Source organism: Arctopsyche grandis, chromosome 8 (genome assembly GCF_051622035.1).
Source record: "Arctopsyche grandis isolate Sample6627 chromosome 8, ASM5162203v2, whole genome shotgun sequence".
NCBI classification, from domain to species: domain Eukaryota; kingdom Metazoa; phylum Arthropoda; class Insecta; order Trichoptera; family Hydropsychidae; genus Arctopsyche; species Arctopsyche grandis.
Window position 1 is genome coordinate 27,796,298 of NC_135362.1, and position 72,089 is coordinate 27,868,386.

At 34.2% G+C, this 72,089-nt stretch overlaps 2 protein-coding genes across 3 annotated transcripts; both read right to left on the bottom strand.

Moving 5' to 3' along the window:
- Positions 1–1,193: 1,193 nt before the first annotated feature.
- On the bottom strand, positions 1,194–6,154 carry LOC143915702 (splicing factor YJU2). The gene is made up of 5 exons (XM_077436456.1): positions 6,006–6,154; positions 5,647–5,859; positions 5,344–5,518; positions 4,476–4,653; positions 1,194–2,896 (listed from the first exon to the last, which is right to left on the bottom strand). Exons 1-5 carry the CDS (start codon positions 6,027–6,029, stop codon positions 2,482–2,484), a joined length of 1,005 nt encoding a protein of 334 aa, XP_077292582.1. The 5' UTR covers positions 6,030–6,154; the 3' UTR covers positions 1,194–2,481.
- Positions 6,155–30,276: 24,122 nt separating this feature from the next.
- On the bottom strand, positions 30,277–33,928 carry LOC143915703 (kelch repeat and BTB domain-containing protein 12-like). Of its 2 annotated transcripts, none has more exons than XM_077436457.1 (11): positions 33,870–33,928; positions 33,647–33,797; positions 33,435–33,574; positions 33,181–33,362; positions 32,910–33,104; positions 32,502–32,834; positions 32,212–32,355; positions 31,959–32,128; positions 31,667–31,889; positions 31,407–31,587; positions 30,277–30,608 (listed from the first exon to the last, which is right to left on the bottom strand). In XM_077436457.1, the coding sequence occupies exons 2-11, from the start codon at positions 33,757–33,759 to the stop codon at positions 30,469–30,471; spliced, it is 1,821 nt and encodes a 606-aa protein (XP_077292583.1). In that variant the 5' UTR covers positions 33,760–33,797; positions 33,870–33,928; the 3' UTR covers positions 30,277–30,468. The 2 variants fall into 2 exon arrangements, with proteins under 2 accessions (XP_077292583.1, XP_077292584.1); XM_077436458.1 differs by having other exon boundaries at positions 30,324–30,608; positions 32,502–32,714.
- Between the last annotated feature and the right edge of the window lie 38,161 nt (positions 33,929–72,089).

A 72,089-nucleotide genomic window follows, 5' to 3' on the forward strand; every position in this document is an offset into this window, starting at 1 on the left:
ACACGAAAACCATGTGAAATGCAAAGGAGGTATGTAAAAAATCGTAATAGACACGTTTGAAAATACTCCCTCGTATTTCTTGATGACGGTTATCGATCGTTTTAGCCTCTTCTCACTTTTCACTGCCATCTCGCTATGTCAGATTTATTTTATATATGTATGTATATAACCTAGTGTTGTGCCCGATGAAATATCATCGCATGTGTGTTGGCATATTAAGTTATTAAATAAAAAAAAAATTGAAAGAAATGTGTCGGTCGTGTGTTTAATCCGCACGCGGTCGAATTGTTTTCAAATATATTTAATTTAATACTTATATTAAATTGTTTCATATGAAAAAAAAATGGTAAAGACTACCTACCTACCTACCTACATATAAATAATATAAAACACCAATTAACAAAATAATTAATTGAATAAATTTTCAATATATGGCACTAAATGCTCAGAGACTTCTATTCGACGTCTATTAGCCTAGTGGAAACATTGGTAGCAAACGGTATATATATATATATATATATATATATATATATATATATATATATATATATATATATATATATATATATATATATATATATATATATATATATATATATATATATATATATGTGTTGCGTAGGGGTGGGTGGAGGATCCAAGTAAAAGGCCAAAGTCGTTTCACCGCATTTATTGGTGATTAAGGAGATCCACACACTGGCAGTGCTCAGTCCAGAATGTTTTGATATCGCCTAAGTACCGCCTTATAAGGGGCAGGTCTCTCATGACATCTTCGACGTCTGATTTGTTTACCTATTGTTATGGTCACGTACTCGGATATGTATTCCCACGACATTCGGTCCCACGGTACCAAGGTATCGGTCACTTCTGAGAAGGGACCAATAACAGCCAACTCGGTCGCCATTGTTTAGCCTACATGCACTTAGAGTCTAGATATAGTCCTTGAAACCAATTATAACGGTCACACAGTCTCTGGGATCCTACCCGGCCTAATCCGATTGCAACTAACCGGCGGCTCTTTTTAGTATACGTAACATATGTATATAAAAGTACATTTTGTTGCCAGTGGTTTAGCTGTAACGTTCATATATATGTCGAATCGAAACGACTATTATAGTACGGTGAGCGTTATCTCAGCGTACACAGACAGATTAGCGATATTATATATTTTTTTCTCTTGTTTTCTTATGTAGGCCGTTGTCACGCATTAGGTTCTTCCTGTAATGCCAGAATGGTCCAAAACTTTAAATAAATAAACGAGAAGTAGATGTGTGACAAAAAGCAAATTGCAATTGGGAAAAGATTTGAATCAAAACTTGACATATTGATTGCCTCATGAATGTCACTACTGAAAGTGGTATTTACCGTTTCTAATTAGAAACCTGGTAGTGATAGATGGAGATCACCGAAGCAATGAATGAATGTCAGAATGCCGGGACACGTTTCAGTACACACAAAAACTAGAGAATTCATAGAAGATCTATATCAGATTAGCTAAGATGTACAACAACTTACATATTTCACGTTCTTTCTCCTCAACCAGGATTGAGTCAATGTTAATTCTTCTCTAGAAGAATGTATCTTGTGCTACCACTGAAACCTGCTTTCACTCGAGTCTCGACCTTTCACAAATTGAGCTCACATGTTTTTCTAACATCTTCTCAATGATCTTTAACTTTCTTCTCATCGATACTGTAGATTGTATCGATTGGCAAACGTTGATCATGCTGATTAATTATAAAGAAAAGTTCAAAAATTCACACATAAACTGAACCAAATCGTATCCAAGAATTTTATTACTTTCAAATAATTTACATAAGTACTTAATTTTCGTATGGATTAGTATAAAAATATAATAGTAACATTACATTAAAAGTATCGACAGTTCATAAGTCATACATCATAACATTTTTAAACAATGTAAAATAATAGATGAACGAGTCAAAAACTATGATACACATCTGAGATGAAAAAAAACTACAATTTATTAATTATGCCTATCATGTCTTGCTTCTCTGACACATTATTCATGTGTCAGAGAAGCAAATATGACTGTCGTTCATAAAATAGTGTGACCAAATTCAATAGTTGATCAATCCTGTGATTGATAGACGGACATTGTATTATAAAACGTCTCTTTAAACGAGCCGACGATGAGAGATGATCATGATCATAGCTTGAAATGACATCAAGTAATGGTTTGAATAGTTTTAAAGGCCTCAGAATTATTTTGCAAGACGAACACACTCGTATATATTTATATTTGTACAGTCGCAAAGTACACTTATCAGCCTAATGCGAATACACTGCAATACATGCAATTTAGTAATGATCGTCACTTGTCTCCGAGTACGACTTGGCTAATATTAAACAATTGACAGTGTGTGAGGTTTGCAAATGATGACACGATGGGAAAGTGGGAAGAATTACAGGCCAATGGATAGATTACCGACGTTAAACTTTGACTCGATACAATTCAATCTATGATTCATCTGCACTGTTATTACTGTCGCTATCGGAGTAGCCGGCCAACAGTGATAACCCACTGGCGGCTGGTGGCTTTGGTTTATCGTCGCTTACGTTGCTATTCTCGGAATTTTTGATTTGACCGGAAATTTCATTGTTTGATTCGGCGTTCGGCTTCTTGACCCTCACTAAATTAGATAAGCCTCCTCTCATTGAATGCGATCCGATGCTCTTGTTCCTGGGCTCTGCCGGTTTTGTACTTTTAGCTAAAGTGCCACTGAACGAAGTAACGGTCGATGATGCTTTAGCACTATCGTCGCTCTCTTTCTTAATCCTCTTGAAAGGCACGGGATTTGAATCGTCCTCTTCAATCTCTTCGATTATTTCTTCGGCTAATATAATCCTGTTCTTATTTTGGAATTTCACTGATCTAAAATAAGATGAAAATTAACAAACCGATGATTGTATCCGATGAAATATCATCGCATGGGTTATGGCATATTAAGTTATTAAATAAAAAAAATTAAAAAAAAAGTGTCAGTTCTGTGTTCGATCCGCAAGCACGGTCGTACTTTTTTCAAATACCTTTTAAATATTTTTAATTTATATTTAACTAGCTGTATTACCCGGCGTCGCTCGGTATTTGTAATAAAAACCGCTTAAACATGACTAATCTAATAGTAAACATTTTATTAAATTTATTTGAATAGTTTCATTTTATATAAATTTATTTGAATACTCATTTGTTTTTTTTATTAAATTGACTGTCACGAACAAACAAACATATATAGTAAGTCTCTTTCAAAATTATATGTATACCAGAATCCGGCGCTTGCGCCACCTAGGGCTTCGCCCTCGGCGCCTTTGCCCCGGGGACTTCGAATCCTTTGGAATCGAAATAAAAGGTTAGTATTTAAAAAAGTTTTTTTTAACAGGGTTTTTATTTTAAAATTTTTAGTTTATTAGTTATATAACCGGAGTAGAACTTTAAATCAGCTGATAACTAATAACTAAAAATAAAACTATCACTGTTTGATCTGTGTACATATATTAAGCCTGTATTGGTTAGAAAGTTTGTTTTGATTTGAGGTTATGGGTTAAACGTCATTCTTTCAGATTCACCGAACAGTGTTGCCACCCTGCATAAAGGCCGGTGTGGCAACACCCAAGACCGTTGGCTCAGCAAGCCTCCACAAAACTATAAATATTTATATATTAGAGATAACGAGAACCTATAAAGCAAATTTTATAAAATATAGAGTGAAAAAAGAAAAAGTAATAGGCGTTTAAATAATTAAAATTTGACAGCGAGATGGCAGGGCGAAAAGTAATGAAACTACCGATGTGAATGATGAATGTGACAGATAAACGTCACCGTGTAATACGATGCAGTATTTTCAAACGTGTCTAATGAGATATTTTTTCACCATCGTAATTGCGGATGATACCTTAACTTATATTGATGACCAAAATGAGCAATATGGCAAAGTATGAAAACGATCGGATAAGAGATAAGGGATATAAAAAATGATCGCTTACACGAAAACCATGTGAAACGTATAAGAGGGCAGTAATTAGTAAAAAATCGAATTATTTGTTTGATGACGTCACGGATTTACGACCCAACGAACGAAGGTTACATACAAAGTCTCTTTCTAAATTATATATTAGATTCTTTAGTATGAAAAACAAAATGGTAAAAACTACCTACATATAAGCAATATAAAACGCCGATAGAAAAATTAATGAATCAATTGATTGAATAAATTTTCAATAGATGTTGCTAAATGCTCAGAGATTAATTTGTCTAGAGGAAAGATTGGTAGCAAACAGTATATATAGATGTTTTTTTGTTGATCTGATATTATGTTCGTATGTTTTGTTGACAGTGTTTTAACTGTAACGTACATATTTCGAATCTAAACGACTATTATAGTAAGGCGAGCGTTATCCTACACAGACACACAGAATGGCGATATGATATCTATTTAGTTTAAAAGGAATATTACTTTAAAAAGTCTTCATCTTCTTTTTCTTCTCTAACACGGCGTGCTTCGGCAGTTTCACCGACGTATTGTTGAAGCATTGTATCATAATCGACGGCTGCCTGACGTCTATTCAAATCCTTAAGTTCTTCCAAAGACTCCAATAGCTCAATTTCATTTCTGGATTGTTCCGTTCGATTTTCTATAAGATTAAAACAAATTCTATAGCAAAAATAGTACACATCGATAGCCGAGTGCACAGATATTGTATGTCCATTTTTGAATTTGTATCGAATTTTAAGTTTGTATGTAGATGCTGGAATAATCCAGGTTTTTTATGTGGTATACATACATTACTTTGAAAGGAAAAATCTGAATTATTCCAGCATCTACAAACTTAAAATTGGACAAGCAACCAGCAGAATAGACTAGTGATTAGCATATAATGCTTTGAACAGAGTGGTCACGGGTTTAAATCCCACTGGTTTCTGCTGGCCAGACCTTAGATTTGTGACTTCAAGTCGATCGTTTATCAGAGCTTTCCAATTTATATGATTTTCATTGAAACGGTTCCAACAAATTGGCAACCTTATCCATTTTCTCGCAAATCTCTAGTTTTCCTCAATCTTGAATTTCGCTGAATTGTATAAAATGCTGCAAATTTACAAATTTGAACATAGATGTCTCTGTGGGTGTTAATTCGATATGTATTTACTTTGTATAACAATACTTGTATCAAATATACAATGTTTCTGGCCAGGAAGGCGTATCGAGGTTACCTGTTAGGACTTCCTAGTATAGATTAAATAAAATAAAATATGGACATACAATATCTGTGAACCAAGCCATCGACATATAAACATACATTGTGTGTAATTACATAAATATATACCCAAAAGCTTCATTGGATTATTTGCCTCTTCTTCTTTGAGCTCGTCTTCTTCTCTTTTAGCCTGTTCTACGGCTAGCTTGAGAGCCATAAAATTCCTCGTAGCACCAGCTTCTATTTCATAATCTGTATTCTTCGGATCTGTCTTAAAGGATATTTCTTGAAGGCAGCGAGTACACTGAAATATCACATTACAAATGTCCATGTATTTGAAAATTTACATTATAATACAATCTTATTCATATACTTCAAGGCATATATGTAAATTTATATCATACCGAGTAATTAGTCGGTGGGTGGTCTAACCTTTATATAAAATCTATAGATTCTGATGCCGAGATAGTCCTGGTTTTCGACATCTTCTTTTCTGGCATTGAACTTTTTTCCTTTGTATATGTACTCGCCGCATGTGACACACCTCATATTGAACGGAGCCATCAGCCGTACTGTGTATTGTCGATTTTTGGCCAATTTCATACGGGGTATCTTAGACGGATCAAAATCCGGTGGATAGTATTTCTGAAAGGTAAAATGGCATCCAAACATAACGAAACGGTTCACAGAATAGTTGTAACATCATATGACAGGTACACAAATTGGAAGCTTGACGGTTTACATAATATAATATATAAATTCATATAAAATCATATTGATGATTGACTTACGTTTAAAACTTTTCGTTCAGACATTTTGGAAGGTTTTTATAAACGAATAGACAGAAAAATTAGCGTAGTGTTCGTAACGTCAAAGTGCGACGATGTCAAGGTTATGTTTGACGTTTCTCGTCAGCATAGCCAACTGTGTTTGTGTGTTCGAGCGTAGCACGCCATTTTACGACCAGCTATCTTGATTATTTAATTTGATCTGAAATGTAATTTGACAATTTATAAATTATTCGAATTTGATTTTAGAGTCTGTCGATTTCATCTGATAAAATTGTTGTTGAGACGATTCCATACAAAATTGGAACCGTCAAAAATCCAACAATTTCAACGAATCTATAAATTTACATTTACTACCGGTCTCTTAAGGCTGTTCTCTTTTGTCACCGCGTTTCTAAAGAACTGCAGAAATTATTTTATTCATATTTTAGCTTTAAAAAACAGTGGCCAATAACTTATTGACCATATGGAGGATGAACGAATGAGACGACTGGCATGTTAATGCACGTGTTTATTATATGACAGCTAAAGGCAGAGTGAGTAGTGGCTCTCCGAACCCAGCCGAGTTGGTTCCCACTCGCAGGAAGGCAACCAAACTCGACCATGTCGTATAAGCGAGCCGCCACATCACTCCCCCCCAGCATCAGCGATACCAAAATTACAAAGAAACAAATTTTACAAAAGAAAAAAATTATTGTTACACAAAGAGAAAAAAATTATTGAGTGGGGAGAAAAAAATTGTTGACGTGGGTCATCCGCTGTGTAGGTGTACCGCCCTGAATGGTCGGTACATTCGAGGGCGGTGACGTCGCGAGCAGGACGGTGGCTGGTCCGATGGTCGCGCCGATGCGATGCTGCGCCGGCGCCGCTCTTCCGAGGCTGATGTCGGTTGGTGGGGCGGTGGGGGCGGCAGGGGCGGCAGGGGCATCGATGTGGTTGATGATACTCCGAGCTGGACCGTGAGTCGTTGTGGCTCGTGGAGGTGTTGTAGCGCTACCGCCCTTCTCGGCGTGACGACGCTCGTGGGGACGGACGGGGCCATGATGATGATGGTGCTGAGGTGGTGTATGTCTTGTGGTGCTGGATGACCGTTCTATGTGTACTGGATCGCGCATGACTCCACATCCAGCTGTCAAGATCGTCGTCTCATTCGCTCCCCCATTTTATTAAGCACCTGTCATCGACGTTGTGGCTGGACTCCAGTCGGTAGGTAGGTAGGTAGGTAGCCGTGTCTGCTCGTTTATTGTCACCCGCGGGCCGCGGCGTGCTGTGTTGATGGCGATGGGGGCGCGGCGGGTAGCTTTCCCGCCTGGCTCGGCGAGGCAGGGATGAGCGGCATGTTGAAATTGATCGAGGCTGCGTGGCTTGATGTCGGGGGGTCACCAGTTATGGAGGATGAACGAATGAGACGACTGGCATGTTAATGCACGTGTTTATTATATGACAGCTAAAGGCAGAGTGAGTAGTGGCTCTCCGAACCCAGCCGAGTTGGTTCCCACTCGCAGGAAGGCAACCAAACACGACCATGTCGTATAAGCGAGCCGCCACAACCAATTGACAATCAGTAAATAGCCCCCCTTGTTCGTGATTAGTGAACGATAGCTGCAGGAGCTGTATGTATGTGTATGTGTATAACCAGTGGCTGTGTATGTGTCGTCGTCTCGATCAGCTAGCTCTGGAGCACGTGCTGGAACAGTGCGGGGTGGGGAATTAGAAACGTCAGTTTTGAGTTATATCCTCGTTTATTGTGGACTTGACGGCCGAGCCGGGGAGTTGCTCGACGCCTCTGCCCCTTTATCGCGAGGGCTGTGGATTGAGTACGCTGGCTGGTCAGGAAGGGTAGACCAACCACGCCAAGACCTTCTCGGTCGGCGTATAGCGAGCGTCTGAGAGCTCGCCGTGTTCGAGGCTTGGGTCGAACACGTGGTCGAGCTGGTCATAGTCGGTAAGGCACGACTATGGAAGAAGCCATACTCCTCGGAGGGCTTCTATTATGCCAATGAGCGCTCGCCGTGATCAGACTTGGGCGGATCACGAGGCCAGCCTGCCTTAGTTCGAGGCCGGCTTTTACGAGAGACACTACATCTGGCGGTCCGCGCCGGGATCACCGGGCGCCGGACCCACGGGAAAATCTAGAGTGACTGACATATGGTCGTTTCAAAGAGAGAAAATAAAGGCCGAAGCCGTAAGAGGACAACCAACGGCCATGAGGGCTTTTGGCTCGGACAATTAGTGACTCTTTGCACTTAACACTTGGTTAACATTTGGTTAAGGTTAACACTTGCCGCACTGTGTGATTATACGATAGCGAGTGACTAAGACTTATGTTTTATTTTATGAAATAAAATATACAAAATGCAGGGTTTTCATGGTTTATGTATTCCTCATCATAACCTATATGATTCGAATTATGTCGTTACGAAATAAAAATATTAATCAATGGAAATAATTATTTTGGCAGGAAGCTTCTTGTATACGTGTCTCACAATTGCGAGAGAAAGGGGGAATCCAGTACGCGCCTCACACAACGGTTAGTGCGAGAATGATATCTGCCTTGGAATTCGCTCTGCTTCAGCCGCTATTTTTTTCATTTCTTGCACTTATTTTATATTATTCGTCATTTAATAGTCGACAAAATTATTTTTATAGATAATATTAATAATTAGCCTCTTAGATTTTGCATTGTTTTAACTGGACATTTGGCGTCCAGCACGGTGGCTAGCGGATTTTTTTTAACATAGTAAAGCAAGTGTTAAAACTTTTGCAACTCAACAAATATAAAGAAGCTTTGGATTATTTTGATATCAGTTTTTGTGTATTAATACGCTTTCGCACAAAAACAGGTGCACATATGATTGAAAATACATACCAAAAATAGGGTTAGAAGATGAATTTCGAATAACACACATTCACTTTTGAATACAAAATATAAATTTTGATTATATATTTATATTTCAATTATTCCATAATGCCATGACAGGTCACTCCAAATTGACACTATGACTATTAGCATATGTATGTATGTATATGTACGTCCAAATACATTATGAAATAGTATACAGATTATTAGTTGGGTTGAACTCGATTGAAGAGAATTTATTCGGAATACTTCTGCAGTGCTTCTGGTCAGACTTGGATATTTGTGATTCCAAGTCGATCGCTTCCTATCAAAGTTTGCCAATTTATCAGATTTCATTATTGAAATGGTTCTTTATTAAATTGGCAAAAAGATTTCAATTTTATAATCATAAATATATACAAGTTAATTACAATAGGTGTCGCTCAGGACTATAATCCGTAATGACATCATGGTAGAATATAAATTTGATATTTAATATTAATAACCAATCGCAAGCAAATGCATTGCTTGCAACAATCAACAAAGTCGGACTATTCAAATTTGCGAGAGTGAGAAGATATGCTAAAATGGGAAAAATGGATCCGTCACAACAATTAAGCTAGAAAAATTGGCAAATTCTAAACAGGAGATGATCGATCTTGTATCATCGATCGATCGAGAAAGTCGGATTTTGAACCAATGTCTTTTCACAGTGGCTTATGTAAATGTATAATTGAAATATATGCGTAATAAAATAAATTTTGACATGAAATGTTTAGAATGACCCGCCTTACTTTCAGTTTTGAAATTTAATATCATTTCAAGCTTTCATTTTAATATCGCTCGTGATTCGGAGCATTACAGTTCCTATTGGTCTAGTTCGCATATCTTTTCGAACAAATGTCCATTTAAAGCACTAAAAACCCTCATTAAAACATATTTACGACAGTATGGATCGCAGTAATGGAATAATTTTATTACCCATAAATACATTATACCACCGGAAATGAATATTGACCCAACGGTGATGATAAAACAGAGGACTACGACCTCTATCCCTCAACCCCTACAAATCAATCGATAACAAAAGTCAGAAATACCAATAATTTCAGAGAAAAATTCAACTGAAAATATGTATAGGCGATGTTCAACAAAATATTGCATAGCTTAAGGGGCCATCGGGGACATGGAAACTTTCGACGTTTCCGGTTTTGAAGAGCTTGGCGTATAATTGGATCAGTTTTTCGTGGTCCGATGTCTGATATAACGAGGTTTCCTCTCGTTGCTCCCGTTTTCCACCTCCCCCCATAAGACCTTTTCCAATTAGCGAAGTCGACCCTCAAACGTTGCTGTTTCACCGTTCATTATACGACAAAATCGTTTGATGACGAGAGCTATAAACCGAGATTTAGGCGCTTACCCCTCTTATCAATGCCTCGGATCCTTCAATTTTAAGTGAAATTGGATTCAATCAATTTTAGGCTAAGCCATGCAGTACGTACATAAAGGTATACAATGGTACATCCGCATTTGTTCTGGTAATATATTGCTCAACAACATAAAGTGAAACTCGATAATATTATACATAAATACAAATCTACGCAGTTGTGTTATCCCAAATTTCAAACAACGGGTTTCCGATTTATATTTATATAATATATAAGATTGGTTGAAAAGACTAACACAGCTGGACAGGGAAAGTAGGAAAATAGGATCAAAAATTAACCTAGATAAGACCTAATGTTCAATAGTTATTGGATGCCTGATAGCATTTCATTAGATGATAAAATAGTAGAAGTTGTAAATTTAGGTCAAATAATACACATATCCGGTAGTAAAGAAGAAAAAATAAAGAGACTTTAAGAAATTAAGATGGAGTGCATCTCATTAGATGATAAACCAGTAGAAGTAGTAAATAATTATTTATGTTTAGGTCAAATAATTGACATGTCCGGTAGTAAAGATGAAGAGATAAAGAGATGTACTAAATTAGGATCGAGTGCATTTGGACGAATGAATGTTGTTTTTAAATAAAAAATGCCACTCTGCCTAAAGAAAAAGATCTTCGATCAATGTGTTTTGCCAGTGATGACGTATGGATGTGAAACTTGGACATTGAACGCCAGGTTGCTACACAAAGTCCAATGCACTTAAATAAGTATGGAACGTTGTAAGCTTGGTATAGCAAGGAAAGATAGGAAACATAATACGTGGGTGAGAAGTATGACAAGGGTAGTGAACATAGTGGATAGAGAAAAGAGATTGAAATGCTAATGGGCGGGCGACGTGGCTAGAAGAATGGACGAAAGGTGGACAAAAGAATTGCTAGAATGGTACCCGAGAGAATGCAGGGAAGATGGGTAGACGAAATTAGGAACTTGTGTGGGTGAGATGGATGAGAGTTGCGCAAAAGAGAGACGAGTGGAAGAGTGTTGGAGAGGCCTTCATCCAGCAGTGGATAGTAAGTGGCTGTAGATGATGATGATATAAACGAAAATAAAGTCTAACAATTCAATCGAGTAAGACCGAAAAAAATGACCACTGACACGAAAACCATGTGAACTGTATAAGAGGTAAGTAATAAAATCACGTTCGTTTTGAATCAATGAGTATGGAGTTTTTGGCTTCCTTTTGGTATTTCTAATTCTAGGCAATAAAGATTATGACTTTTTACTCGGAAGGATTTTGAGTGCAGGTGTGCGATTCACATTGAATGTCTAACAGCCATTGATGTGTAATACACTAGATCCGCCCTCACGCTTTATACTGGTCTCCCTTTTGGCGCATGCAAAATACATGGCGCATGCACAGTTTCTCTCAGTAGGTAGGTAGGTACCGCTGCGTCGTAGGGAAACAAACCTTTTTTTTCCCAACTTCCCCGCTAGTTAAACCCCCCGCACCCCTCAGTTAGTGAAGACAAGATCTCCGACCAAAATCACACGTCAGGGCCCATCTATGTGTATTATATATCTATGCTAACAGCTAATTTTGCTAGTGCATAACGGAAAAGAAAGTCCTTCCTTATGTATTTGACTAGGAATAAAACAATGTTTTTGAAGTTTAAGCATTTGTATAATTTTTAGTAAAAAAGTTTTCGGAAACCACTGTATCTGATACTTATCGATGCATAAAAAACATACCTTCACACACTCACACACAACCCTTCTGTTTTTTAATATATATATATATATATATATATATATATATATATATATATATATATATATATATATATATATATATATATATATATATATATATATATATATATATATATATATATATATATATATTATATTCCTATACAATTACATATACAGTTGTATTCATAAACCTTTTCTAATTGGGAGTTTCGTAGAAACGACTTCGTTTTGACGTCGAATTTTAGCCTGGGATTTGAAATCCAAATCACAAGCTTACGAGTCCATTGCGTCGGTTGAGCCACGGATTATTTAGAAAAAAAATACATGTACACTTGAATGTACATATATGCGATTTGCTTCTATTATAAAGAAAAATGTCTCCCCATTTTCTCGTGCACCCCCATCTTCATCCGAGATAAAAGAAAATCAACTTCTAAAGGATCCGGGGGTTTCGAATTGCTCTTTTCTTTTTTTTATGAAACCCTTATACCCACCATATCCGAAACTCGTATCTTATGGACACCATAAATTACAGCTGCCAAAGTCAAGCTGAGATAACACACAACTACCTGAAGATGTGACGATGTGATATTCAATTTCTTGCCCCCTTTTTTCATTTATATTCGGGAGGGGGGGGGGAGGATTCGAATCAAAGGGGTCTGTTTAATTTTTCCGAGTATTATTTAATAAAATGTGCGGAATTTAATTCTCCGTCGTAATTAAAGGTGAGGTCGTTCGCGAGTGGAAATGAGTTAAATTTTCACCGCGGAAAATTCGGAAAAGTACAAACGCGTTCTTGCATGCTTAACGGAGCAGAGAAGCCCTGGAGACTTTTCCCGTTTTGTTATTTCTTCTTTTTTTAGGAAGTCGACTTTCCCGAAGAAGTTTTCCACGAGTCGAACTTTCTACTCGAAAATTTCACTTCATCTCATTATATGAGCGAAAGAACCGGCGATAATTTTTCTTTTAACAAATTTATACGTCGACCCATACATGTTTGATATAATATTATATAATTTAATGCGCGTCAAAGGGGCCGCGCTATAATTTGGTTTAACATTTTTTGAAAGTTGCTTGAACGACCGTGTTACGATATTTTTTTAATATTATTTCTTTGCGAAGTACAAATTTATTCTTCGCAAAAGTTTTTTCAATGGTCGGGAAAATTACGATGGAAAACGCGAGGGTCGCGTAATTTTCTTTTAACGTCCAATTTCTCGAATGTAACAGTCGCACTCGGAAGAGAAATAATTTAAAATTTAATGACACGAACAATAAAAAAGGGTTTTGTACTCAAACGCTATACTCGTTCGAATCTTATCGTCTACTGAAGTGAGTATTGTTTTATATACACAATGCAATACAATAGAAAAATACAATTTTTTAATTTCCCAAACAAAGAACCTTTTAAAATTCGTTTCGTTGTTTCACGTTATTTTTTATTTCGGAAAAGTATTTAATTTCAGAACAAAAGGTCTTTGCTGAGCTTCTCACTTTTTCCGTCGAATGTCTCACATTTTATAATACATAACAGATTTATTCAAAATGTAATTAATTCTTCCACTCTGAATAGCGTAGAGGCACTGTTTTGTTTAATGAATTTCCCGAAAGGGATTTCCGAGAAATGGTTGAAGCACAAACTATTCCACAAAAGAACTCAATTATTTGGCAAACATCATATTTCATAATTATAGCATGTCAATTGAGCTAAAAAATTTGCATAATATAAAAATTGTCGCTAGAATAAGTTACCTAACCGATTGCCAGATATACATATACATGTATCTTTTAAAAGTTTGTGATTATAAACAAATATATAATAGCGTTATTATGTGTTTCTTTGTGCGATAACGCTCGCCGTACTACATATAATAGTCGTTTTGATTCGACATACATATGTACATATGTCACAGTTAAAACACTGCCGAAAAATATACGAATATAATAACATAAAATCAGACCAAGAAAAAACTTCTATACTGTTTGCTACCAATGTTTCCGCTAGGGCAATAACTCTCTGATCATTTAGCTATTGAAAATTTATTTAATTAATTTATCTATTGGTGTTTTATATTGTTTATATTATATATAGGTAGGTAGGTAGTTTTAATATTCAATTGAATATATTTAAAAGGTATTTGAAAAAAATACGACCACGTGTGGATTCAACACAGAACCGGCACATTTCTTTTAATTTTTTTTATTTAATAACTTAATATGCCATAACCTACATATTGTTAGTATGAAATATTACAAAAATGTGAATGGGAGAATGATAGTAGTAGTGTAGATTTAATGTGAAACAAAATGATTAGTAATACATATACATAATGGATGCTTAAGATAAGTGTGTGCAAACCAAGAAAATCAAGCATAATTATACACTAAAACCCTGGTTTATCACAGAAGTAAATCAGATTTTAGTTAAAAAGAGTTGTAGTTATAATATACTCAAGACTATTAAAGTAATTGACGAATCTAGTGTTCATAAAGCTTGGTTTGAAAAGAAAGAGGAATAGCTGTGTGAATGTATTGCGTAATACGAAGAGGCATGAAAAAAATGTTGATGGTGCAAAAAAACTTTGATTTCTGGGGGGAAAAGTCTGACATTGAACGAATTAGAAATAGTTATAAAGAATTTATGGCTAAAAGATTGAATGAGTTTTATATTAATAGCGTGAATGATATAGTTTACTCAATTTAAATTAGGCATAATAATGTGAATGCTGATGTGAGTACGGGTTTAAATAAGTTTGAAAAGTTTAAATTAGTGGGAATATTGGGATGGAGTGGTGTATTGAAGGGCATAAAATCGGTTTCTAGTATGGATGGATTGCCTCTGGATATTTTAATCAACACTTAGGACGTTGTTGGACCCCAGTAATTGAAATGAATAAATAAGTCTTTAGAAATGGGTTCCGACCCGGATGTATGGAAGGTGTCCACTATTGTATCGGTACCTAAAGTTATTGGTACACATAAAGTCAGTGAAATCAAACCCATCAATATGTTGCCAATCGTTGATAAGATTCTGGAGGAAATCGTGATGATTCAGTTGAAATAGTGCATTAATGTAAATGATTGTTTGGTTGTGGAACAGTCTGGATTTAGAGAGAGACATTCAACAGAAACCGCTATCCAGTTGGTGGTTTCTAATTGGATAGAGGCGATCGATGAAACAGGCATGATTGTCTTTTTAGGTTTTAAAAGAGAATTTGAGACAATAGATAAATTATGAGTATTTTATTAGATAAATTGTACAAGTTAGGAATAAATGGTTTAGTTTTAAGTTGGTTTAAATCATATTTAAATAAAAGACGGCAAATAGTGAAAATTGATAAGGTGTTATCTGTTGAATTTGAAACCTTTGTTGCGCCTCAGGAGTGCCGCAAGGGTCTAGGCACGTACGTCTACCCGCACTCGCCCCCTTCTGTGAGAACCCCAGCGTATCCTTTGTTCGGGCACTTACTGAGTCCCGTTAGCCTAATGCGGGGTTTCAATTGTTCACCCACGAATGCATTTGGACAGTGGATACTCTCTCCCATTTTTCTACGTTACGATATATGTATGTACATAATTCGAACAAAATTTTCATTGATATTTTTATCATCTAATTGTCTTTTTGCTGCTGCATCTTCTCATTTGCATTCTTCACTGTATGTTGGAATGGATGGATGGATGGAATTAATCCACCGACCGCCTTAAATAGACATTAAATTATTATTATTATTTATTATTATTGTTGCGTAGGGGTGGGTGGAGGATCCAAGTAAAAGGCAAAAGTCGTTTGACAGCATTTATTGATGATTTAGGAGATACACGCACTGGCAGTGCTCAGTCCAGAATGACTTGATATCGCCTAAGTATTGCCTTATAAGGGATAGATCTCTCAGGACATCTTCGACGTATAATTTGTTTACCTATAGTTATGGTCACGTACGGATATGTCTTCCCACCACTTTCGGTCCCACGGTACAGGTCAATTCTGAGAAGGGACCAATAACAGCCAACTCGGTCGCCATTGTTTAGCCTACATGCACTTAGGGTCTAGATATAATCCTCGAAACCAATTATAAACGGTCTCACAGTCTCTGGGATTCTATTCGGCTTAATCCGATTGCACTTACGCGATGTACGTAACATTATTATTATTATTATTAATAATATTTATATATTTACTTATGTACTTATATTTTTATTTTTGTTTACTATTTTTCAAAACTCTTTTTATTATCGTCTGAAATAAAAGCTATTATTATTATTATTTACTATATTGCCTATTTATAATTTTTTTCTAATACTATACAACAGTGGGGAAAAGGTTAAGCTATTAAAGTCGCATAAAACGACATTATAAAATTCAAAATTTCAAAAGTACATAGGTATAAATTCGGGAGCGCTTTATGCAAAGCTCGAAAAACGAGCGAGTCGTCGTCGTCGTGTTCTTTTATGGCGGGAAGACGTTTAAATTAATTTCATGAATGGTTAAAAAGGCTTTTCGTTAAAAAGTTTCCGCATAGACCGATCCCGTTCCGAGAAGTTGTATTTTAATATTTAAAACCACCCCTCTCATACTCCATTTTCATCCCCCGGGGAGAGGCTGTGACTTTTCGTACGACGTCGCCGCAAAGTCGATATATTCGAGTTTGAAGTTTGTCATGCCATATAAATGTATATTTAATATATGTAATACAATTTATAAAAGTTCACGACACAATATGGAACCTTTCACTCTTTTAAATAAATATGTACTAATATGTCATTTAAAAGCTGGAAAGCTACACTTAAACAACTCGGAAAACCAATAATACTCACGCTTAAAGAACACGGCAAGGTTATTTAGATACGAGACATTATCATAGGAGGAAAAGCAGCCTGGGATAATACGGAAAGTTTGTATTCTATTGCGAGAGATGAGAATTCTCGGCAGGTGAGAAAGTCGGTAGCCGAAGATGAAATATTCATAAGAACGAGACTATACGACATTCCATATGGAACAAATCTGCATTTTTCCCAACTTCACCACCCCAAAGGCTGCACTACGACGCGTCGTAAGAAAGACATAATACCACGAGGGTGTGGGGTGTCTATGGGGGTTACACGACAATTGGTGCAAGTCCAAAATGTTCAACGACAAAATGTACCCGAAAATTAGTGCACTGACAAAATGTACCCGCGACAAAATGTACCCGCGACAAAATGTACCCGCGACAAAATGTTTAAGCGACAAAATGTTCAAAAATGTTCAAAATGTTCAACCGTATCCAATATTTACGTATTTAAATTGAAAAAAAAAACTTTCCGAGCGTATGAACTCCAGATTACATTGCATTAGTTTATATGGCAGGGCTTCTCAACCGTCTCCAAAATTTACTTTATTTCAAATGAATAATTTACTTTTTATCGTACACATCGCGGGCGTTATTAAATTAGTATAAATGACAGGGGTTCTCAACCGTATCCAATATTTACGTATTTAAATTGAAAAAAAAAACTTTCCGAGCGTATGAACTCCAGATTACATTGCATTAGTTTATATGGCAGGGCTTCTCAACCGTCTCCAAAATTTACTTTATTTCAAATAAATAATTTACTTTTTATCGTACACATCGCGGGCGTTATTAAATTAGTATAAATGACAGGGGTTCTCAACCGTATCCAATATTTACGTATTTAAATTGAAAAAAAAAACTTTCCGAGCGTATGAACTCCAGATTACATTGCATTAGTTTATATGGCAGGGCTTCTCAACCGTCTCCAAAATTTTCTTTATTTCAAATGAATAATTTACTTTTTATCGTACACATCGCGGGCGTTATTAAATTAGTATAAATGTCAGGGGTTCTCAACCGTATCCAATATTTTCTTATTTAAATTGAAAAAAAAAACTTTCTGAGCGTATGAACTGCAGATTACATTGCATTAGTTTATATGGCAGGGCTTCTCAACCGTAATATAAAATCTTATAATGAAAATAAATAAATAAAAGCCAAAATTACAAATCTTTTCTTCATATGAAATAAGTTGTATTCAGTTGAAAACAAAACAAAAATCATTTAAACATAATATGAGCATACAAAATAGATAAAGAAAAAAGATCATCATTTGACATGTATTTTTAAAATCATTTTTAAATTTATTACTTAATTTTGTAATAATATTTATTTTAATAAATAAACAATATTCAATTAAAATAATACATCATTAATTGTAAGATTAAAAGTGATCTGCTCTCAAATAATGGAATCATCATAGTTCGAACTGTTGAAATGCACATGTCATTAAATTTAAAACATTAAAACACAAAATTTATCAATTTTCAGATTAAAACTTTCAGATTAAACAGAAATTATGATGTATTCTCTTATATTTTATAAAAACTTCCATAATGCATCCTCTTCAACACCTTGATTTTGCAAAACCCGTGTTCGTGTGTCAACAGCAACATTTCCTTTTAGCAATTCTAAATCCATGTACATATGTATGTCAAAAAACTATCAAATTTTAACATGTGAATTTAGAGATCACTATTCATTTAAGCTGATTTCCCTCATTTTATGTATCCTCAAGTGTGTATGGTCAATGGTTCAAAGAATGTTTTCTTTCGAAGTTTTGGGTGGTTTTAGATAAAAAAGCCAATAAATTTCACTAAACGTCTTTTAAGTTTTGAATGTGCTCAGATTACTATTCGAGTGTTAGAACGAGATTCTGCTCACAATATTTGGAATACAAAATTTTATGTGAAATTTTAGTCAAAATATTTTTTAATTGTACTCGAAAAACAATGTTTATATCAATCAAAGTGCCAGGGTGGCGATTTGATTTAAAAGTTATATTATTAAAATTTCTAGTCATAACAATAAAACAATAACAACAAAATATTTCTTAACAATAACAATAAAACTTGACTCTTTGTTGTTTTCGAGAAAGTTACAACCAACAGCCGCAATATTTCCGGGTAAGTTTAAGAAATAAATACTCATTTGAAACGACATATGCCATTCATAAATAAACAGACAAAGCTGTTTTTTGCGTAAAGGGCTGTAGTGCACACAATATTGACTGTGACTAATTACTACTTTTTATGTACGTACGTATCTTAGGGTTGCCATAATTGTCGGACCACCGAAGGGGACTTCCCCCCCCAAAAAAAAAAAACACTCATAGCTTTCATAGCTTTATACACTCGAAATTCATAGCTTTGTTACAAAAAATTGTGCAATCTTTTAAAACAATGCATCTGTACCAAATCTAAAATCAAACAATATAGATTAATAGGCGATTAAATTTAATAAAACCAAATAGAACCTTACCTTAACATTTTAATTCATACGTTCTTCTCTCGCCTTTACTCTTCTTTGAATTGGGCGACTTCATGTTTTCGTTTTTTGGAGCAGCTCTTTTTCCCCTTTTATATAATTATATAGTTCAATGCACGACATTTTATAATACATACACTTTTTTATAACACGCTTTTCACTGTGTCAATATAATGCGAATTGCGCTCATCTGTTCAGTGAGCTTTATGTAATTAATGAGAACACACGTTCAACATAGGCATTTTGCGGTGGGATGGTGAACAAGTATTGTTAACTTGATAACCTTATTAGAACTTTATAATACCAGAGAAATTATAAATTTATTACATAGATATATGTATATTTTTCTATAATAAATGTGATCGAGCTTATCAACTGTGAATAGCTAAAAATTATTATTCTAATGCTACAAACCGAAGTTGAAGAGGACATTGAAGAGATTTCGAACCCACCATTTGCCTATTGTCCTAGGGTTTTACGCAAAGAAAAAAATGCATTCAATAGCCTCTAACATGAGGGTAGTAAAATTTTATAACCCATTTGTCTTTTTACATATTTTCGTCCATTTGTGTAGACAATTCATCTGTCAATCATAGAACTAATTTCAAAATATATTATTGTTTTGCCATCTCTATTCAACGCGCGTGATTTTTTTTACATTTACATTTTAATTGCATTTTACATCAATCGTGTGTCTTTTACATGTCAAAATGAAATTTTGTATGCAACTCTTACGCATAATAGTTAGTTGTAAATGATGCAATATTAATGTGAAACATAAAGGAGGTATGTAAAAATAATTTTAGCTGGGGATTAAGGAACCCGTTGCCCAAAAAAAAAAGGTTGACTATTGTAAATTTCTAATGTCTGCCTTTTTTACATACCTCCTTTTTTCTCCAATACAATGTCCGATTCATACATTTGTTTTTTGTTAAACACTAAGTAAAATCTCTCCATCATAAATCCTAATAGTCGTAATTCGAGACTTGATTGTAAAATAATACATTAAATTTATCTAAATTAATATTTGATATTCTTGCCTTATAATTGTATAATGAAATATTAATTTTAAAAAAAACTTTCATTTTACATATAGCTTGCGAATGTACACTAGAAGACTTATTTGCAGAAGAAATAAAATAATTGCATTTTTAAACAAAATTTTGGAAAAAAATTATGTGAATTTGATTTAGAGACGCCGTAAAGGTCACATTCAATGTTAAAACTCGAAGTACACGTGACCGCTGGCTGGGAACTGTTTTATCAAAATAAAACGTGGCGATCAACGTTTATTTATTTATATATTATCTTAGCTATCAAGCTAATTTTAAAATTACTTAACTCTAAAATTTATAATTATCTTATATGTACTGTCCCTCACAGAGGTCTTCGGTGTTAAACTAATTCAATGACATACGCTTAAAAACTAAATTATTCATTTGAAATAAAGTAAATTTTGGAGACGGTTGAGAAGCCCTGCCATATAAACTAATGCAATGTAATCTGCAGTTCATACGCTCGGAAAGTTTTTTTTTTCAATTTAAATACGTAAATATTGGATACGGTTGAGAACCCCTGACATTTATACTAATTTAATAACGCCCGCGATGTGTACGATAAAAAGTAAATTATTCATTTGAAATAAAGAAAATTTTGGAGACGGTTGAGAAGCCCTGCCATATAAACTAATGCAATGTAATCTGCAGTTCATACGCTCGGAAAGTTTTTTTTTTCAATTTAAATACGTAAATATTGGATACGGTTGAGAACCCCTGTCATTTATACTAATTTAATAACGCCCGCGATGTGTACGATAAAAAGTAAATTATTCATTTGAAATAAAGAAAATTTTGGAGACGGTTGAGAAGCCCTGCCATATAAACTAATGCAATGTAATCTGCAGTTCATACGCTCGGAAAGTTTTTTTTTTCAATTTAAATACGTAAATATTGGATACGGTTGAGAACCCCTGACATTTATACTAATTTAATAACGCCCGCGATGTGTACGATAAAAAGTAAATTATTCATTTGAAATAAAGAAAATTTTGGAGACGGTTGAGAAGCCCTGCCATATAAACTAATGCAATGTAATCTGCAGTTCATACGCTCGGAAAGTTTTTTTTTTCAATTTAAATACGTAAATATTGGATACGGTTGAGAACCCCTGTCATTTATACTAATTTAATAACGCCCGCGATGTGTACGATAAAAAGTAAATTATTCATTTGAAATAAAGAAAATTTTGGAGACGGTTGAGAAGCCCTACCATATAAACTAATGCAATGTAATCTGCAGTTCATACGCTCGGAAAGTTTTTTTTTTCAATTTAAATACGTAAATATTGGATACGGTTGAGAACCCCTGTCATTTATACTAATTTAATAACGCCCGCGATGTGTACGATAAAAAGTAAATTATTCATTTGAAATAAAGAAAATTTTGGAGACGGTTGAGAAGCCCTGCCATATAAACTAATGCAATGTAATCTGCAGTTCATTCGCTCGGAAAGTTTTTTTTTCAATTTAAATACGTAAATATTGGATACGGTTGAGAACCCCTGACATTTATACTAATTTAATAACGCCCGCGATGTGTACGATAAAAAATAAATTATTCATTTGAAATAAAGAAAATTTTGGAGACGGTTGAGAATCCCTGCCATATAAACTAATGCAATGTAATCTGCAGTTCATACGCTCGGAAAGTTTTTTTTTTCAATTTAAATACGTAAATATTGGATACGGTTGAGAACCCCTGACATTTATACTAATTCAATGACATCTTAAAATGATATTCAATGAGTCACAATGACATTCGCTTAAAATGTAATTGTTCAATTTAAATAAGTATATGTTGGTACGGTTGAGAACACCTTTAATTTATAATAATTTAATAACATCCGCGATCTATACGATAAAAAGTACCATATACATCGATAAATATAATACAATAAAAAGTTACTTTTGCCATTAAAATAGGATAATTTAGGATTTTTGAACATTTTGAACATTTTTGAACATTTTGTCGCGGGTACATTTTGTCGCGGGTACATTTTGTCGCGGGTACATTTTGTCGCGGGTACATTTTGTCAGTGCACTAATTTTCGGGTACATTTTGTCGTTGAACATTTTGGCCTTGCACCAATTGTCGCGTCCCCGTCTATGGGGTGGTGGTATTAAAAGGCAGGTGCGTCTGCAGCAGTTGTTGCACGTATTCAATTTCGACCGAAATTGCAATTGAACGGAAAATAATCTGAAACGGGTTCCAGTATCGAATTACTTCATCGGAACCAACGAATAGTGGCATTTTATGCAGTTTTGTGAGTGTTTGTGATAGATTCGTTAATGCCCTTGTGTTCAATCGTAACATACAAAAGAATAATAATGATATACATATCATATCATACATATATGTATATAAACCACTGCCAAAACGTATATTCGAATACAATAACAAAAGAAAAAAAATCTATGTATGAAACATATTTACCGCCATCTAATGAAAATGGATTTAATTGATTAATTAATTAATTAATTTTTCTATTGGTGTTTTATATTGTTTACACGTAGGTAGGTAATATTAAACAATTAAATATAAATATTAAATTAAATATATTTAAATTTATTCGTGGATAGTTAAATGTATATATTTAAATGTAAATGGATTGAATCGACACATTTCTTTTAATTTTTTTTAATTAATAACTTAATATACCAATACCCAGGCGATGATATTTCATCGGGTATAACACTAGTATATATATGTATGTATATAAAAACGGACGCGATGTATGTATGTATGTGGCGGATGCGTCGACAAGTATGGAGATTTAAAAGAAACAAATTTTAGAATGCCAGGAGTATACGCTATGCATAGGGATGTGCCGTGACGACCGATTGTCTCTAGGAGACGCGGGATAGTGGGGAAGTGGGGGGCTGTAGGGCGTCTAACATGTACTGATATTGAGCGAGTTGAACCGGGTGGTGTCAGCGTCAGATGTGCTGCGTGGGAGCGCCCATCCACGAAGACACACACACTAGTGTTTTTTTACATACATATATGCATGAATATAAAAAAATAAAACGAAAGCGAAAAAAGCATGGTAAATGATATTCAAATTTTCATTCTAAAATCTCAAAGCATGTGGAATGCCCTTTTTTCATTTGGCTTAGATTTTCTTCGATAGATTTTTTGAAGCATCATTTAATTTGATGGTTAACAATATTTTTTTTTGTTTTTTAGCGGAAAATTATTTTAAACAGATTCATCAAGCACAATTTTGGTACACTGTTGCTTATTTTGATGTTTTTTGCTCTTAATTACATACACTAATTTGGATCATCGAAAAGGTTTTGGGAAAGTTATCTGACAGCTAAAATATAATACTACATTATGTAAAAGAAAGCTCATGCTGTGTTCTTTTAGAAAGCACCTAAGCTTAATGTTGAAAACTTGACCCAAATAAGACAAAAAAAAAACAAGATGAAGTATTTTAATAAATTTGCCATCCAAATACGTCTGTAATTGAGCTGAATATAATATCTTCTCATGTGCGTGACGATAGACTCATAAGCATGTCAACAGTGAAGTGACTCATAAGCATGTCAACAGGTGAAAACTTATCATTCAAAGGCAGTACAAGATATCTTTTCCCAAAGGAAACATTATAAGTATCAGGATTCTGACAAAATAGAGCTATACATTATTTCATATATATGAATATAGTAGATAATCTCAGCAAACCCTTCTAAAAAAAGTGATATTTTATATTGGATTACGGCCATATCCCATCTCGGGATGTAACGGATGGATAGATACGCGAGTTCAAGTCGCGATTTTCAATTTTCGATGCGTTCAAACTTTCGCTAGCATTGAGTTAGCACTTCTAATACGATCGACTGGAAAAAATTCCCTTTCCCGTGCCAACGCGAGCGATTTTCCTCGGGAAAATTGGATACGTGCCGCGAAGCGGAAAGCCGAGTTTGATAAACACGTAAAACGAATCTCACGAATCTGTCGAAATTGATTAAAACGCGACAAAAAGGAAGGGGTGAGGGGGTGACAGCGAAAATTGTCCCAGTTTTCATCGGTGTTGGAAAAGTGTGTGCGCTTTTTGCAACAGAACCACCGTGGCTTTGGATAAAGTTTAATCTAATGGCACTATAGAGCGGAATAATGACGCAATGATTTAATGGAAAATTTGTAGAATGATCTCCAGACTTTACCTATACAGTTTATAGAAGGTCTCCTTCCTCTGGAATAGGTGTATCTCCAATAAGTCTGGAAAATTAATTGTTTTTCATTAAACGTACAAAAATTGTGCAATCTTTTTATAATTACTACATACATATAGAAAAAGTAAAAATAAGAGAGGATTGCGTTTAATAATATGCTCTGGGGATGTTGTTTTTGGTCATTAGTAACAGAAGACCGCGACCTCATTTATGGAAGCCCCTGTCTGTGTCATGTCACAAATCCTTATATATAAAATAGGTCACATTGGTAAATACATGTGTTTTATAATATTTAGCATACATACTTACATATATAGCCAGCAGTATGGCTTAATGGTTGCGTGTTTGTTTAGCGTCAAGTGATCAGTGGGTTCGATCCGCCATACTGTTGGTTAGATTTGGGGGTATTTGTGACTCCAAATCGATCTTATCAGAGTTTGCCAATTTTATCTGATCATTGTTGAAACAGTTCCTCAAAATTGACAAAAAATCATATTTCCTGTTGTCACAAATCTTCTGTATTTATTGTGTGTATAATTTGTAAAAAATATGTACAAAATCTAAATCCATAGATGTCTCAATGGATTAATTGTGTAATTAATTAATTAATTAATTGTTATTTCGTGTTCTTCAGCTTCTGGAAATACAGTGATTTATGTAATAATAAAATGCTGAATTGTTTGTAATTAATTGTCCAGTAAGGCGCATTGGAGTCTTCTTGTCAAGCTCTCCTGGTATATACATATCTATGTAAAAATAAAAATAATAAATAAATAAATAATATCTTCATTTTATCATCATAGCCAGCAGTATGGTTCGGTGGTTCCGTTTATGTTTAGCAGCGAGAGGTTACCGGGTTCGATCCCGTGCTAATCTTTAATACTGCTGGTCATACTCGTATATTTGTGACTCGATCGTTTCGATCAAAGTCGATCGTTTCTTATCAGAGTTTGCTAATTTATCTGATTTCATTGTTGAAACGGCTCCTCAACCAAATTGGCAAAAATCATCCTATCCGCTGTCACAAATATCTGAATTTGATTTATGTACAATGATAAAGTCCAATGCACTCAAAGAAGTATAAAACCACGTATGCTTGGCATAACGAGGAAAGACAGGAAGCAGAACACGTGGGTGAGAAGTATGACAAGGGTTGGGGACAGAGTGGATAGAGTAATGATAATGAAATGGTAATGGTCACGTAGCTAGAAGAATGGGCGAAAGGTAGTCAAAAGAAGTGCTTGAATGGTATCCGAGGTTCAAAAGGGTAAAAGGAAGACCGCAGGGAAGATGGGTAGACGAAATTAGGAAAATGTGTGGGGTGAGATGGATGAAAGTTGCGCAAAACAGAAATGAGTGGAAGCGTGTTGGTTGGTTGCTTCATCCAGCAGTGGATGGTAATGGGCTGTAGATGACGATGTAAAAAATTCTAAAAAGTCTAAATCCATAGATGTACATATATGTATATATTTTTTAATACAACATCATAGAGACATCTATGAACAAATTCGATAAATAACATATTTTTGCATAAAATACAAAATACAACACAAGTTACAATGGTTAAAGTTTGGAATAGTATGCACAAGTAATAAATTCAGAAAACCTTAATATTTTTAAAAACAAGCTATATAGGTTTCTTCTTTTCAAACATCCTCATTTATTTCTATATTTATGTCAAATCCCTTGGTTCCAACTACTCCCAAGTACGTTAAATAAATAAATAATTTTTTACAGTACATATGTATGTACATAGGTGGGTAGCATGTTTATAATAATCAACTAATCCGAGATGCTATACTCAAGCTTTCGAGAAATGGGAATAGGTTGCCAATTTAGTCGAACCGCTTCAACAATGAAATCAGATAATTAGCAAACTCTGATAGGAAACCATCGAACTAGAGTCACATATACATACTGGACATTACAGGCCAAGGTTTGGCCGGCAAAGTTCTCGTTCCCGTTCCCGTTCTCGTTCTCGTTCCCGTTCCCATTTGTCGGAAAAATGCAGGCAGCGAACACATTTGAAATTATTCAATTATTTGTTTATTTTACCCTAAAAACGCAGGTCGCGACGCGAAAACATTTGAAATGATTGCGTTGCAATTCCACTCATTCCCGTTTTTCCCGTTTCCGTTCCCGTTTTTGTGCGATTTTTTTTCACAGTAATCTTTCCGGACCTACATACAACAAATCCTGAAAGTTCCATCGTAATCGGTTCTTTGGTTTAGTAGCCTATTCGAGACAGACAGACAAACATTCAATTTTATATATGTATATGCATATATACATAGATATGTGTACAGAAAACTAAAAAACACAGCGAGTCATTAAGGAAATGATTGGTTTTACGACTTGATCAAAAATTGCTTTTGTAAAGACTTTCAACGTCGCCGTTGGTTCTCAATTAATTCTTAATTAGATTTCGTTGTGGATCCTCACCCACTGTGATGATATTAAATTTCAATTAAGCAAACTTTGTTGCAATGAAGTTTTGTTGTTTTTACAAAGCTTCACTCGTCCGTTAGTATTCGGACACTTTTTCCAGGAACGCTTTTGTTGAATTTTCACCGAACTGTACATATTACATTTCATAATAACCACACGGTGTGAAATTTGAAATGGTCGCAGAACTGCGTCACACGTTTGATTGAATACAGTCAGTGAATTTTCCGCATATTTTCCGACGTTGAAAACCCGTCCTCGAGTGAGTGAAAAACGACATCGGAACCTACGTGCGGAAAGTTGTCGAAATTTTTCCAAGCTTTATATCGTTCGTCACGTATCGACACCGATCGCTTTTCCGTCGGTCAGTGGTCCGAATTTCCCGACTGTCGTGATTTATTTTCCAAACCCCCTAGGCCGTAAATAACGGTTATTCCTGGGCAAGTTCGACACTCGTTTAAGTCGTGAGACGTCCAAGTCTCAGCTGGAAGGATGAAACTTGGACCGCTTGATTAATAGACACATGGAGGTACTACTAAACAATGCTCAGATTTACGACTAAACTATGAACAAAGTTGGCCTTTGAGCTAACCAATATAGAGAATTTTTGTGTAATATTTCATGTGGATGTTCATTTCTCCCGTTAAATGCAATGAAATGAATGCAATTTTTAAAAATCACCTGAAATTTACTTTAAAATTCCTATACACGTATTAGTACCTAAAAATAGATTTCCAATTCAAACGTGAATCCTTATTTTTTTATTTATTTAGTTTGTTTACTTATTCTAATAAATTTGGGTACAATATTAGCAATTTATTACTCCACATACCTTCATCGTTCATTATTTTAATTCAATGGAAATAATTCTAGTATTTATGTTTAAGTTTGGAATTTATTGGAGGAAGTTACAACGTAGTTCCCACAATAATCGAATTAACTTTTCCACATTCATATACGTGAGTAACAAGTGCATTACAATTCCTGTAAATGGATAGTCTAATAAGATAGGAGTGCCGAACTTTGCCCAACTCAAGAAATAAAGAAATCATTCGATCACATTAGTCAATGAGTTGCCATCCGACTTATCCTGTAAAAGGATAGTCACATAGATAGGAATGCTGGACTTTGCCCAACCCAAGAGATAAATAAATCATTTATATAGATCACGATTCGATCACATTTATATAGATCACGATTCGGTCAGTCTTCACAATCGAGGTTCCGAGAGTGGTAGTCATCACTATTGAGACTTCGAGAGTGGTAGTCATCACCATCGAGACTCCGAGAGTGGTAGTCATTAATATCGACCCCGCAAGTGACGGTCAGCACAGCAGCAGGATAAAGTGAACGAAAGATAAGTAGTGAAAAAAAAGTTCTACGTATCTCATTTTAAATTCATCATCGTTCCATAATTAAATCTGTAGTTTTCGAATATATCTACCAATAACATATGTAAATGTAACATTTTTATGATAATAAAGAAAAATCTTGGTTTGTTAACCAATTAATTTAAAAAATATATAAACTGCGTTTTGGAACATGAAACTACACAATTATGATTACTATAAAGATACTATGATTTTTATACCATTTTTTGTGACGATAATAAGCTTATTTTGACCCACTATTCCGCGGTTTCAATTTATTGTTATGCATTTCTCAATGAAAATATTTACGTTGTAAACAAGTGGTTTGAAATATAGAATATTCTTGTGGTTTTTATAATAGTGTTAGAACTTCACAAATATTATAATAACAAGCGAGGATGTTTTTGCGGTCAATATATTTACACATGTGAGTACAATGACTGTGGAAAGATTAGTATTATATACATAGGTAATAATGTAATATATCATAGGTAATAATGTAAGAAAGATGTGTGATGTTTTAAATGAATAATTAAATAGTGTAAATAATTGGTTGTGTGTAAATAAGTTAAAAATTAATATTTGTAAAACAAAAATGACATGGATAAACAATAAAAGTGGTGTGGGTGAAGTGAGAATGAATGACGAAGTTGTAGAACTTTAAATACAGTCGATAACATTAAATACTTGGGTATAATATTAGATGACAGGTTATATTTTAAATGACATGATGAGTTTATAATGAAAAAAGGTAGCTACGAAAGTGGGAGTACTTTGAAGATTAAAAATAAATCTGTCAAAGAATAGTAAAATCATCATATATAATGCAATTGTTCGACCACATTTTATGGTATGTGGATCTGTTCTGCACTTGATGAATTTGTCAATTAAAGATAAGCTATAAATATTACATAATAGAGCCATGGAGAGTGTCTTGTTACATAATATATGTACATAAGATCCATGTTAAAGGAATGAAATTGAATAAAAATTAGTGATGCTCTAAAAATATGTAACTAATTTGTTTTTATTTATATGTCAATTAGATAAAAAAATGTTAGCTAGGTATTTTGATGGATATTTTATTAGAAGGTTAGATTTACATAAATATAGCACTAGAGGTTGCAACAAATTAACTGTACAGAATGTAAAATTAATTAAATAAGAGTAGGAAGTTGTAAGGAGGTGTTATTGCATATATGTACATAATAAGTTGCCAGATGATGTTAGAAATATATGTAAGTAATATTGATACATTTCTGGTAACTGTAAGGCAACGCCTCTGTATAAATGTGTAAATAGTTATTTTTATTTCTTGTGTGTATTTGCGAGTGTGTGCATACATATATGTATGTACATATGTATGCATCCATGTGTATGAATATATTATTATTTGTATGATTTTATATAATTAGCTATTTAACCATATCTTAAATAAATAAATACGATCTGGATTATTATAAAATCCAGAATGATTGTGAAAATTTAATCTTAATTTAAAAATATGTACATGTGATGTTCATCAATGACTAGATTTGATCATTTTTCCTTGCCAAAAACATGTCAGTTAATTTATCGAAATTCAGAACTTCTCATTTTAATAGCACATACATATCTTATCACAATAAATGTATATATTTCTTATAGCTGTGTCGTATACAATGTAAAAATATATGTCTTTGTGGATGATGTTTGTATGAATTCGTATTGCATAAATGAACAATTCATATTGTAAAAATATAAATTTTGACCGTAGCTGTCGTATATAATGTCAAAATATATAATAATAATTATGTATTTATATATAATATAATATTTATTGATATATATTAGTAAATTCGTCAATTTGGAGCGATCTGTAAAAACGAGTGTATATGTTTGATTGAATAAAAAAATTACTATATAATAATTTGTAATTTTTTATAATATAAATTAAAATGATGCAGTGAATAAATAAATGCAACAAAATCAAACATATATGTAACAGTTCATTTATTGTGTATGAAATTTAGCTCAATCACAAAATTTCATTTAAGATTAATTCATTGACAATTAACAATCCTTTTTTTTTAATATATTTTCATTTTGTACTTCGATCAATTTTATGCGATCAATCAAATTACAGAATCATATGGTATGACGTGTGCAGTTGCATAATGTCTGCCTTTGTTGAGACTTTTTAAAGATTTCCAATTGTTGCTTTTGTCGTCGTATTCCCAAACGTTGCTCAAGAAGTTTTGTCCATTATGTCCAGCTAAAAATGATAAAAAATCAGCTGATATCTAAAAATAAAACTATCACTGTTTGATCTGTGTACATATGTATATTAACCTTGTATTGGTTAGAAAGTTTGTTTTGGAGAAATAAACAATGAAATTTGAGGTTATGGGTAGCTGTTGAACTAATTGTATGTGATGTACATATGTATGTAAGCTTATTGTAAATCATATTAACAATTAGATACAACATAACTTCTTATTGAATACTTATCTCGCAGATAAAACTCAGTGAAGAGATATACTTTTAGCATTGAATTTTCAGATCTGACATATTTGGCCAAAAATCAATATATATCGTGTATATATTACATGAAGCTAGACGCCAAATTTGAAATTTATATATACACATGAGAGTTAAAACTATAAATATTTATATATTAGAGATAACGAGAACCTATAGAGCAAATTTTATAAAATATAGAGTAAATTATAGGCGTTTAAACAATTAAAATCTGATATGGCCATATCACGGCGAAAAGGTTGAAGATAGATTATAGTAGCTTGCTAGACGTCACCGTACCCAAAATTGTGGATATTTGATACGCATTGTATACGATATTTTATCTCCAACGTAATGGCAGACGATACATTAACGTATATTGATGACCAAAATGAGCAATATGGTAAAGTATGAAAACGATCGGATAATAGATAAGAGATATAAAAAATTACCACTAACACGAAAACCATGTGAACTGTATAAGAGGTATGTAAAAATTACAGACAGTTTACAATGAAAGTTCACTCAATTGTTGAGGACACAGAAAACTCACCCATGCAAAGTAGCTTGTTTCGATAAAAACATATGCTGAGTGCACGCACAGGCTTTGGCAATTTGCAATAAATAGTCCATAATTTGGCATTTGGATCATACGATTCGACACTATCTAAGTAATAGTATGTTTCACCAGTGGTTCCACCACCGACATACAGCCTCCCTTTGAATGCGACGCTCTAAAAACAGTGGAATCAAAATTAGTTCCAACAGTATTAATGAAGGGCATTGGTCAAGGAACCGCAAATTGATATTCACCGAGTGCTGCAACCTCTTCCGAATCATCGGAGTGCCATAAGACCAAGAATTTGAATCTGCAGAGTACACTTGTACTATATTAGTGGACGAATCTTCTCCATCTTTTTTTATTCGCCCACCTGTCACGTAGATAATGTCGTCAATAACTGCAGCACTATGGAAATAGACAGCATGCAACAATGGAGCTACGTTTCGATCCCATGTCTTTGTTTCGCTGCTCCATCTGCTCAAAATCAATCAACGATTAGTTCAGAACCATTTTAATAATATATTTTTTGCATTTCAAAATCACCTCTCGACTGATGATAAAAAGTTTCTAGTTTCGTAACTGTCAATGCCTCCAATGGCGTATACAATAGTGGTTGAATTGCGACAAATTTTCGCTGCTGATGGCCATTGACGGCTTTGATTCAATGGCTTCAATTGATGTTTCTGACCACTTTTCAGATCAATATAGTCCACCTAGGAAAATGCATGTATTTGGATTAAAATAGTTCAAGGAAATGTTCTACATATAATATCATTGAAACGTTGCCAAAGATTACATTTGTTGTACCGGATCCTCCTATGATCAACAACCCTGTATGATCAACTAAAACTGATGCAAAGTCACTTCTGTTCAATTGAAAATCCTCACTTAAGGTCCAACGATCATTTTTTCCATCGTATATATCGATGGTGTTTGCTACCTATAAAAAAACATGATTAAATAAACAAGTATGTCATGTAATCAAAAAATAGATAGATGCGTCGATGTCTCTGACGAGTGCTATTTTATAAATTTTCTTGCTTTCCTGTATTTGAAGTGAACTTTAAATAAATAAATAAAACTTACATTTGCATCATAATCTCCAACCAGTGCTAATTTGTCATTTTCAGTGGCTTCATCATTTTCGAATGAACTATGACCATGTTTCAAAATCTGTTCGACGATTGAAAATTTGGATTGACAGCTATTTAAAGTCTTTTCGGCAGATGACAGTTCGGATCGGGAAGTTTTTATATGCTTCTTGACATTTGACAATTCATATTGACAGTTTTTCAGTATCTGTTCGGTGGTTGATAATTTGGTTTCATAATTTTCGAAAATTGCTTTTAATGCTTGTTTGAAAAAAGCATTGCAATCGGAATTTGGATAGCACAAGTCCAAAAGTTCCGTGACGATATACTAAAATACTCGCATATGTATATATAAGAAAGAACAAGATATTTTAGCTGCAAAAGAAAAGTATAATTAAAATACCTCTATAGAGAGTGGCGGCAAATTCTCCAAGCCCAACGGTTCAACCAATTTACTCTTACGATTTTCTTCGTCATATTTTATCCAAAATTTCACAAGGTCAAATAATTCATCAACTGATGAATTTATTTCATCGGATTTTAAGATATCAGATAGTGCGGAGGCTGGCAGATTGCGGAAGTCTGGGGATTTGTGTAACTGAAACGAAAAATAAGAATATAACTAGTGCAAAGAATCACAATACTTTGTATATATGTAAATAATCAACACTTACAGGTGTAAAGTTGTCGATGGCCTCACTATTCGCCTTTTCTGGTAGGATCGGATCATTTGAATGATTCAAGACTTCCAAACAATTCGTTTCAATGATCGCCTTTTCATATTTAGAGTCAAAAATGTCGATCTGAAGTATGTTGGCCAGTTGTAAGAAATGTTTGTAATGCTCGTCTTGGATATCTAAAAGAGTATTTCAAATGTTTTTTCAGTATTTAGAATGTTGATTTTGTGATGAAAGTATGAAGTTCTAACGTATTTCTCCAAGGTAGCAATACTTTAACACTGCATCGATGACCGGGTAATCGAAATCAGAAAAAATACGACTTATATTCCTTTTGTTGGTCTCAAAGAATTTGCTGCACGCTGAGAGCATTGCCATATGGGCGTAGTATCTGCAAATTGTGAAGAAACATAATTAGAATGAATTATTTTGATTATTAACTATTTTCAAAACCGAAATATACTTCCGATCGCCAACGTCAAAGACCACGTCTGTGAATTTTCCCTCCCTCATTGCATCGTAAAAGTACTGGAGTCGCTTTTTTGAAAGAGCTGGTTTTGCATCAATTTCCATCATCTTGCTTCTTAGTCTCCCTTGACAGTCTTTTCCTGAAACTGATTTAAATTGCAAGTTGAACATGTTCAGAATTAATAAATGTAAAATACGATATATGGAGTCGGACTTACCAGTTGGACAGAATCCCAATAATGATGAGTGTATTATGAAGACGCAAATATATTACAATGGATTTTATACCATTTTTCGCGGTAGATAAGCGTATCTTATCTTAATTTATCATTATGAAGAAAAATATTTGCGTATTTACACATGAGAGGATGTTTTTGCGGTTAGGTCAGACATATGTATGTGTTGATTGAAAAATACGTGGGTTTCTTTCCGGTTAAGAAATTTTGCTGTATTTGAACGAAGAGTAGAAAAGTGATTTAAATTTTTCACTTATTATTCAAGTATTATTTTTATTAAAATTTCAATTTGGACCATTGTGGCTTTGCAGGAGTCCCTAATGCGCCACAATGGTCGAAAAAATACAGAGAGATGAGAAAAATAGAAATATATACAGACATACATATTGTTACGTACGCCGTGGATTGAGCGAATTGTACTTAGACCAACGGATATCTGTTATCGGTTAACTAAATGCATGCACTTACTTCCAAAGATTATATCTGGACTCTAAGTGCATTTAGGCTAAACAATGACCGTTATTAGTTATTTCTCAGAATCGGTACGGGAAGACCCAATGTCTTGGAAATACATATCCGAATACGTGACTATACAACAGGTAAACAGATTAGGCGTCCTGAGAGATCTACCCTTTATAAGGCGGTACGTAGGCGATATAATTCATTCTGGACTTAGCAGTGACACTGCGTGTATCTCCTTAATCATCAATAAATGCTGTGAAACGACTGTTGGCCTTTTACTTGGATCCTCCACCCACACCTACGCAACAATATGTATTATATATATGCACAGACAAAAAATGAATTTATACATACATAATACAAAAAAAAACAATAGCATTATATTAATTTAATATATAATTTGGAAAGATACATACATAAAACATATGTATGTATGTATGTACATATGTATGTATGTATGTATGTATCCTTCGTTCGTTAAAATTCGTGACGTCATCGAACAAATAATTCGCTTTTTTTCCGATTCAAAGGATTCGAAGCCATAGGGGGCGCAGCCGCCAGAGGGAAAACCCTGGGGGGCGAAGACCTAGGGCTCCGCCTCCTAGGGGGTGCAAACGTCGGGGGCGAAGCCCTAGGGCTCTGCCCCTAGGGTGCGCAGACGCTGGGGGTGTACATATAGTTTTTTATAAGAGACTTACTATATATGTAAAATAACCTCCCTAAAGTACTACGCAATGCTTCATGTCTCTTGTTTGCAGACGACGTTAAACTATTCTTTGCTGTTAAGGATGAGAGGCAAACCTCTTTCCTTCAAGCTGATATTAACGCTGTTTTAGAGTTCAGTTCCAGTTTAGGGCTTGAACTGAATACTAGTAAATGTGCCATTATGAGTTATGGACGTGCGAATTCGCTCTATTGTTACGGATATTCCATTGGATCCGTATTGTTGAAGCGCGTGGAATCAATGGTCGACTTGGGTATCACTTTTGATCCTCAATTCACCTTTCACAACCACATCAAGACAATCGCTGACGTTTCCTTTCGTCGACTTGGATTTGTCTTGAGATATGCTAGATTATTCTCCAACCCCTTGTCTTCTCGCTTGCTTTTCAACTCGCTTGTTAGAAGTAAGCTAGAGTATAATGCAATTGTGTGGAATCCGCATGAAGCAAACTACTCTCTTATTATAGAAAAAGTGCAAAAAGCATTTCTTCGTTTTATTTATAAGAAAGAGTATGGGTACTACCCATATCTCTATCCTACTCCTTTCCTTTTGGGCATGCTTGGGTATAATTCCCTTGAACTTCGGAGAAACTTCTCGTTAATTCGTTTCGTTCTCCAGCTATTGCGTGGTAATACGTCATGCCCGTTGTTGCTGGAACAGTTGGGACTTTATGTCCCTAATAATTATGTGCGTGGTAGACATCATCATTTGATGGTTGTACCTGCTGCTCGCACAGTTCTTTTTCGAATGGCTCCTATACCAAGAGCTATTCGACTTCTCAATGAAATCGTTGCTGCTGTCCCTGAATGTGATAATTTCCACCTTGGGGAGCGTAGATTGTCGGATATTATCTTAACATATTTATCTGGTAACCTGCGCTCATCATTACTTTCTTAATTTGAATGTGATGAATGAGTGGAATCTTAATCTACTCTCTTCCATTTGGGCCTCGTTGTGATTTTATTTTTTATTCATATTTTGTTTTATTTTATTTTACTTTTTCTTTCTCCTTTGTACATTTTTATATACGATTTTAATTTTGTTCAGTGTAAATAAATAATGGGATTTATGGATTTTATTTTTAATTTTTACACTTTTGTTATTTTTTTTTCTCTCTGAATGATGTATTATATTCCTTTTGTTACTTTTTTTTTTATTATTTTATTTTACTTTTTGTTTTCTGCTTTTGCTTTTTTCCTTTATTTACAGTTTACTTGTTTTTATATCATGTTTTTATATCTTTTTCAAATGTAGGCCATTGTGGCGCATTAGGTTCTTCCTGTAATGCCACAATGGTCCAAAACTATTAAATAAATAAATAAATAAATATGTTTGTTTGTTCGTGACAGTCAATTTAATAAAAAAAACAAATGAGTATTCAAATAAATTTATATAAAATAATACTATTCAAATAAATTTAATAAAATGTTTACTATTAGATTAGTCATGTTTAAGCGGTTTATATAACAAATACCGAGCGAAGCCGGGTAATACAGCTAGTAGTAGATAAAGTAAAAATATTAAATAATAAAATACAAAGTAGGGGATGTCTTGCAACTATAAGCAGAACCAATATATGTATGTATAAGAACTAGCCGCAAATACAAAACATCCATGTGAGGCCCAAATGGAAGAGAGACGATCAAAATTCGACTCATATATCACATTAAATTATTAAAATAATGAAGAGTGCAGGCTACCAGACAAATAAGCTAAAATAATCTCCGATAAACTACGCTCATTGAGGTGGAAAATATCATATTCAGGTTCAGCAGCAACGATTTCATTGTCATGGCAGGAGGTACAGCCTTCAAATTATGATGTCTATCACGCACATAATTATTATGGACATAAAGTCCCGAGCAAGCGAGAAGACAAAGGATTGGAGAATAATTAAGCATATCTCAAGATACATCCGAGTCGAAGAAAGGAAACGTCAGCGACTTGACGTCGTTGTGAAAGGTGTGTTGAGGATCGAAAGTGATACCCAAATCGACCATAGATTCCACACGCTTCAACAAGACGGATCCAATGTAATATCGGCAGATGCCTATTTTTTAAAAAGAAAATTGACCGTTTATCTGAAATCTGTGGCAGGTACAAAATCTAATATAAACAGAAACAGTTTTATATTTTTGGAAACCTGCCATTGTTTAATGTATTAACAGAGGCTCAATGTTTGGAAGCATATCAGCACTTTTTTAGACAGTTAATAGAGCATATAAAAAGTGAATCCACACCGGATATATTGTTATTATTGATGGCAACAAAAATGAAATATAAAGACTTTGGTTGTGCAGCTCTACAATCTATTTGGTGTCCCGTCAATAGTGTGGATGCTGAAAGGTATTTTAGTAAATACAATATGATTGTTGCCGATCGTCGCACGAATCTAAAAAATAATCTGTAGAAGTATGCTCTATCTATGTTGAGTTTTAATAAATTTTAATCGGTATTATATTTTTATATTCATGTTTTTCTTCTTAATTGTATTGTTTTCTTTGTAATTTTAATTACAAAACATTTTTGATTAATTAATTTAATTACAAAACATTTGATTTGATTATTTTTTAATTGTTGTGTTGTCTTTAAATTGTATATATGTATATACAATTTAATTTTATTGAAATTCATCGAAATTGTTTATTATTTAAAATTAAACAATTCATAAAAATTAATGCTAAATAGACTCTAAAATTGAACATTTTTAATGCAAAATGAAAATGGTAAAATTGAAGAAAATAGATTTGCCCAAAATACGTGTCTCTAGCTATCATTAATAACGTTCGAAACTATCATTTTTTTTAAATGAGAATTTGCATTAAATATAAACCGCATAAGAAACCTGACCTGAGGGTGCATTTAATACATATGTACATACATATATTCAATATCATTTAAATGCATATACCAAATATCATAGAGCTGTGGCGTCCATATAAAAGCCGCAGAGAATTCGGTTTGAATAATCGGCTTTGAAGTTTTAAATATGGTAAAATTATGCGAGGGAGAAATTTAACGGCTCCGTCGGTGTAACCGGATTTTCCGGCTAATTTTCAGTTATATTTAATTTCGGTTAATGTTTCGCCGAAATCGTTTGTGACATTTATTCCCCGCGTTCATTGCCAAGAACAAAAGCCCAAACGAACTTATCCACTACGATATGTACGTACCTAACATATGTATATAATTTTATACAAAATGTGTACGTGTCGTTATTATAAATTGAATTATCTAACCGCGGTGATCCTTTTACAAGCGGATGTATTATAACTGTACTGAATGTGGTGTATATTATATGTAGGTTTATGTTTTGAACAACACAGACACCAGAAGGAAACGCCGTAATGAATTCCAGACCTCGTCTCTCCTCCTCGGTAATCCTGAGACGGGTGTCTTATCAGACCGGAGCGTCGATAGAAATTAATTCAAAGTCCCGAAAACAGAGTTTTCGAATTGAAATTTATCCCGAGATCTCGTCTTGGCTTGCCGAATCTGCAAAAGTACCTTTTGAAATCGGTCAAACGTGACGTTAAACGAGAGCCATTTTCTCGGCGCCGTGTGTAAACACGATCTGCGATTGAGGCTGGGAAAGTATGGCGAATACACACACACACACATACACACAGAGGAAATTATTACATTTAATATTTATCGTGTGCGAATTGCAAGTCTTTTTCGAATTTTTGGTCTCGATGTGCTAAAGGTGAATGTGGCCAATCAGCTGGCAAATTGAAGTTTCGAATATGCTACGCTCAAAACGAATATTTTCATTAATTTTTGTTCATGTTGAGAAAAATCGATATTTAAACAGTGACTTTTATTTTAAAACCGAAAATTGGAACATCGGATATTTATTTATTTTGATTTTGATTTTTAAATGCTTTTTATTATTACTAAATTATGTTCACAATACATCTTATATCTATTTTAATAGATACTTACATATACATATGTATGAACCTAGTATCTACTGATCATTTTCTATTTTTAATCATAGTATTATATTATTCTAATGTTAATGTAGGTACAGCATAAAAGGAAAAAGAGTTCAAAAACCAAATTTTTATTTTTTTTATTTTATCTAAATATTTGAGTTAATTAAGCATTAATTAAAAAACTCACCACATTTTCGTTTACGGGCAATCAAAAAGCGGGTAAAAATTTCGTGAACTTTTACTAATACATACATATACTGTGATCGATTATATTTTTGGCAGTTAGAATAATGTCTTTTATGCCCTGAAGTGTTTATGGTACATTTTTGATTTGGAATAATTTCACAAAGTGTAATATTATAAATTATTGGTGTTGTATTTATTATGTATTGGCTGTATTACCCGGATTTGCTCGGTATTTGTAATATAAACCGCTTAAACATCGTATAAAAACTTTAAACCACCCCCTAGGGCTTCGCCCTCGGTGCCTACGCCCCCGGAAACTTATAATCCTTTGAATCGGAAAAAAGCGAATTATTTTTTCAATTACGTCACGGATTTCTACGAACGAAGGATACATACATACATATATACAAAGTCTCTTTCGAAATTATATATTAGATATTATGTATGAACACATTGAAAGTTTATTGGAAATGCTTACAAGGAAACCTTTTCCCAAATTGATTTTCATAACAAATCTTCTACCTTTGTATAAGATTACTTGAAAGCCGTTGCAAAAATGGAATTCGAATATTTCAGTATTTAGTTATCTACATAAATACATACAAACTGAGCAATACATTGAAAGATATACCGTCAATAAGAGTTTATTTGTCTGTATTTGCGTGGTGAAATGATAAAAAAATATCAATTTTAGAGGGGAAAAAAAATAACCAAGTGAAAAATGTATTGCAATGTTCGTTCTTGTGTATTATCATATTTACATCGGTGTTGTTGCTTATGTATATGTAGTGTAAAATAAATCGTAACGAAATGAAACGAGTATTGGGTAAACCGTTCAGGAGGTTTTCCCGCGCCGTAGGATTTAAGTTAAATTTATGGAAAATCGTTTCATCCACTTCGGTGGAAATTTCCCCTCTTGTTGGTTTATGCGGAAACTTGGGTAGTCTTTGCGGAGAGACTGCAGCGGTCGAGATATCGGCTTTGCTGAAAACGTCTGCATTTCAGATACCTCTGAATGGCTGCCGCAAACAGATTTGAATTATTTCTAGTCACTATAAATATGTATGTACTTTCGTTTTAAATTACTCTATAATAATATGAAACGTTTGTTTGATTGTTTAAATAACGTATGAGTGAATTAAAGCGCCACGTACGAATATAAAACGAACATAATAACAGATCAACAAAAAACTTCTATATATACTCTTTGCTACCAATGTTTCCTATAAGGAAACAAGTCTCTGAGCATTTAGCACCATCTATTAAAATTTATTTAAATAATTAATTAATTTTTCTATTGGTGAAGCTGAAGAACAATTTTTTAAAATTTTTATATTGAAGAAGCTATTATCACACAAACCATTGTATTTCCAGAAGCTGAAGAACATGAAATAACAATTAATTAATTGATTACATAATTAATCCATTGAAACATCTATAGATTTCGATTTTGTACATAATTTTTACAAATTATACATACAATAAATACAGAAGATTTGTGACAACAGGAAAGATGATTTTTTGCCAATTTTTAGGAACCGTTTCAACAATGATCAGACAAAATTGGCAAACTCTAATAAGAAACGATCGATTTGGAGTAACAAATACCCCCAAATCTAACCAGCAGTATAGCGGATCGAACCCACTGATCACTTGGTGCTAAACATACACGCTACCATTAAGCCATACTGCTGGCTATATATTTATGTAAGTATGTATGCTAAATATTATAAAACACGTGTATTTACCAATGTGACCTATTTTATATATAAGGATTTGTGACATGACACAGACAGGGGTTTCGATAAATGAGGTCGCGGTCTTCTGTTACTAATGACCAAAAACAACATCCCTAGAGCATATTATTAACCGCAATCCTCTCTTATTTTTACTTTTTACATACCTCCTTTACGTTTCACATGGCTTTCGTGTTAGTGGTCATTTTTATCTCTTATCCGATCGTTTTCATACTTTGCCATATTGCTCATTTTGGTCATCAATACACGTTAATGTATCGTCTGCCATTACGTTGGAGATAAAATATCGTATACAACGCGTTTTAAAAACGGGGCCCGTAATCCTTCCTGACGTTTAATAAGCGTTCGTCCCGTGTCTTCCAACCTGTTCGCCTTGATATGGCCATATAAGATTTTAATTGTTTAAACGCTTATAATTCACTCTATATTTTATAAAATTTGCTCTATAGGTTCTCGTTATCTCTAATATTTAAATATTTATAGTTTTAACTCTCATATGTTTATATAAATTTCAAATTTGGCGTGTAGCTTCTTGTAGGGTAATACACGATATATATTGATTTTTGGCCAAATATGTCAAATTTGACATTTCACTGTATATCTCCTCAGTCGGTTTTATCTGCGAGATAAGTATTCAATAAGAAGTTATGTTGTATCTAATTGTTAATATGATTTACAATAAGCTTACATACATTTAGTTTTTTACAATAAGCTTACATACATACATCACATACACTTATTTTTATTTATCAGCTGATTTTTCTATATGTACGTAGTAATTATAAAAATATTGCACAATTTGTGTAATTTTAATGTAAAACACTTAATTTTCCAGACTTATTGAAGATACGCCTATTCCAGAGGAAGGAGACCTTCTATAAACAGTATAGGTAGAGTTTGGAGGTCATTCTGCAAATTTTCCATTAAATCATGCGTCATTATTCCGCTCTAAAGTGCCATTAGATTAAACTTTATGCAAAACCATGGTGATTCTGTTGGATGTTTTCATATTAAAAAATTAAATATAAATATTAAATTAAATAAATTTAAAAGGTATTTGAAAAAAATACACCCGCATGCGGATCAAACACAGAGTCGACACGTTTATTTTTATTTTTTTTCTATTTAATAACTTGATATGCCATAACATTGATATTTCATCGAGCACAACACTAGTATTGTACCTATATATAAACGTTAATATTTTTGTTTTTAATCTAAGCATTAGACCTAAGTGCTTTATATAAATATTTAAATATAAAAAATAGTCCCCATTAAAGCTGTAATATAATATTTATGCCTCTGGTGAGGTAAAATAATCGTCTCCATTTTGCAGATGAAGCAGCACCTGTTACCAATTGAGCATCTTGCGTTAAAAAATACGACCTTCCATTATACAATTTCCCGGTTAAAATATCGCCTACCGTCAAATTTAACTTTAAATTATCCACCACGATAGCCGAACACCATATGATTACGAATTCGACTCGCGCATAATTAGATAGCGAATCGCTAATGCCATTCCCGTCGAATCGGCAAAATTGAAAGCTTTCAGGCTTAATTAGCCCTGAGGGTGAGTGATTCGATGCGAATTTTCTCACCTCGGCTAAGTATTGTGAGTAATAAGGTTCGAATTAAACGTATGCGAGAGGAAAGTGGAGCCTTTGATACGCTCGCTCGCTACGTACTGCGATTTTCAGACTCGGCTTCAGACACTGCTAATTTAAGTTAACTTCAGTGCCAACCACTTCGGTTTTATCCTATTACCATGATAGCGTTTTCAGGAAATACGTGACGCCATTTCGCCGGTTTCACACCTGCGAAACGTCCCGTGGCTGAAATTGAAACGTATCGCCGAGTAGCTCCCGAAAAAGCCTCATTACGCCCGAATAAAAAGGTACTTCACTTCGCATACATACATACAAAGCATTTCGAACATAAAAATTGTAATAAAATTGAAATATTGTTTCTCTGCATATATTACGATAACTTTGAGTAGTTTTCGAGGCACACTCCTTCGTGATGACTTTTATACTACAAGTATAGTATTATCAGCACACCCTCTACACAAATATGTATACAAATATCTATACAAATATCTATACAAATATCTATACAAATATCTATACAAATATCTATACAAATATCTATACAAATATCTATACAAATATCTATACAAATATCTATACAAATATATACAAAAATATCTATACAAATATCTATAAAAATATCTACACAAATATCTATACAAATGGTTGAAATTCACGCCTTCATTGCGCGTAACGCGTCAGCAAATCGGTACGAATGTATGCGATTTTAATTAACGTCGTGAGTATTCACTGTGATGAAAAAAAATTGCAATTTTCGAGTTGCCATAATACGGTTGGTGATTCTGCAAAGTAATAATTTCGGTGCTGGTTTTTGATCTTGATAAAAAATAACATGTAAATTCGCTAACTTTACGTATGAATGAACATACATAGCTATTATTTAATACTAAGACTGATATTTTACTATTTTATTTATTTATTTTTATTTTATTAATTGAAAAATCAACAGACAGGATGTACAGAGATAGGTATAAAAAAAACAAAAAGTAAATAAATAATATATGTAACATCCGAGTCCAATAATAGATTTTTACAAAAATGAAAAAGATAAATATAAGGAAATTAAATTAAAAAGTAAAGAATAAAGGCATGACAAAATATTTAGTACATTGCATAATTAAACTATAGTATTAAAATATTTGGAAAAGGTTATAAGATAGAATATAAGAAGAAATTGAAATTTACAAATATAAAACAAATGAAAAAGGTAAATACAAAATAAACAAATGAAAAGGAAAAGAATGAAAGCTATAATATGATTAAATAGCACATTATATAGTTAATCAAATTATTATTTTATTCAACTACATATGTACATATATTATGCAAATACTTTCTTAAGATGGTAGAACAAATAATTTAAAATAAAGCAGTGATTTGAAAAATAAATGGAAGCTATTATAAAAAATCATTGTATTAATATATAAGAATTAACGTTCGATAAAATAATGAGATAGGCGCCCCACATTGAGGGAGCGAAATGCAAGGCGATGCGGGGTATATCCTCAATATACCCAATATTTAATCGCCATAATTCTTTATCAACTCAAAATAAAATGAAATTATTACCACTATTAACTTATTACCACTATACCTTCCCTAGTCCCAAGTAATACAAAATAAATCACTAAAAATAATTTATAATACACCCATATATACTAATGAAAAAATAATATTTTTTCTCTTTGGCTCTTTTTCCTATTATGCTGTACATTAACATTAGAATAATATAATACTATGATTACTAACTAAATTAAATTAAAATTGAAAAATATAAAATGATCAGTAGATCAGTAGCTATTAAAATAGATATAAGATGTATTGTGAACATAAATCAATACAAATATTTATAAATAACATAAAGTTCATAACCACAGCCACAGCGTATACACTGGTAGAGCTATTGTATATAGTACCATTAGAGAGGTCGTGGGTTCAAGTCCCGGCCAAGTACGCTGCTGGCAGAAACACAGATTGACTGCTTCCTACTAGCCTCTTCGTACTTCACTTTCAATTTTTTTGTTTGACAAAATTTGGGTTCTTTTTCACACACGTTTTCAAACTTTTCAAACGTTTTCAAAAAGAAAGCTCGGTTTGGTCATCAATATATATATATGTATATATATATATATATATATATATATATATATATATATATATATATATATTATTAATTGCAGAAAAATCGATATACAAAATCGTAAAAAAATTACCGCAATAGTTAACGCGGGCAAAGGGTTAGAAAATGGCGTAGGGGTGGGTTGAGTTGACCTCGATTGAAAATAATTTATTCCGAGTATATCTGTAATGCTGCTGGTCAGACTTGGATATTTGTGACTCCAGGTCGATCGTTTCCTATCAAAGTTTGCCAGTTTTTCTAATTTCACTGTTGGAACGGTTCCTCGATTAAATTGGCTAAAAACTTTGCTACCTACTATTTGAGTATGATTAATGTACAATAAAGAATTATGTATGTACAAGTTAAATTTCATAGATGACTCATTAATTTAGAGTTTTCAGTATATCGTAATTCAGCGACTTATGTAATGAAAATACTGCATTATTTGTAATTGGGCAGGAATACGCACTGGGGTTTACCTGTTAGGTCTTTCTGGTATATAATAGTAAAACAGAAATAAAAATATTATACTATTCTTATTGTTAAACAATAATTAATTTGAAAATGACTAGGTCAATTATGTGTGTCTGCTTTTTCTTGCATCCACAAGTATGGAGATAAATTTATCACAACTACCAAAACATACACATTATATGGATGGACAGTGCAAGTATGCTAGGCTAGCTGCTAGTGACAATAAATAGCCTTAAGCGTAATACACCAAATACTCACCCTTCACCCTTAATTCCATCTCTGACACACTTTCAGACGATTTGGGTGCTTTTTCACTTGTATTTTTTCAGCACAAATAGCAGAATTTAAATTCACGTTTCCCATAAAGGTAGATTTATGTATAAGTGATCGTCGTAGCTATAATCATATACATTGTATATATGATATTAAAGTTCGAGCTCGGCACGAAGTCTGAGCACGCCGGTTCACCTAACCGAATGAGATGAACTTGCGAGATGTGAAAGAGAGTTTTCATGTATTCTTTGATATTGGATTACTACGGTAGACAAAAATAGGGCTTCCCGTTTGTAGGGTGGCCCCCTGGGGGCCGTTTACGAATTTTATGAACGCTTCCATAATTGAAAATGCAGAGAAAAACGATGGGAAACTCGCGTCGATGTCGCGTCGTGAAAAATATATGGACTGCTTGACTTACAAGTTGTAATCGAATTTAAAGGGGGCGATGGCCTACGTTAAAAATTACGATCGGAAACTTTGAGGGTGGGTTTACTGAATATACTGTGAATAAACTTTGAGGGTGGGTTTACTTGATGATGTAAATGTTTTATGGAATGAAATGTACAATTGTTTAATGAATGTAAGAAATGTGTCCTTACAATCCAAGAAATTTATCTGTCGTAAATCATTAAAACCTTGGTTCACAAAAGAAGTCAAAGAAATTTTATCACAAAAAAGTAATAAGTTCCTAAAGTTTAAATTCTGTAAAGAAAATGATGAAATTCTTGGAAATAAGGCTTGGTGTGAATATAAGAAGACCAGGAATGCCACTGTAGCCATCGTAAGAAAGGCAAAAATGGAATGGTATGATAAATATTGATAAAGTAAAGAATGATCCGACAAGAATGTGGAAAACAATAAAAACATTGATTTAAAGTAAAATTGAGCCAGGAATGAAAGAATTAGACATAGGTGGAATTGTTTATAGTGATAAAGTAATTATGGTAGACAGGTTAAATGAGTTTTTTTATATATAGTATTAGAGATATTGTAGATTCAATACAGGTTGGGTCTCATTATCATTATAATAGTTTGGATAATTTATCTACAGCGATAAATAAATTTAATACATTTGAGCTGATAAATAATAAGGAGTTGTATGATATTTTGAATGGCACGAAATCAGTAAGAAGTATGGATGATTTAACTGTGGAAATATTAAAACAAATATGGACTAATATAGGTTCATGTTTGTTAAAAATTATTAATGTATCATTACAAACAGGTATTGTTCCAGATGCTTGGAAAGTGGCCACGGTTGTGCCAGTGCCAAAGGTACCGGGTACCTTTAAGGCCAATGAAATGAGACCCATTAATATGTTACCTGTTGTTGAAAAATTATTAGAACAAGTAGTTATAAATCAATTAAAAAAATTTGTTGTTATGAATGATTGTTTGACTGAGGAACAATCGGGTTTTAGAGAACGTCATTCAACTGAAACGGCCATTCAATTGATCATTTCTAGTTGGATGGGAGTGATAGATGATTCTAATAAAGTGGTTGCAGCTGTATTATTGGACTTCAAAAGAGCGTTCAAAACCATAGATAGGAGAAGATTGATAGAAAAATTAAGTAAGTTAGGATTGGGTGGGAAAGTATTAAGTTGGTTTGAATGTTATCTGAATAATAGAAGACATAATGTAAAAATTAATGAAAGAGTTTCTAAAAGTTTGATTGTTCCATTTGGAGTACCACAGGGTTCTAAATTAGGACCTCTGTTGTTTATTCTATATATTAATGATTTGGTGAAAGTATTTGATATATGTAAAGTTCATATGTTTGCGGATGATACGTTAGTTTATATTGTAGGTGATGATGTGCAAGTTATGAGTGATATTTTATCTAGGGAATTACGGTATTTAAGTGATTGGTTATGTGAGAATAAACTGAAAGTGAACTTAAGTAAGACTAAGATGATGTGGATGAATAATAAAAAAGTAGTGAGTGATGTGATTATGGATGGGAGAGTGGTAGAAGTAGTAGATAATATTAAGTATTTGGGCATTTATTTGGATTGTAAATTAAGTTTTAAGGTGCACGCAGATTATATTATTAAAAAAATGGCAAAAAAAGTTGGTGTACTTTGTGGGTTAAGAAATTTATTAAGTATAAAAAGTAAAATATTGATATATAATTGTATTGTACGGCTTCATACTGTATACTGCGCTACAGTCCTCAATCTATTTAGTGGTTTGTGTATTGATAAACTGCAGAAAGTGCAGAATAGAGCAATGCGTGCAATTTTGAATGTGAGGAAACGTAAGAATGTAAGAAGTATGTTAGATGAATTGAAATGGTTGGACATTAGAAATAGTCTTAAAGTAGGCACTTTAAAGTTTATATATAAGCTAGATAAGAATCTATTACCCAAATATTTTAATAATTATATAGTTAGGAATAGAGATATACATAATTATAAAACGAGAAATAGGAATAAATTAATTATAGGTAGAGTTAAGAAAGCTAAAACTGCAGGAGGTGTTTTTCACAGAGGTGTTCAAATGTATAATGCCCTTCCTGAAGGCATTAGAAGTTCTAATAACATTGCTGCTCTCTTGAAGGGTGTTAATGGATACCTTTGTGGAAGATGATTTATATTTTTTTGTTGTTATTTTGTTATTTTGTATTGTATGTATTAGCAGTTTTGCTATTTGAATAAATAAATAAAAAAAAAAAATTTCAGACACATTTTTCACCTGTCTGAATAATCTTATGCATATTGATCTTATGGAAATGATAAAACTGGTCAGTTCGTGAACTGATTGAGTTGACAGTTTAGTTAGTATACATAAGTTTAGGTTTTAATATTATCTGAGTAATTAAAACGATGAAAATTTATATACAAGTGCGTTTGAATTTAATAACATTAATTCACTTGTTTTTTTTTATTCACTTTTAGTCTACGTAAAACGGTCGAGCGTGACACTAGGAAAATATTATCTTATTTGAATACATACTTATAGTTCGGGTATATCATCATTATCATCGATTACTGATGCCGATTAGCTATTCATTTTTATACAAAGTGATTTAAGTGCGTGTCTTTTATAATCATTTTTTAGTTGTGTTGAAATTTTCTTTTGCGTGTGAAAAAAAAAATCGTTTTTGTTTTTGCGTAAAGATTGTTTAGTTTTAAAAATATAAGTGTTTGTTAAATTTTGTGCATTTGAAGAAAATTATTGGCAAAGGTGCTTAAACTATTACAATGGAGACTAAATAAAGCAAGTTATTTTTGGGTTGTTATTTATATATATATATTTAAATATTTCGTATCTTATTTAAATATAATATTTAACTTTTCAGATTGCAGTGAAGGTAGGAGATACAATTTAATTTGCCTGTAAGTTTAAATCACAAGTTAAATCGTTTTGTTATTATTTAGTATGTATTATATACAGAGACAAAAATAGTAGCTATCAACTTCCAGCTTTGATTGAAGCTCGCGTAATAACCCAAATAACAACACAATCCGAGGAAAAACTCGGTTCAATATTGCGTCACATTAAGCTAGACATTATTTATCGGAAGCAATCGAAAATGGCCAATCATCGGAACATATTGCCGGGAAAATGAGAGTGCGCCATTCTGCGAACGTTTCCCGCGGGGCAATTTTCGCGAGAAAACTTAATTGTTTCCCCTTTGTCATGATGGCCGATGGGCGTGTGTGCGATTGGCAGTTGGACTTTTCCCGACCGTTTTCCCGCAACATTTTCCGCAGAATTCCCGTCACGTATCCACTCTTCAACCTTCACTCCAACATAATATCAATTACTTTGACGTGAGGCGAGAACTTGGACGCTCTTTTCCGATGGAGAAAAGCGACTTCTACACACTCATCTCGGGGCAATATACACTCGAGTAGTATGTAGTATGTAGTATGGTATAGTTCGTCTAACAAAACCCATTTACGCAACGGGAATAAAGGGTGGCACCTTTTCTCCGACCGCTTGTATCTCATGAACTAATACCGATAATATCGTGAAATAACCACTCAAATTATCTTCATTTACTTATTTTAGTAAATGAATATATTTTTTGTAATAATCATTCATGTATTTTTGAAATACACTATATTTACTAATCTTACAGCAATAAAAGCCATACTTTCTAGTACGTACCTATACTTTAGGCCGCAGCGAAAAACGTTTATTTTGGATATTCATCGATGGACCTAGTAAAAAACTTTTATCGTATCAAGGAGACGTTAAATAAAATAATTGAAATTGATTTTGATTTTTAAATGCTTTTTATTATTACGAAATTATTTTCACAATACATCTTATATATATTTTAATAGCTACTAATCTACTGATCATTTTCTATTTTACAATTTAATTTAATTTGGTTAGTAATCATAGTATTATATTATTCTAATGTTAATCTACAGCATAATAGGAAAAAGAGCTGATAAACCTATTTACAATCCTTATAAATGTTCATAATACATATAATACATATTATTAATTAAAGACTCTCTAAAGTCGATGACCTAAGGCAGATTGTGTTTAGGTAATCTGTGTGTTTATACCTGAAGGGTATAGACATTTTGTTGTAATCACCGAGACTCTTCACAAGTGTGTTAGTATGGTTATTAGTGATTCTGTCATAGAATCTACTGGTTAGTTTGTTAGTAATGTCTGTAACAAACGGAATATTATATATGGCATGCAGTTTTTTCAAGTTAGTATATATGGGTGTATTATAAATTATTTTTAGGGATTTATTTTGTATTACTTGGAGCTTGGAAAGATTAGTATTCGAGGCATAATTCCATACAGGTGAAGCATCTAATCTATAATTTGGAAAGAGACTTTGTATGTATGTAAATATGTAAATATCCTTGGTCGTCGTCGTCTTCGTCGTCCGTAGATCGGTGACGTCATCGAACACGTGATTCGATTTTTTTTTTTTTTTCGATTCATGGGCGCCGATTTGTTTTTTTCGTTTCAATGGATTCACCCCCGCGGGGGCGCAAAGCGAGTAGTTTCATGGGGCCCCGCCAGGGGCGCCACAAGGGGCGCAGCCCCGTGGGGCTCAAAAGGGGGCGCCACAAGGGGCGCAGCCCAGTGGGGCCCCGAAGGGGGCCCGGGGGGCCCAGCCTCATGGGGCGCAGCCCCATGGGGCTCAAAAGGGGGCGCCACAAGGGGCGCAGCCCCGTGGGGCCCAGCCTCATGGGGCGCAGCCCCATGGGGCTCAAAAGGGGGCGCCACGAGGGGCGCAGCCCCGTGGGGCCCCGGGGGGGCCCAGCCTCATGGGGCGCAGCCCCATGGGGCTCAAAAGGGGGCGCCACAAGGGGCGCAGCCCAGTGGGGCCCCGAAGGGGGCCCGGGGGGCCCAGCCTCATGGGGCGCAGCCCCATGGGGCTCAAAAGGGGGCGCCACAAGGGGCGCAGCCCCGTGGGGCCCAGCCTCATGGGGCGCAGCCCCATGGGGCTCAAAAGGGGGCGCCACGAGGGGCGCAGCCCCGTGGGGCCCCGGGGGGGCCCAGCCTCATGGGGCGCAGCCCCATGGGGCTCAAAAGGGGGCGCCACAAGGGGCGCAGCTCCGTGGGGCCCCGAAGGGGGCCCGGGGGGCCCAGCCTCATGGGGCGCAGCCCCATGGGGCTCAAAAGGGGGCGCCACAAGGGGCGCAGCCCCGTGGGGGCCCGGGGGGCCTAGCCTCATGGGGCGCAGCCCCATGGGGCTCAAAAGGGGGTGCCACAAGGGGCGCAGCCCCGTGAAGCCCCGAAGGGGGCGCGGGGGGCCCAGCCTCATGGGGCGTAGCCCCATGGGGCTCAAAAGGGGGCGCCACAAGGGGCGCAGCCCCGTGGGGCCCCGAAGGGGGCCCGGGGGGCCCAGCCTCATGGGGCGCAGCCCCATGGGGCTCAAAAGGGGGCGCCACAAGGGGCGCAGCCCCGTGGGGCCCCGTAGGGGGCCCGGGGGGCCCAGCCTCATGGGGCGCAAGCCCTAATAGGCATTAACTAAGGGGGGCGAAGCCCTAGACGGCAATTAATCATGGGGGCGCGGAGGGGCGAAGCCCTAAAAGGCAACTGATCATGGGGGCGAAGCCTTAGACGGCATTTAATCATGGGGGCGCGGAGGGGCGAAGCCCTAAAAGGCATTAACTAAGGGGGGCGAAGCCCTAAACGGCAATTAATCTTGGGGGCGCGGGGGGCGAAGCCCTAAAAGGCAACTGATCATGGGGGCGAAGCCTTAGACGGCATTTAATCATGGGGGCGCGGAGGGGCGAAGCCCTAAAAGGCATTAACTAAGGGGGGCGAAGCCCTAAACGGCAATTAATCTTGGGGGCGCGGGGGGCGAAGCCCTAAAAGGCAACTGATCATGGGGGCGAAGCCTTAGACGGCATTTAATCATGGGGGCGCGGAGGGGCGAAGCCCTAAAAGGCATTAACTAAGGGGGGCGAAGCCCTAAACGGCAATTAATCTTGGGGGCGTGGGGGGCGAAGCCCTAAAAGGCAACTGATCATGGGAGCGAAGCCTTAGACGGCATTTAATCATGGGGGCGCGGAGGGGCGAAGCCCTAAAAGGCATTAACTAAGGGGGGCGAAGCCCTAAACGGCAATTAATCTTGGGGGCGCGGGGGGCGAAGCCCTAAAAGGCATTAACTAAGGGGGGCGAAGCCCTAGACGGCATTTAATCATGGGGGTGCGGAGGGGCGAAGCCCTAAAAGGCATTAACTAAGGGGGGCGAAGCCCTAAACGGCAATTGCTCATGGGGCGTGGAGGGGCGAAGCCCTAGAAGGCAAAGGCTCAGGGGGGCGCCGAGGGCGAAGCCCTAGAAGGCAAAAAAAAATTTTGATTTTTTTTTTTGATTTTTTAAAAATTTTTTTTTTAATTTTTTTTTTATTTTTTTTTTATTTTTTTTTTAATTTTTTTTTGATTTTTTTTTATTTTTTTTTTATTTTTTTTTTTAATTTTTAAATTTTTTTTTAATTTTTTTTTTTTTTTAATTAAATTAGCTTAGTCATGTTTAAGCGGTTTATATTATAAACACTGAGCGAAGCCGGGTAATACAGCTAGTAGGTTAATAATGGTAATATGAGCGCGCGATATAATTTTACTTTCAGTAATTTTAAACAACATTATTCTGTGCCTCCAATTGATCGATTTATGTATCTCGACAAAAATTTTGAAAAAGAAGGTTATTTTTCATATCTATTTTTCGATAAAAATTTTGACTATTTTATTATAAAAAAATAATAAACGCTTAATATTCATATATAAAGTTTATTTGGGGCGATTATGATAAGTTTTGACTGAAAAACGAGAATTCAAAGTCACCATACAAAGCGCCCCGCGTTTGCAAAGGGTGTTTGTATGGTGAAAGCGTAATTTTCAGAAAATCGTCATTTTTTAGAGTTTCCGTAATCGTATTTATAATAAAATTCGTTGAAAACTTCCTCGAATATATACTTTTAATCTGAAGCCAAAATATGCTGAAAAAAGTAAGGAATTTTATGAAATATAAGGAGGCAAAAATGACCTGTTTTTATTTTTTATTTTAATCGAACATGTACACTCGCTTTTGCACATCGCTTCAAAGCGATGAGTATACTAATACAGTAAAATACGATCAATACGACCAAAACAAGTATTTATACAATGCAAATTCATACGAATATCATCCACAGTGACATCTATGAAAAAAAATTTGCAGCATTTTTATTATAAAAATCGGCAAACCTCAACACGCTGAATAACGTGAGATTTGAAAGAGAGCGACGAGTGTAATAATATAGATACAATACGATCAATACAATCAATACAAGCATTTATACAATGCAAATTCAGTCGAACATCATCCACGATCTATAGAGAAATTTATGCAGCATTTTTATTATAAAAATCGCCAAACCTCAATACGCTGAATAACTTGAGGTTTGCAAGAGATATAGCAAAGGAGATGCCAATTTACAGGAACCATTTCAATGAAAATCAGAAAAATTGACAAACTCTAATAGGAAATGATCGACCTGGAGTCACAAACCAAGGTCAGGCCAGCAGCTACTAATGGGAATCAAACCATTATCACTCTATGTACTCGAAAGCATAATATGCTAACCACTACTAGTGCATGCTGCCATATAACACTAATTGGCGAGCCTAAAGAAGCTGAATATTTTGAGATTTGCAAGAGATATTGAAAAAGAGATGCCAGTTTACAGGAAAAGATTCAATGAAAATCAGAAACAACTGATAGGAAACAAACGACCTGGAGTCACAAGTTGAGGTCTGGTCAGCAGCTTCTAGAGGGAATCGAACCACGATCACTCCGCTCGAAAGCATAAAATGTTAACCACTAGTCCACGCTGCTGGTTTTGACGTAAAATTTTACATTTTGCTTCAAAACACGTCATTTCGGATGTATTTTTTTCCTTTATAACATTTATTATACATATGTATAATATTACCAGTCTCTCTTAATATAATTATAGACAGAAGATGAACGATTGATGAAGTTGATAACAAATTTTCTTTTTAGCGAAAATTTGAACACGACAAGTGATACTGGTAATTTGATGAAAAATTAGGGGTACAAATCTGAGAAACACTAACTTTGAAAACTAAGCAAATTATTTATTGTGAAAGAAAAGTATATAAACGGGTTTATGGAAATTTATGATATTCTTTTTAAGAACTTTTTCGGTGGTAATAATCGTGAATTTGATAAAAACCGCTATATGTATAATATGAATTCGTGGAAAATATTTGATTTTCGTATTACTATTACATAGCTTGAAAGATACGATCATTCGAATAAGTGGTATCGTGTTTTATGCAGTACCATAGAAACTGTTGTAGTGAAGTTTCTCGCAAGTTTTTGCTCGCTACACGAGCGTATCAATAAATAATCTGTGTAATGATCGATTCGCGTTCTCCGTATTGCGAAGCGGAAAAGTGTTTTTCCGCGAGTTTTCCCTCGCGTGATTTCACCTCTCGGCTATGCGTTCAACTTATCAGACGTCGGTAAATATTTGTTTGTCGTCAATCATTATGTGCGCATTCGAAACGAACGAATAAATATAGACGAAGAAAAAGAAAGAAAAAAAAAAACAGCACGAATAAATTGGTTTTGTGCGTGTGGAAAAGAGCACCATGTATGTACGTAGCGAGCGATAAGATTTTTGCACGAAATTCGCCACATAAAAGAGATCGATATCTTTTCGACGCGTTTTATATTCAGTTTTCATGTAAAATTGGATTTTATTCATTTTTTTATTAATGGAACCTTCAGCTTTTGATGGAAATGATTGTAAAATTCATTATTTTCGCTGCTATGACGTCAAGCCGTCGACTGAAAATGGGTATCGAACATTCAAGATCGTGAATTTTATTTTGATAAATGTTTAATTTAATATTCATTGATGTAAATCGTATATTTTTTATGTTTTTCTTTGGAAAACTCATTATATAAGTTGTGAGGTAAAATTTAAATTCAAATTAAAAAAAAAAATTTTAGACATTGATCTAAATGTTTTTCACAAAATTAAAATCCACTCATATGAATTTCCTTTATTGATTGTTAGGTAATGAATATTAATACAATTTGATTTTTAAATGCTATTTATTATTACTTAGTTATTTTTACAATACATCTTATATCTATTTTAATAGCTACTGATCTACTGATCATTTTCTATATTACAATTTAATTTAATTTTGTTAGTAATCATAGTATTATATTATTATAATGTTAATGTACAGCATAATAGGAAAATTAGCTCAAAACCATAATATAATGCTCATAATACATCTAATACATAATATTAATTAAAGACTCTCTAATGTCGATGATTGTAAGATTGTGTTTAGGTAATTTACTCGTTACAAGTGTGTTAGTATGGTTATTAGTGATTCTGTCATAGAATTTACTGGTTAGTTTGTTAGTGATGTCTGTAACAAACGGAAAATTATTTATGGCATGCAATTTTTTCAAGTTAGTATATATGGGTGTATTATAAATTATTTTTACGGATTTATTTTGTATTAATTGGAGCTTGAAAAGGTTAGTATTCGAAGCGTTATTCCATACAGGTGAAGCATAGGTTAATAATGGTGATATGAGCGCGCGATATGATTTTATTTTGTTTTGAGTTGATAAAGAACTATGGCGATCAAATATTGGATATATTGAGGATATACCCCGCATCGCCTTGCATTTCGCTCCCTCAATGTGGGGCCGCCTATCTCATTCTTTTATCGTACGTTAATTCTTATATATTAATACAATGATTTTTTATAATAGCCTCCATTTATTTTTCAAATCACTGCTTTATTTTAAATTATTTGTTCTATCATCTTAAGAAAGTATTTGCATAATATATGTACATATGTAGTTGAATAAAATAATAATTTAATTTATAGTAAAATATCAGTCTTAGTATTAAATAAAAGCTATGTATGTTCATTCATACGTAAAGTTAGCGAATTTGCATGTTATTTTTTATCAAGATCAAAAACCATCACGGAAATTATTAGTTTGCAGAATCACCAACCGTTTTATGGTAACTCGAAAATTGCAATTTTTTTTTCATCACAGTGAATACTCACGACGTTAATTAAAATCGCATACATTCGAACCGATTTGCTGACGCGTTTCGCGCAATGAAGGCGTGAATTTCAACGCGAAACTCGAAACTCGCGAAATCGAAAAATAATTGAAAAATACAATTAAGTACGGAAAACCCGGTACTGTTAATTACGGAAATAAAAATTCGCACTTTGTGACGTATTCGCGTTTGAATGCCAAATATATGTAGTCGGGTCGCATTTTACGCTGCATTTTTTGTCTGAGTATATATGTATGTAAATATTTTTATTTTCATTATCTCTCTGTATTTAACCGCAAAAACGTCCTCTCGTGTACAAATACGGAAATATTTTGCTTCATAATGATAAATCAAGACAATATAGGATTATCTACCGCGAAAATGGCAAGACGTACAATAAAACTCTGTAAAACATCATTTGGAGCCCATCATTTACATATGTATATTTTTTTATTTTATTTTATTTTATTTTAAAAAATCAATACCACAGAGACTTGACAGGTTGCCCCAAAGCGTCAATGTGATTTTAATACAAATAATAAAAATCATAAAAATTACAAAAAAAACATCATAAAAAAAATAATAAAAATCATAAATAAAAAAAAACATAAGAAAATAATAAAAATCATAAATAAAAAAAAACATCATAAAAAAATAATAAAAATCAAGTAAAAAATATGTACACAAAATAAAAACAAAGAAATAAGATTGAAAAATTTATATCGTGCTATTTAGGATGTGTTCCACCAACTCAACATAACTGGCATCGAATAGGTCCAAGTATTGTGCCAGTAAGTTAAGGAGTCGAACAGCTCTCGAGAGGGGGGAGTTCATGAGCACGTTTGATTTAGCCCTAATTGGTAAAAATATATCATGTTTTCTTAAAACTCTACGATTTTCCGGGGCCCAGAATTTTAGTTTCTCCAGGATAGTGGGATTGTGAATCTCTCCTCTAAGTAATTTTACGAAATGTTTCCCAAGAAATAAATCTCTTCTCTTTGCCAGGGAGTTGAAACCCAAAGATCCCAAGACAAAGGCACTAGAGAACAGATATGGATAAAATCCAAATGTCTTCAGATATAAAAATCTAAGGAATTTCCTTTGGACTCGTTCCAACATTAGAGAGTAACGAAGTTGATAGGGAGACCATATAATGGAGCCAAACTCGAGCACACTGCGAACTAATGTACAATATAAGAGACGAATGGCAGTGAGCCCTAGTTCAGACGAATTACGGATTACGAATCCAAGGATTTTTGTTGCCCTATCACAGATATTCTCAATGTGAATGTTGAAACTCCAACTATTTTCGAAGACTATTCCCAGATCAGATATAAATAATTCTCTCTGAAGAAGAGAATCATGAAATTTATACGGATATTTAATAGGAGAACGAGAACGAGAGTAAGAAATGACCCGACACTTTAGGATATTGAAGGGAAGTTTATTAACATTAGCCCATTCATAAATAGAATTCAAATCCTCTTGCAAATAAAGAGCGTCAGGTAAATCAATTATTCTCTTATAGATTTTTAAGTCATCCGCATATAATAAAAATTTAGAATGGTGAATAGAAGATTGAATATCGTTGATAAATATTAGGAATAATAAAGGGCCAAGATTTGATCCTTGGGGAATCCCAGAAGTGGCAACATACTCATAAGAAAAGCAACTCCCAAACTTAACGAATTGACGTCGATCCTGTAAATAAGAAATAAAAAGACCAACAAGATTATAAGTAAATCCAATAAAACTTAATTTACTAACCAAAATTTTATGATCAACTTTATCAAACGCCTTCTCAAAATCAGTATATATTACATCCATTTGATTATTACAATCCAAAGTGCTGGTTATGTCATTAGAGAAACATAACAAGTTGGTAATAGCTGATCTGGCCGGACGAAAGCCATGCTGCTGATCAATGAGCATACTTTGAAAGTGATTAAAAATGTATCTGTGTAATATTACCTCAAACATTTTGGCTGGCGCTGACAAGATAGTTATTGGTCTGTAGTTCCTTACACAAGATTTATCGTCCTTCTTATGAATAGGAGTTACTTTAGAGCATTTCCATAAATTGGGGAATGAAGAGTTCCTTAGAATTAAATTAAAAATGAATTTTAAAGGTTCTAAGAGACTAACCTCACATCCTTTTAGGATGTAATTAGGGATGGAGTCAGGACCGGAAGAATAAATATTTTTTAACTTTAGAAAGCCATATTTCAGATCGGAAGAGTCAAGATGATTAATCGCTAAAGTGGGGAAAGTAAATTCCGAGTCATTGGTAGGTTCCATGGAATCAGTAGGATTATTGAAAACTGATTTAAAAAAGTCGGCAAATCCATTAGCAATGTTTTGATCACCCTCTAACAATCCAGAATCATTGTACATAATGGTCGACTTTACACGATTTACACGTTTAGAATTGATGAAGTTCCAGAATTTCTTAGGGTTTTTAACTATGGAACTTTCACAATCAGCTACATAAACATTATATGCATTATTAATTAATTTCTTAATTTCCGTACGTAAAATACGGAAATTATTTAAGATAAGAGGATTGCTCGATTTCTTCCAGAGTTTATGTGTTTGATATTTACTTTTTAAGAGATTAATAATTTCTTTAGTAAACCAAGGCGGATAAATCCTTTTACTCGTCACTAATCCTTTCAACCGAAAACAATCATTAAAAATAGAATATATAATGTCATAGAAATTAGAGAGGGCCAAATTAACATCTTTGCACTCATAAACTCGCTCCCATTGACAATTACAAAGAATATCATTTAAATATTTGAAATCAACATTTGTAAATAACCATCCATTTAGGACAGAGGTATTAAGACAGTTATTTATTAAACGAAGTGAGGAATAAGTTATAGTTAATTTTAAATGAATATCAAGAGCAGGATGATAGCTGTCTTCAGGAACCAAGGAATCAACTGAATTTGAAATAATAATATTCTGACAATCTAAATTTGTTAATAGAAAATCCAACATGGAATTATTAAAATAGTTTCGAATAGTATTAATTTGTTTTAAGTTGAATAAAGATATAAAAAAAATTAAGGTCATCAGGAAAACAGTTAGAAGAATTCAGATTAAAATCTCCAGATATAAAAATGCGACCATTACTAAAATGTGAATAATTAGATATAATTAAATCAAAAAATCGCTTATAAATATTTGGTGGAGATCTTGGTGGAAAATAAATAGTACATATGTATATAAAAAAAGGAATGTTAACAAATCTTAGTTTTAGCCATACACATTCATGAATGTCCTCAAGATGACTAAGTCTTTCAACCGAAATAATATTTGTATTTTTAACTGCTAGAAGAACACCACCACCTCTGGCAGATCTATCATGGCGATATATATTGAAACTGCTGTCAAGTACTTCGGCATCATGTACAGATGAGTTTAGCCATGTTTCAGTAATAGCAAGGACGTCAATAGATCTAGAAGCGGCGTTGTTGTAGAATTCCTTGAGTTTTGTATTTAAACCCCGCACATTTTGATAATAAAGTTTAATGTTACGGGTCACGGGTTTGGGCAATCGGTTTCGAAGAGATTTTTTTGAGAAATAACCATTCTCTTATGCCAGTACCCATAGGCCAAAATTCAGGATTGATAATTATATTAAAAGTTTCAGTATCTACACTAATTTTAAATGACGAGCACATGTCAGTTTTAGCAACCTGAGAAACGTTGATTCTTTTATTTTTAATTTTATTTAATATGAACTGTTTCACAGTATCACAAGTGCAGTTATTTGCCAAATTAAAAACGTGTACATTCTTCAATTTCGGAATAGTGGCCACCTGTAAAGTTTTATCAGGTGCTCCAGATCCACGAGTGTATGGCAGTCTCCCGGAAGAAGTCCCAGCGACCTGACTGAACGAATTTGAAGGATCTACAGTAGAAGCAGAAGCAGGAGCACAAGAGACAGGAACATAATCAGATGTTGAAGCAGAAGCTGATGTAAGTGTAGCTGAAGATGAAGATGGCAGAGGTGAAGCAGTAGAAGATAGCGCTGCGACCTGACTGTAAGATTTCGCAGGTTTTATAGGAGAAGGAGGAGAAGCAGAAACAGAAACAGTAGAAGCAGAAACAGTAGCACACCCAGGAGTAGATGCTGAAGCTAAAGCAGACGCGAGTGAAGTTGAAGCTGAATAAGGCGGAGGTGAAACGGTAGAGGATGCCGCTATAACGTCATACGGGCATCTGACAGGTGTTTGTTTATGTACTGTAGTATTGTTACATTCAGTTGACAGTGTGGAGAGTTCTCGTAATGTTACCTCGCCCGATTGCAGAGTTGTAGGTTCAACAAAAACAGCTGGAGCCAGAGCTGCTGGAAAGGGACGACACATCATCCTCTTTATTTCACCGACATCAGTGTGGATAGTCTGGAGGGACTCCACAGCGATTTTTAGCGAGGCCATGTTATTAAAAGCGACGCGTGCGATGGATACTATATTTTTAATTTCGTCGCTGATGTATCGCACCCTGTCCTTGGTAAGGACATTGGCACCAGATCCTTTTTTTGAAAGGTCCGCGAGTATTCTCTGGCTTATAGTAACAATATCCTCCATGGTAGAATGCGAACGATTTAACACGTCCAGACACAACGATAGCACACGATATACGATAGCACACGATATAGTATATGTAAATTGAAGTTTGTTTGTCCGGTATGCAAATTCACAGCTTTCAACCGAATTTGGTATATTTACAATCTTATGGTACTCCAACTTATACCATGGACAGATATTGGAAGGGCTCAGAGTTAGGGATCCAAACTGGTGTTTGTCTGCTGTTTTTAATATAAGTGGATCTATAAAATTTGATGTTTATATGATAGTTATTTGAAATTAGAGAAAGATCAACCGAACTTTTTTTGAATTTATTTTACTTTCGTATATGTATGTATGTATGTAGAGATGTCCACTATTATTATCTCACGAGCTTTAATCAAATCCTCGTCGGGGAAGTTTCGTCTGGCGGGCTGTAGCCGTCGTCAGGACAAAAGGGTCGAATTAGATGCGACTGGGTGGGTGGTGGGTGGTCGAGGGGGTGGTGGGTGGCCGAGGGGGTGATGGCATTCATTAATAACCCGGCGTACCAATTAGTGAGGCATTGACTACGACAATGTGTCAGATAATTGTCGAGGAATTTACCTTACTCTAATAATATACTCACTATTGAAGAATCTATTATGGTATCGATTTCGTGAAGAATTTGCATAGAAACTATGCTTTGTTTTTTTTTTTTACTGTGATTTTCTTTGTCTCGTCCTTACTGAAGATGGGCTAATTAAAAAGTTTGGGTTCAATTTAAAATGTTCAAAGCTGTCTGTACAAATTATGATTTATATTTTTAGTGTTTTCGTTGTGTGCACTATCCTTTGAAGTTGTTCTTGATTACGCTCTGAATCATTCCATTGCTGTGAAAACAGTCGCTGTGATTCAATTTAAATATGTGTGTACATACAGTACAAAATATGCAAATAAAATTTCTAATTGTTAGGGAGAAGTCTGTCTGTCGACACTAGCTAGGGGCTCTAGTTGTGCCAATTTCAACGGTTGCATTTTAATGAAAACGGGTCGTCGTCTCCGTAGATCCAATTACTTACATACATTTCATTGGGATGAAGTTACGTTGGCTTGGAACGTTTTTAACCCTTTAAATGCGGACCGTAACTGAATTTCACCGACGACACACATACATGTGTGCGTTATTCGAGACCTCAACAACAGTTTATTCTTTCACATAGGGGTGTGGAACCGGTGAAAATTCCGACTACGACTGCAGCTATGACTCTAGCTAATTTCGAATACATTACCTTATGTTAATGATTGGTGGAAAATGCTTATAATATGTTAGCCGATTTGCCTGGATGATTTAAATATGGGAAAAACTGAGTGTTTGCTATTGCCATCTTGAGATTCACTGTCACCAGATTGTCATGTGTGTTATTGTGAAAAAGACCACACACAATCTGGGGGCAATTGAAGATGAAATTTAAATCGTAGATGAAGAGATAAAGAGACGTATGAAATTAAGATCGAGTGCATTTGGACGAATGAATATTGTTTTTAAATCAAAAATGCCACTCTGCCTGAAGAAAAAGATCTTCAATCAATGCGTTTTGCCAGTGATGACGTATAGATGTGTAACTAGGACATTGAACGCCAAGATGCTACAAAAAAGGCCAATACACTCAAATAAGTGTGGAACGCTGTATGCTTGGTATAACTAGGAAAGACAGGAAGCATAATACGTGGGTGAGGAGTATGACAAGGGTAGTGAACATACATAGTGGATAGAGTAAAGAGATTGAAATGGTAATGTGTGTGTCACGTGGCTAGAAAAATGGACGAAAGGTGGAAAAAAGAAGTGCTAGAATGGTACCCGAGAGAATGAAAAAGGTCAAAAGGAAGACCGCAAGGAAGATGGGTAGACGAAATTAGGAAAATGTTTGGGGTGAAATGGATTAGAGTTGCGCAAAACAGAGACGAGTGGAAGCGTGTTGGAGAAGTCTTCATCCAGCAGTGGATAGTGAATGGCTGAAGATGATGATGTTGAGTTAAAAGTTTATCTTTTATTATTCAGTGTTAAAAGATCCTCCTTCATTAAAACTTCTATCAGAACTTTAAATTATAAATTAAATAAAAATAAATAAATATTCATTGGGATGTTGACTGAAACGTCATCATCCTGATACTTTTTTTAAAAATATAAACAGCCCCTGGAACGCGACAGTATATGTATGTATATGTACATATTTGCCGTTTAGATGTTCTAGCATTAAGTACTTGCGCATGGTTACCTTAAGTGTCAATTTCAAGCAAGTAAAGTTAATGGTCTAATCGTCCAGTAATTGTACACACGTCGTCACCAAGTCAACTTATTTTAATTGTCAAAAGACGTCAACGCTTAATTTAACAATACGATTGCTTAGGAAATTTCGGATTTTGGGTTTCACATCACTTTTATTGGTAGTATACTATGCACATATGTATACAAAGCTAGATCGTCGTCAAAAGTGCACAAATTCAACGACTTCTATTCCACAGCCCTGCGCTTTACCCTTCCTCTTCTTCCTGCCCTTCAGTCCTCGACGAGCTTCCCTCCTGTGATTTACAGCTGTTTGTTTTGAAAATAATGAGAGCTTTGCGCCACTGTTTGGACTTCAGTTCAAAAAGTTTCGGGTCGCGTGCGCCAACTGGGGTACAGGGGTGGCCAACTTTCGAACGAATCCCCCCCCTTACATCCCCTCCCCATCCACCCCTCACAGTCTTTCATATATAGCGTTTTCGGGAAACACGTGCCAAACGATACGTGGCCACCCCTGATATGTAGTCAAGCCAGTGGCGTGCAACCTACGGACCGTTGGACCCGCATAGTATTAATAAATCCTCATTTGTATATATTCCTGCAAATATGCTTGCAAGAGCACGTTCATATAATTAGGCCTTCAGACCTTCATATATGTACATATGTAGTTTTGCAGTTATAGGATTTTTATGTAAATAAAAGAAATGTATATATGTATGTAGCAGGGATCTAATTATCGTATTAGTAGTATATGTTGGATATTTGATAAATTCCATAAATGTATTATATGTATATTATTTTTTTGGGTTTAAAATGTTTTGCGAGGGTTGTACGTGTGTATGTGGTATGTCGGATTTAAGCATTAGAGGTGGGATGGAAAAGGTTGGAATTCTGAAGGTTTCGGTTAAGGTTAAATTAAATTAAGTTGGATTAGGGTAGGTTAAGTGAAAGTTAATTGGTATTATGTTGTGCCAAGTAAATACGAGCGTAAAAATAATACGATCCATATAATGGTCCTGTAATATAATATATGTAGTATTATATGGTATTTGTTATAGAAAGTGTAATAATTACGAAATTGAAGAACGAAAGTGTTCTAATTTTATGTGTATACTCGAGCAATCTTTATTTTTGATTTTGATTTTTTTTTGTTTTTCAATAAGTATAAATCTATTTATGAATGGTTTATAGCCTGAATTTATTCTCTTAGGGATGTAGAATAAACATGAAAAGTTATGTTATTTCTCAACTCTAAAAAAGCTTTAATATATAAAAGATCTGAGACTTTTATGGCAAGATAAACAATAATTGAAAGACAACAAACCGGCAAAAAAATTCGGCTAAGAACTTTTCGGCTAGCTGTTTATTTTTTTCTTTTAACTTTGATACAATTCGTAATTAAACAAAATGCCTGCCTTTGCCTATGTATGTGTTTGAAAATTTGAGAGCGGTTCTTTAGGAGTCTAAGATTTAGACCCTTAAAGAATTATCTTATTCTGAATATGCCATATCTTCCACCATTCAAAGTTTGTCTTCTTTGATTTTATTTTGTTTCATTATTATAATTTAATTTTAGAATCTTTTTTGATGTCAATGTTTTTCTCTGTTTTTTAAAAAATAAAAATAAAATCTAAAAATAACTCTAAGCAGATGATATGTAGATTGTTGACTTGTGCATCATAATTTCTATAGATATATTTGAATAATTTAATATTCCTATAGAATCGTCCGAATGAAAATGACAAAAGTCTCTGTGTCATATAGAGTAGCTCGGTGAGATTTGATTCCGAATTAATTCAAAATCAGTTCCAAAAGCATATCAAATGTAAATTAGAAGCATAAAATAAATTAAATCAGCATCAAAAAGGTTACTCCTCAATTGCGAAACGAGGTATCGCATCCACTTTAGTACATTCATGAATTATCGAAGAAGCGGACGTTTCCTTACGCAAGTTAAAATAAAAAAAAGGGAAATACCCTTCAAAAAGTTTCACCCGAGTGAGTCTATGTACCAGACGAGCCCTACAGGGAACACGATATTATTCAACGGACAAACTTTCAGAAGTGCGAGATGCGATAAGACGTCAGCGACAGATGCTCGGCGCTTTTCCGAATTTCCCACCGATTAATTATATGCACACTACTATTATAATATAAGGGCTTAGGGTCGACTACGTGTGACCTATTGGCGACCTCCAGAACCGGATGAGAGGTCGTAATTAGCGGCCGATCCGGATTAAAAACGGGCCGATTTGCATTAATCGGTCGGCGGTAATCCCCGGCTTATTAGTCAGGACGAACTTATTGGTCGCTCCATTATGGTTAAATTAGTGTTAGATTATGTATTTGGGTGTGGCTTATTCCAGGTTTAATTTGTGTCGGGGTAATAGAAATGTTTCGAATGTTCCAGTGAGATATATATTGTTATATGTGAGAGAGCTTGGTATTTGATTTTGTTGTATTCCATATGTAATTAATATATTTTATATCTAAGCAAACGGGAAGCTTGCTTGGCCCACTCTTATTCTCCATATATATAAATGACATACAGATTCCAAAAAACTGTCACATAGCCCTATATGCAGATGATACCGCTTGCTTCACAAGTAGCAAAAAAACCATACACAATTCGTAAAAATCTTGAATTTGCAATTAAAACAATGACGGAATACTTCACTAATTGGAAAATTCAAATTAATTAAACCAAAACAGACGCCATATTCTTTAGTGCTAGAAGGCATAAGCCAAGTTCAGATCTGAAAATCCCCTCAGGAGAAAGTCTGAAATGGCAGTCAGTAATAAAATATTTAAGAGTAACGTTCGATAAAAGAATGAGATGGGCACCTCACATTGAGGCAGCGAAATGCACGGCGATGCGGGGTATATCCTCAATATACCCAATATTTAATCGCCATAGTTCTTTATCAACTCAAAATAAAATAATACCGCGCACTCATATCACCATTATTAACCTATGCTTCACCTGTATGGAATAACGCCTCAAATACTAATCTTTCCAAGCTCCAAATAATACAAAAATAAATCCCTAAAAATAATTTATAATACACCCATATATACTAACTTGAAAAAACTGCATGCCATAAATAATATTCCGTTTGTTACATACATTACTAACAAACTAACCAGTAGATTCTACGATAGAATCACTAATAACCATACTAACACTTGTGAAGAGTCTCGATGATTACAACAAAATGTTTATACCCTTCAGGTATAAACACAGATTACCTAAACACAATCTGCTTTAGGTCAACGACTTAAGACAGTCTTTGATTAATATTACGTATTAGATTAGATGTATTATGAGCATTTATAAGAATTGTAAATAAGTTTTTGAGCTTCTTTTCCTATTATGGTGTACATTAACATTAGAATAATATAATACTATGACTTCTAACAAAATTAAATTAAAATTGTAAAATATAAAATGATCAGTAGATCAGTAGCTAATAAAATAGATATAAGATGTTTTGTGAACATAATTTAGCAATAATAAAAAGCATTTAAAAATCAAAGTCAAACATGCCAACTATCATCTCAGTGCAAAATTATGTACAACCCCGAAACTATTAACTAGCTAGGAAATTTAGACGGAACTACATTTCCCATATATTGCAATACAATTTCACATATGTATATGATATATAGGTATGCATTTCGCATACACAAACTGAAACCACACGTCATACGAGACATAGCCATTGTCTAGAATTTCGAGAATATATATTCCGAAGGAGGGGGAGGCGTAACATACGATCGCTATTCGTAAAATCTAATATTACGAAAGGCGTATCAATCACTCTGACTCAATCTTTTCCAACCCTGGCGCATGTAAAGCGTCCGCCATATTGCCAATTCAATTTAATTTCCCCGGGGCTAGCCAGTTTTCCGGGGGAGAACTATCAATTCAAAAACGTCGATCTCGACCGTGAGATTCGAAGCTATCCCGCTAAAAGATTGCTTTTTTACCATTGATTTACCATTCACCTTTTTGCCGTGTGCAAATTACGTATGCGTGGGTTTGACCTTATTTGTACTGTTGAATCAAATACTCTTGAATGTTTGCCGATTTGAGGACTTTGATCAAATAAGATAAAACTACCCGCTTCCGACCGAAAAACTGTTTAATTGGGTTTAAATGGGTCATTTGGTAGGATAAATTGTTGGATTCAAACTGGATGAATTAACTCCTTTATTTGTCATGACGATTCAACTTGTATTAGCTCACGTGCTGTTGCCTGGGAAAATGAGAAAAAATCAGGCCCTTCGAGCATTAAGATGATAACTCTCCAAGATCTAACGGTAAGGGTTTAATTTTAATGAGTGTTATAAATCAAGAGGGCTGAATATTATAATGATAATTTTTCATAATTCACTCCAGTTAATTTTCTTTCAATTGTCAGCTCCCTTTTCTTTTATTTTGTCGTATTGTTGTATACATTGACATTTCAATAAATGGATTTGGAAAGGTATTGATGCGTGATTTGTTATAAAAGCTAATTGTTTTGCCAAAAATAGAGATGTTATTCTTAGATATTTTAAGTTACTGTGATAGAGTTTGAAATTAGGAACAAAACCAAATTGTGGAGAATACATAAACCAAATTGTGTGTATATACATATGTATATATATAATATGTATGCTTGTCCGTTTTATGTCATCACACTAGTTTTTTATTTGGGGTTAAATAAAATAAATATTGTAATTAAAAATAAGATAATAGTATATTTGGCAGCATGCACTAGTGGTTAGCATATCATGCTTTCGAGTAGAGTGATAATGGTTCGATTCCCATTAGTAGCTGCTGGCTTGACCTTGGTTTGTGACTCCAGATCGATCATTTCCTATCAGAGTTTGCCAATTTTTCAGATTTTTATTGAAACGGTTACTGTATATTGACATCTCCTTTGCTATATCTCTTGCAAATCTCAAGTTATTCAGCGTATTGAGGTTTGGCGATTTTTATAATAAAAATGCTGCATAAATTTCTCTATAGATCGTGGATGATGTTCGACTGAATTTGCATTGTATAAATGCTTGTATTGATTGTATTGATCGTATTGTATCTATATTAGTACACTCGTCGCTTTCGAGTGCTCTGTAAAGGCGAATGTACATGTTCGATTGATATAAATAAATAAAAAGAAATTTTAAAAAGACTAGTTGACGTTTAAGATTTTTGTACTGTTATCTTAATTAACTAATTATTATTATCCTATTTTTTATTAAATTTTTTTTTATTTAACACTCATAAAAAAGCTTATTTTACTATCATTATTTTATTTTATGCTTTTTAGAGTTCCAGAATTTTGTGTTTTGTCACTTAATTTAGAGCAGTCTGATTATTCAATGCTTATTAAGTTTAGTTACTTCAATCTGTTTAACTGTTTAAGTATAAAAGCTTGCATTATTTAATTTATATTAGATAATAGTAAATGAAAGTCAAAACCTTTTAGCTTTTACTGTTCAAGTGTGTTGTGAAGGGGCGGTAGAAATACGTGTTTCGACAGCTAGCTCTCATCGCATCAATCTGACAAAAGAACCCGATGTAATTTTTAATGAGTAAATTTCTCTGGCTTCATGTTGAAGCCATTTACATGCTTCAATGCTAACTAACTTCTGTATGTCGGTAAGATATTAAAGCGACCTGAAGTATGGAAGTGGAAGTGGAAGTGTTTCAAAAGGCAGGAATATCCTGGACTAACAAAGTGAAGCAAACAAAAAACTTTACTGAAATGAATACATGTAATAATAGTACAAGTCACAAAAATGTATTTACAAAGCAGTTACACGTAAATATATTATAATATTTGAAATTCTCAAATGGTTCGGTGATTATTCTGCAAAAAGCAATCTCGCGCAAGTCACTAAAATCTCGATCACGGAGCATCTGGCACCTAAAAACTCCATCAATCGAAAGCTATCCACGTGAAATATTGAACTAACGAGAACTCAAGTGGCAGATGTTGCGCGATCGAGATTTTAGTGACTTGCGCGAGATCGCTTTGTGCGGAATAGTCCGTTTACCTTCTCAAATTTCCACCTAGCAAATCTCGGTCTTTTATATATAAACTTATATATGTACATATACGGTATGCTGAAATTCTTGGTTTATTTCGGTGTTTGGTATAGTGTTGGGGTATATCGAGCTAGGTTGCAATATCGAATGCACTCACCTGCAACGTTGCACTGGGCATATTTCAAGTGCAAAGCCATCTCTTCTACCAGCTCGGTAACACGGAAATCACTTCTATTATTTTGCACTAAAACTCTTTTCGTGTTCGCCGCTTTTCAGGGTATACGTGCCCGCGAAATGGAAATAAGTATGTCAGTTTAAAATATAAAAAAATTGTATATATGTATGTAATACATATGATTAAGTATCATTTGAAAACGAATCAAGTTCTCTTTTGTTTGCAGGGTTTGTTTTGTCCCTTAAAATATTAATACATGTATGTATGATAAGATAGTGATTTTATGTTACTTTTATCTATATGTATATAGAAAATATACGAAGGGTATAAATTCATAAATATTTACTATGGAAAAATCAATGAAAATTGTATTTTTTATCAAAATGAATCGCTTTATTACGAAATATTTATTGTTGTGTGTAATGAAGTATTTTAAATTTATCTAATGTATTTTTTTTGTAATTCAAACAAAATGCTTATTTTCAATATATCATTTTCGTTAGAAGTGTGTTTAAATTTAAATGCAGTTATTCTATTAAGTCTATTTATTCTACAGAAGAAAATCATACTCGATATCAACGACTTTTTCGTGAGATTGTTCAATTTTATAGTAAATCTCATCGAAGTGTTGCGATGCTGTGCCTTTTGGTTTCTTTTATCTCTCTTTTCTGTATTTTTTCTTTTTTTTTATTCTCTCTTGTGTCTTTTCACCGAATAGATGTGGGGCAACGCAAATAAATCATTCTGTCTTCCTTTGTCGCAAGAAACACAGGGCTACGGGTGACGATAAGGGTTTATTTCGCCCTACGAATGAATTTTCCAATACGTAATTAAATCTGTAGGTGTGTGTGCATCTGTACAGGGCTGAATTTTTTCACGATGTAATCCGAAAATTTTCACGGTATTTATTACTTACGTCTGACTGAATGTACTTAATTCAATAAAAAAAATAAATGTACAATTTTAAATACATGTTTGTTGATATTTTTATACTACTAGATGACCTGTCTATTTATGAGTAAATTAAAATTAAAAAATACATTTAAATAGATTTTGAAGCTACTTTAAACTTTTGTAGATATAAACAAATAAAAAATAAAAAGCTTTGATACGAATAAAATATATTTGAAAAGAAATATTATAAACGCGATTAATAAAAAATACGCTTTTTCGAATGATGTGTATATTTGTATAGTAAAATTTGTTTCATATTAAAATTTGACATTATGATTTCGAACCCGAGTAATATTTTTTATCTAAATTTGTGATAAAAGTATTGAAAACGTACATATAAAGCCTCCTATTTCCCGTTTACCTTTCATAGCTTTTGAAAATGTATTGAATGAGACACATTGAAGTACAGATTTATTTTTGATAAGCGTTTCATTCCATTAATATTTTATTCACAAATATTAAAAAAAAAATATATATATATATATATAATATAGGTAGAATCATATTCACGAAATGGTCAGAATTAATATTTAGCTTCACAAAAATTGTATGACAAAATATTCAAAGAAAAACAAATCATAATATTTCTCATCAAAGTAATTTACTCGTTATTATTATATACGAGACTTTTATAATTTTCATTTATTTTTTTGATAACACGCGGAAGCAAGAGCGTTCATGAATAAATTACCATAATAATTTTCCAAACGTCCTGTACTTACCCGCGTACACATTCACGGAGCGTTTCTAAATGACACAGGCGTCGCCCAGGCTCCATTGTGACGATGATGAAACGTCACCGGGCAAACGGCCACCGAAGCGGGAATATATACGGAAAATGCTAACGCCCGTCGGGAAAAATGTTTAACAATTGAACATTCGTGTGTATATTTTTTCATTCATTTCAAAAGAAAGGCGATGCTGTGCGCGAGATGAGACGAACAAATGAAGGGTACTTCTGTCGGCATAATGAGGTGGAATGTTCCCTTTTATACGTCCAAGGATGGACTCTTTAGGGCATTTCGTGTCCGGAGATGGAAGGCAAAGAATGAACGTGAATGTGCCCTCTTACCCAAGGTATAAAAGGACACACGCTAACCTAATTAAGTCTGCGTGTTTCCTTCAGCTCCTTTCGCTCCTATCTATACAAAGAAATTTCCGGTCTCGGGTCCTTTGCTCAAAATTCAATTGTACGCCCTGAAATTTAATCCTATTATTCGAATGCCTGTTGATACTTCTTGTTTTGATCTCCCGCTTCGTATTATTTTTCCTGAATATATAATGAAATTTTTGCGTAATGAGCGAGTCGCGTCGCGCGTTGATATTTTTCAGGATCGACTCAGGGATCCGTTTCGGCTTTATTGAGTTTAATCTTCGAAGGAGAGAATTTTAAAATATGAAAAGGGATTCGCTTAATCTTTTGTCGTTCGCCCTCTTTTTGTTCGCTGCATCAATATGATTAATAACGTGACTCGTTTCGCCGGAATCTCAAATCGGCCCTTTCAACTACGTATCCGATGAAAAATGAACTGAAAAACACAATGGTTTAATGATAGTTCTATGTAGATTGTGTAGGCCGTCATCGATGACTAATATACGTCATTAATACATATAATATGGATGAAAAGAATCCCATTTCAATGAAATCTTTTCAAGGTTTTTGACACTTCTTAAACCTCATTCATCATATTGTTATTCTTGTGAGCTGTGTTTTTGGATACTTAGTATACGTACAGTACTATCGGTGATAACTTAAACAATCATTAGTGGTGATATTTTTCAGAATTACAACTTAAACCCTTAGCGAGAAAAAATTAAATCAAATTATAATTAATGTATGTATGTATGTATATGTATGTAAGCTCACTTTAATGATTTAAACATATCTATTAAAAATGTAATTATAAAATTAAATTTATTTGAAATACATACATATGTTCTTAAGAATACTTAAATATTTAAATTAGTATCTGAAAGCCTATTTCTAGGTTTGGTACAAATATTTCCAGCAATGGAAAAAACTCTTTCAGTTTCAGTCGAAGTTGATTTTATACTTTAAAGGGACGAAAAAAAATGTGTCAGCCTTTTCTCCTGTTAA

Coding starts and splice junctions, on each gene's coding strand:
- LOC143915702 (XM_077436456.1), bottom strand. CDS start 6,029: ATGTCTGAACGAAAAGTTTTAAAC. Junction 5,519..5,646: donor TCTATAGATTTTATATAAAG/GTTAGACCACCC, acceptor GTGATATTTCAG/TGTACTCGCTGCCTTCAAGA. Junction 4,654..5,343: donor TAATCCAATGAAGCTTTTGG/GTATATATTTAT, acceptor TTAATCTTATAG/AAAATCGAACGGAACAATCC.
- LOC143915703 (XM_077436457.1), bottom strand. CDS start 33,759: ATGATGGAAATTGATGCAAAACCAGCTCTTTCAAAAAAGCGACTCCAG. Junction 32,835..32,909: donor TGCCGCCACTCTCTATAGAG/GTATTTTAATTA, acceptor CGAGTATTTTAG/TATATCGTCACGGAACTTTT. Junction 31,588..31,666: donor GGAAGAGGTTGCAGCACTCG/GTGAATATCAAT, acceptor CACTGTTTTTAG/AGCGTCGCATTCAAAGGGAG.